The following is a 72089-nucleotide window of genomic DNA, read 5'->3' on the forward strand; positions in this document are numbered from 1 at the left end:
TTGTTGCTATGGAAAGTTCATCAGTGGTATCTACCTGAATGGTTAGTTGGATATGAACAAACAAAGATAACAGTCCAGAATCTGTGATAACAGACTGTCTATATCTTTTTAAAATATTATGCATTTATTTAGAATATTTTTCTATGGTTATATGATTTATGATTTTTCCCACCTCTTTTCTCTCCCCCCCCCATTCCAGAGCAGACAAGCAATTCCATTGGGTTATACATGTATCATTGTTTAAAACCTATTTACATATTATTCATATTTGCAATATGATCTTTTAACACCAATATCGCTCTATTTCTTTTCTCTCTGTTCCTCCTCAACAATATTTTGCTTTTTATCACCCATACACACACTTTTCCCCCTTCCAATTACCTCCCCCTTCCCTTGTTTTATTCCCTTCCACTTTTCTACAGGGTAAGATAGAATTCTATACCCCACTGAATATGCTTCTTTTTCCCTCTCTGAACCAGTTAAGATGAGAATAAAATTTAAGCATTGCCTACCACTATCCTTATCCTCCCCTCTCTATAATGATTTTCATGCCTCTTTATGTTAAAATTATCTCTCCCCTTTTCTCTCAGTGCAACCTTTTCTTTCAGCCCTTGATTGATTATTTACATAGCATTCATATGCATACATATCATATATACATATTGTTCTATATTATCACATTTACATATATATTATAAAATTGTATATCACCATATACATCATATCATCACAATAAGCTTACTTCATCACCCTCTTTCTGAGTAAATTCCTTCTATCCTCTCTACTACTAAGAGCAAATTTTGAGAATTACAGAAATTCTCTTTCCATGTAGATATATAAACATTTTGACTTTAATGAGTCCCTTAAATTTTCTCTTTCTCATTTAAGTTTTTGGGTTTCTCTTGTGTCTTGTGTTTTAACTTCAGGTTTTTTGTTTAGGTCCAGCTTATTCCACAGGAATGCTTGGAAATCTTCTATGTGATTGAATGTCCACTTTTTTCCCCTTAAAGAATATACTCAGTTTTGCTGGATAGGTGACTCAGGGTTGTAAACTCAAATCTTTTGTCTTCCTGTATATCATATTCCATGCCTTTTAATGCTTTAACGTAGAAGCTGCTAGGACCTGTGTGATCCTGATTGAGGCTCCATGGTATTTGAATGGTTTCTTTCTGGCTGTTTGAAAAATTTTCTCTTTAGCTTGGTGCCTCTTGAATTTAGTTATTACATTTCAAGAATTTGTAATTTGAGGATTTCTTTCTGGAGGTGATATGTGAATTCTTTCAACTTCAATGTTATTTTCTTGTTTGAGGATCTCTGCTATCTTTCATAATTTCTTGCAAATTGATGTCGGTGGTTTTTTCTTGATCAGGGATTTTAGGTAGTCCAATAATTCTTAAATTGTCTCTCCTACATCTATTTTATATGCCAGTTGTTTTTTTTCAATACCATATTTCACGTTTTCCTCTTTTTTCATTCCTTTGATTCTATTTTATTGTTTCTTTCTCATGAAATGATTATATTCTAGATGGTCCATTTTGATTTTTAAGATCTAATTTTCCTCTGTCAGTTTTGGTTTTTCTTTTTTCAATTGGACCATTTCTCCTTGCATCTTTCTTCTCCTATGACTTTCATTTCTTTTCCCCACCTTTCCTCTGCCTCTTTTAATTGGGTTTTCAAGTCTTTTGTGAGATCCTTGAGAATTTGTGTTGAATCCATATTTTTTCTTTTGGACTTTGCAAGTGTTTCCTTTGTTTTCACTGTCTCCTTCTGTGTCTTTACCATGTTGTTTGTCTCCTTAGAAATTATTTAGTTAGGATTTTGTGGTTGTGTGCTCATTTTCCCCTTCTAATTATAGTTAGGTTCTGTTTTCTGGGGAGTTAGGGTACACTCTTCAGTCCTTGCTTGATGTTATTCTCAATTTTTGTTCTAGTGTACCCATCTGAATCTTATAGAGCTTACAAAGCTTTTTAATGAGATAACAGATCTTCCTTAATTTTACATAGGCAGTAAGATGTGTAGAGGCAATATATTTATTTAAATTAAGGTGATTTATGGGACATTAGCTTAAAGAGGAAAACCGAGCTTCTGAACTTACAGACAATTAAACATGCTTTAGGCAATTTTATAAGATACTGGGAATGATATATAAATAGATAGATAGATAGATAGATAGATAGATAGATAGATAGATAGATAGAGATATACATAGAGAGAGAAAGAGAGAGAGGTTAGATGGAATATAACATTATAGGGGATGGCTTTAGGAAAAAAATCTTCTGAAGGAGGACCTTGATCTGAATCTTCAAAAATGCAAGGAATTCCAAGAGTTAAAGTGAGTAAGAAAAGACTCTTGCACAGGTAGACAGTCATTACAAAGATATTGAGATGGAGGAGGAAATGTGTATGTGTGTTTTTGTATATTTACTTGTGTGTGGAGAACTGCAAGTAGACCAGTACAGCTTTGTATATTTTTTGGAGGGCAATATAAGGAATTGAATTTTATGGTTGGACTAAATATATGAGAATTCTAAGATAATACTGTGGTTGTCAATTTTCAAATTAATGCAACCCAAGTCAAAATGACTTTTAGTAGCTTTATTTACAAAGAGGGTGGAGAGAGTGAAAGTAGAGAATAGTAAAAGAAGTATAAAGAATATATCTAACCTACCACACTAAATATTTCTCCATTGCTTGGCTCAACCCACACAAGGGTGATTAAACTTTAGCCAGAGGACCTCAATGGTGAATTAAGCAAGGGTTCAACCCACATGGCCTCCTCCAGGAAGGGGAGGCCTCTCTGGAACTAATCTCTCCAGAAGCCAGGAAAGAAGGATCAGCTTTTCACTCCGCAGGAGAAGATCCAAATGGAGAAGTTCCAGGAGCAATCTTATCAGAAGCAGTCCAAAAGCCAGAGTCCCAGGTCCAAGTGAAGCCAAAGACCAAAGTTCCAAGCTGAAGTCCCAAAAAAGAAAATCCTCCAATCTGAAAATTAAGGAGGAAGACCTCTTGGACAGGAAGTTAATCATCTTTTATAGTCCCTTTCTTAAATCACTTCCTGTCCCTCCCTCCACTTTATAGGCACCAATTGCAGGCTTTAAATTTGGTTAAAACTGTCCAAAGGGTAGTCAGTCACTTCTGGAGGTGTAACTCACTTCAGTAAGTGGTTTGTGAACCTCTCCTACGAAGAGTTAAGTAGAGATGTCTTTGCTTTTTGTTGATTAAATTTAAAAGTAGGCAAGGAGAGAGCAATCTTATGCTCACAGCAATAAAATATAAAAAAGACTGGAAAGCCAAGAAGGTGCTGAGATGTGAATGGCTTCAAATGTTGAGTAAAAAGACATTATATGTTTATTCTAGAAATAATAGGGAGTCATGTGTATTTTGTTGAGTAGGTGGTTGGTGCAGTCATAAATGAGCATTAAAGAAATCTTTTTGGCAACTGGACAGGGATAGCATTGTAGGGAAGAAAATTGAAACTGGAAAATCACTTAGAAGGCTACTGCAATAGTCTAGGTGAAAAGTAAACATGTCCAGACTAGTTTGGTACTTTTGTGAGAGAAAAGAAAGATATAGAAGTAATTTTGTGAAGGTAGAAACAAGTTTTGGCAATTTAGGGGAGATATGGAATGGGTGAAAATTAGGAGTCAAAGATAACAATGAGTTGTGAAATTGACAGAGTATGAGGATAATAGTGTCCACAACAGTAGTAATGAAGTTTGGAAGATGGGTCAGTTTTCAGATAAAGGCAATGAATATTATTTTGTGCACATAGTGAAATGCCAATAAGACACAAGTTATGAAATGTGAAATAGGATGTTAGTGATGTGTGACCAGAGATAAGGGGAGAGACTCAGACTGAATACGTAGGCCTGGGAATTAGCTGTTTAATTAGCAATTGAACATATCTAAGCTGATAATCACTAAATTAAATAATGTAGTGAGGAAAAAGAAGAGAATCCTGGGGAAAGGACTGGGAGATAACCATAGTCAGTGGACATGATATGAATGAAGTGTAGCAAAAGAGATTGAGAAGGAAAAGAAACAAAAGGCCAGGCAGAGGAGAATATACTCAAGGAGATAAAAAATGTCAAATTTGCAAAAGGTCAGGAATGATGAGAATTAAGGAGAAACCCATGGATTTGTCAAGTTCTTTGGTAAGATCAATTTCAGTTGAATAATTAAGTCATATCAGAAAATGCTGAAAACAGGAAATAGAGGAACTGATCATGCCCATCTCTTCTCCAATCTTCAGCTTCTCCATTTATACTAGTTTCTACTGTATGGATTTCAAAAATTCTCTAATCTCCCCAATTTTAAATACCACCACTACACCCTTCCCTTACCTCAAGCTATGATGTTATTTCTCACTTTCTTAATCAAATTTCTTGAAAAGCTTTCTACACTCATTGCTTCAATTTCTTTTATAATTATTTACTCCTTAATGCTTTGTGATTTGACTTTCAGTCACTCAATGAAACTGTTCACTCCAAAACTATTAGTGATGTTGAACATCGTAACTGAAAGTCTAATTTTAGTCCTAATTTTTCTTTTCCTCTCTGCGACTTTGACATTGTTGACCATCCTATTTTTCCTGAATATTCTACCTTCTGTTTTTGTTAACTACTTTGTTCTGTTTCCCCACCTTCCTTGATGTCTTCTTTTTCACCATATCCACTGTTGGGTCCACATCCATGTGAATCTCCCCATATATGTTCCCTAAAATTCTGACCAAAGTCCACTTCTACATTTTCTCTTGATAAGCTCATTAAGTCACGTTGGTTTAATATTAATTATTATACAGATTGCTCAGATCTATATATTCATCCCACTTTCTCAATTTTGCATCACTAATTATCTACTATACATTTCAAACTGGATTACTACTACAGACATATTCAATTAAACATCTCAAAACCTCAATACATTATGTTTTCCTCTAAACCTTTCCTCTTCCAAATTTCCCTATCTCTTATCCCTATTTACTTTTCTCCATATATCTCCTAATTCTAATTGTGCTAAGATTTCATTCACATCTCTTATTACTTATTTATTTATTTTGGTTTAATTTATCTATATCTGATAGAGGAAGATTGAGGTTTTCTACTATTAGAATAATTTCTCCTCTAAAAATATGGGTGGTATACCATTTGGTGCATACATGTTGAGTATTGACCTTTCTTCATTGTCTTTATTGCCTTTTATCAAGATATAATTACCTTCCTTATATCTTTTAATCAGATCTATTTTAACTTTGGCTCTGTCAGATATCATGTTCTTCTGCCTTTTTTTCCCTCAGGCGATGCTCAATAAAATTTTCTCCATTCTTTTAGCTTTACCCTGTGTGTGTCTACCTGCTTCATGTGTGCTTCTTATAGAAAACATATGGTAGGATTTTAGTTTCTAATCCATTCTGCTATCTGCTTCTGTTTTATGGGTGAGTTCATTCCATTCACATTCAGAGGTATGATTACCACCAGTGTATTCCCCATCATTTTGATTTTCTCTTTTAATCCGTCCCATTCTTTCACCATTTCCTTCCACACCAGTGTTTTGCTTTTAATCAGTTCCATTTTCCCCAACTCTTATTTTACTTTCCTATCTACCTCCTCCCTTCTTATTCCCCTCCTATTTCCTTTTAAGGTCTATTGATTGCCCTTCTCAACCTTTCCCTCCCTTTTAATACTCCCCACCACTCATGCCTACTTTCTTATTCCCTTTAAATTCTCTGTAGGGTAAGAACTCTAAACCTCAACAGATCTGGCTGTTCTTCCTTTTCAGAACTGATTCAACTGAGAATAAGTTTTAAGTATTACCTGTCACCACTCTCTTCTTTCCCTTTTTATAATTGCATTCTTCCTCCTCCCTTGTACCTCTTTATGTGGTATAATTTATACTATTTTACCTCTTCCTTAGAGTTTCTCTTAGTACCATCTTATTTTTGTCCTTCCATATATTTTTTATGTTTCATCGTAAACAGCTTAATACAATAACCTCTGTCTACAAATATTTCTTCTATGTACTATGATAAAGAAAACAATTCTTAAGAGTTACAAAAATTCTTTTTCCATATAGGAACATAATTCATTGGACCTCATAGAAACCCTTAAATTAACACCCCCTACCCCTTTATTTTTTACCTTTTTAATGGTTCTCTTGAATTTTTGTATTTGGACATCACATTTTTTGTTTAGTTCTGGACTTCTCTTTAGGAATGTTTGGAAATCTTCTATTTTATTAAATGTCCATACTTTCCCCACCAAAAGTACATAGTCTGTTTTGATGGGTAGGTAATCTTGGTTGAAGACAAAATTCTCGTGCCTTCCTGAATATCATATTTCTAAACTTGTGGTCCTTCAGTGTGGAAACTGTATGGTCCTGTATAATCCTGACTGGAGCTCCTTGATATCTGAATTATCTCTTTCTGACTGCTTGAAATATTTTCTCCTTGGTCTTGTATTTAACTATAACATTCCTAAAAGGTGTGTTTTTTTTTGAGATTTAATGTAGTGGGTGATTTGTGGATTCTTTCCATGTCTATTTTGCCTTTTTGTTCAAGCATATCAGGAAAGTTTTATTGGATTTTTTTTATGATATCATTTTTTTTTTGTTCTATGCTTTCATATAGTCCAATACTCCTCACATTGTCTCTTTTGGATATGTTTTCTAGGTTACTTGTCTTTTCCATGAGATATTTCATGTTTCCCTCTATTTTTTTCATTCTTTTGAGATTGCTTTATTCATTTTTGCTGTCTTTTGATTTTATTTGCTTCTACTTGCCAAGTTCTAGTCTTTCATGACTGATTTTCAACTATAATTTTTGATTTTCATTTTTGGTTTTGTCTCTCATGCTTTTCATGGCTTCCAGAAGGTCAATTCTGGTCTGCAATTTGCTTATTAATTTATTTGATATCTGTGCCTCTTTTCTCCATGTAGGAAAATTTTGTCTTTCCAGCTGTTATTTTCTTTTTTAATTACTTTCATTTCTTTTCCCCACTTTTTCCCATTTTTCCTCTTTCTTACTTGGTTCTTGAACTCCTTTTCAAGTTCCTCCAGGGCTAACGACAAATTTCCATGGAGGCGGGGGAGGGTTTGGCTGTGTTTGCTTCTTTCTTACTCTCTGCTGTTGCTTCTGTATTTTACTCTCTTTCTCCTTAGATATTCTCCAGTTTCAAGAGCTTTTTTTTCCTCTGTTGCTTATTCCTTTGGCTGCTAGTGAGTTGAGATTCCTGCTTGTTGGTGGTCATTGATTTCTTAGCTTCTGTCTCACAGAAGCTTGATACAATCTTTCCTTCTGTATCAGAATCCTGAGTGAGGGCAGATCTGTAATGTTCTTTGTGTGATCTTCCTCCACTGCTGCTCCAACTGTTGCTGCTATTGATGCTGCTTCTGCTGCCTCTGCACCTCAGCTAGTCCCTCAGTTCCTGTTGTTGCCTCAGTCTTTCAGCTGCTGGTATTTTCTCTTTCTTGACATTATTTTTTTATTTGATCAATTTCAAACATTATTCCTTCAATACAAAATCATTTCTATTCCTCCCATCCCTCCCCACCAACCCTCCCATAACTAATGGGCAATTCCACTAGGTATTACATGTGTCCTTGATCAGAACCCATTTCCATGTTGTTGGAGTTTGCACTAGGATGTTCATTTAGAGTCTACATCTCAAATCATATCCCCCTCCACCCATGTAATCAAGCAGTTGTTTTTATTTGGTGTTTTTACTCTCACAGTGTTTCCTCTGAATGTGGATAGTTTTCTTTCTCTAACTCCAAGTTGTTCAGGGTCATTGCATTGCCACTAATGGGGAAGTCCATTATATTTGATTGTACCACAATGTATCAGTTTCTGTGTACAATGTTTTCCTGGTTCCACTCCTTTCACTCTGCATCACTTCCTGGAGGTTGTTCCAGTTCCCATGGAATTCCTCCACTTTTTTATTCCTTTGAGCACAATAGTATTCCATCACCAACATATACCACAATTTGTCCAGCCAATCCCCTATTGAAGGGCATCTCCTCATTTTCCAATTTTTTGCCACCACAAAGAGCGCAGCTATGAATATTATTGTACATGTATTTTTCCTTATTCTCTCTTTGGGGTACAAACCCAGCAGTGCTATGGCTAGGTCAAAAGGCATTAAGTCTTTTAGTGCCCTTTGGGCATAGTTCTAAATTGCCCTCCAGAATGGTTGGATCAGTTCACAACTCCACCAGCAATGCATTAATGTCCTGAATTTGCCGCATCCCCTGCAGCATTCATTACTTTCAATTGTGGACATGTTAGTCAATCTGCTAGGTTTCAGGTGATAACTCAGAGGTTTTTTTTTTTTTTTATCTCTCTGATGATAAGAGATTTAGAGCACTTTTTCATGTTCTTATTAATGGTTTTGATTTCTCTGACTGAAAAATGCCTATTCATGCCCCTTGCCCATTTATCAATTGGAGAATGGCTTGATTTTTTATACAATTGATTTAGCTCTTTGTAAATTTGAGTAATTAGACATTTGTCAGAGGTTTTGGTTATGAAGATTGTTTCCCAGTTTGCTATTTCCCTTCTCATTTTAGTTACATTGGTTTTGTTTGTACAAAAACTTTTTAATTTGATGTAGTCAAAATTATTTTACATTTTGTGACTCTTTCTAAGTCTTGCTTGGTTTTGAAATCTTTCCCTTCCCAAAGGTCTGACACGTATACTATTCTGTGTTCACAAAATTTGCTTATGGTTTCCTTCCTTATGTTAAAGTCATCCACCCATTCTGAGTTTATCTTGGTGTAGCGTGTGAGGTGCTGACCCAAGCCTAATCTCTCCACACTGTCTTCCAAGTTTCCCAGCACTTTTATCACATAGTGGATTTTTGTCCCAAAAGCTCAGCTCTTTAGGCTTATCATAGAATATCCTGCTCAGGTAACTTACCAGAAGATTATTCCACTGATCCTCCTTTCTGTCTTTAAGCCAGTACAAAATTATTTTGATGACCACTGCTTTATAGTATAGTTTGAGATCTTGTACTACAAGGCCACCTTCCTTTGTTTTGTTTTGTTTTTTTTCATTTTTTCCCCTGGTTATCCTTGATCTTTTGTTCTTTCAAATGAACTTTATGTTTTTTTGTCTAATTCATTAAAAAAATTTTTTTGGAAATTCGATGGATATGGCACTAAATAAATAGATAAGTTTGGGTAGTATGGTCATTTTTATTATGTTAGCTCATCCTACCCATGAGCAGTTAATGTTTTTCCAATTGCTCAGATACAGTTTTAGTTGTGTGGGAAATGTTTTGTAGTTGTGTTCATATAGTTCCTCTGTTTGTCTTGGCAGATAGATTCCTAATTATTTTATATTATCCAAGGTAATTTTGAATGGAATTTCTCTTTCTAATTCCTGCTGCTGGGATATGTTGCAGATATATAGAAATGCTTTTGAATTTTGTGGCTTTATTTTGTATCCTGCAACTTTGCTAAAGTTGTTGATTATTTCAACTAGCCTTTTAGTTGATTCTCTAGGATTCTTAAAGTAGACCATCATATCATCTGCAAAGAGTGATAGTTCTTTGCCTATTTTAATATCTGCAATTTCATTTTTTCTCTAATTGCTACTGCTAGTGTTTCCAGTACAATGTTAAATAATACAGGTGATAATGGGCATCCTTGTTTCACTCCTGATCTTATTGGGAAGGCTTATAGTTTATCCCAATTGCAGAAGATGTTGGCTGATGGTTTTAGATACATACTGTTTATTATTTTAGGAAGGATCCTTCTATTCCTATACTTTCTAGTGTTTTCAATAAGAATGGGTGCTGTATTTTGTCAAAGGCTTTTTCTGCATCTATTGAGATAATCATGTGATTTTTGTTGGTTTACTTGTTAATATGGTCAATTATGTGGATGGTTTTCCTAATATTGAGCCATCCTTGCACTCCTGGTATAAATCCCACCTGATCATAGTGAATAACCCTCCTGATCACTTGCTGGATTCTTTTCATTAGTATCCTATTTAAGATTGTTGCATCTATGTTCATTAAGGAGATTGGTCTGTAGTTTTCATTCTGTTTTTGACCTGCCTGGCTATGAAATCAGTACCATATTTGTATCATAAAAGGAATTTGATAGAACTCCCTCTTTGCTTATTATGTCAAATAGTTTGCATAGTGTTGGGATTAGCTGTTCTTTGAATGTCTGATAGAATTCACTTGTGAATCTATACGGCCCTGGGGATTTTTTTCTTAAGAAGTTCTTTGATGGACTGTTCATTTTCTTTTTCTTATATGGGATTATTTAAATATTGTATTTATTCTTCTTTTAATCTAGACAGTTTATATTTTTTGTAAATATTCATCCATATCTCCTAGATTGCCATATTTATTGCCATATAATTGAACAAAATAGTTTTTAATGATTACCTTAATTTCCTCTTCATTGGAGGTGAGTTCTCCCTTTCCATCTATGATAGTATTAATTTGGTTTTCTTCTTTACATTTTTTTTATTAAATTGACCAGTACTTTGTCTATTTTGTTTGCTTTTTTCAAAATACCAGTTTCTAGTCTTATTCATTAGTTCAAGATGTATATAATTTTTGTTTTTATGAATTTATCCCTTAATTTTTGATCTCTAATTTGGTTTTCTTCTGTGGGGGATTAATTTGTTTGCTTTCAAATTTTTTGATTTGCATGTCCAATTCATTGACCTCTGCCCTCCCTAATTTGTTAATATATGAACTCAGGGATATAAATTTTCCCCTGAGTACTGCTTTGACTGCAACCTATAGAGTTTAAAAGGATGTCTCATCATTGTAATCTTCTTCAAAGAAATTAATTGTTTCTATGATTTGTTCTCTAACCAAAATAATTTCCAATTAATTTTTATTTGGCTCTCCATGTACCCTTACTGATCATTGTTTTTATTGCCTTAAGATCTGAAAAGGTTGAATTTAATATTTCTGCTTTTCTGCATTTGTATGCCATGTTTTTATGACTTAGAATATGATCAATCTTTGTGAATGTACCATGTACTGCTGAAAAGAAGGTGTATTCATTTTTGTCCCTATTAATTTTTCTCCATATATCTATTACCTCTAATTGTTCTAAGATTTCATTCACATCTTTTACCTCTCTCTTATTTACTTTTTTATTTGATTCATCTAAATTTGACAGTGGTAGGTTCAGGTCTCCCACTAGTATAGTTTTACTATCTATTTCCTTATTCAATTGTCCTAGTTTCTCCTTTAGAAATTTGGATACTATACCATTTGGTGCATACATGTTGATTACTGATATTTTCTCATTGTCTATACTCCATTTTATCAGGATTTATTTACCTTCCCTATCCCTTTTAATCAGGTCTATTTTTACTTTAGTTTTTTCTGATATCATTATTGCAACTCCTGCCTTTTTTCTATTAGTTGAGGCCCAAAAGTCTTGCTCTAACCTTTAATTCTGACATTGTCAGTATCTACTTGCCTTAGGTGTGTTTCTTTTAGACAACCTATGGTAGCTTTTTGGATTCTAATCCATTCTCCTAATCGTCTAGATTTTATGGGTGAGTTCATCCCATTCACATTCAAAGTTATGATTGTCGCTTGTGAATTCCCTAGCACTTTGATATCCTCTCCTAGTTCTGTCCTTTCTTCTTTTGCTATATCCTTTTAAACTAGTGGTTTACTTTAATATATCCCCCTAATCCCCTCCCTTGATATGCTTCCCTTTCTAGTCCCTCCCATTTTGTTGCCTTCTTGTTTATTTTTTTTTATTTAGGATCGGTTAAGTTCCCTCCTCCACTCCTTCCCTCCTTTTTAGTACTCCATATCCCCTACCCCCTTAGTTTTCCCTTCTCACTTACCCTGTAGGATAAGATAGAATTCAAGATCCCAATGGATCTAGATGCTCTTCCCTCATATAAGAGTATTCTTCCCCCCTTCCTTGGGTATCTTTGTATGAAACAGATTATCCTATTTGTTTTATTACTTCAAACATCTCTTGGTACCATCTTTGATTCTCCCCACCCTTTTTCTTTTTTTTTTGCATATCTTCTCATAGCCCTTAATGCCCCAAACTTTTCCTTTGAGTGCTTCTTCTAATTACTATTATAATGAATACAATTTTTGAGAGTTACATATAACATTTCCCCATGTATTGACATATATAAATTGATCTAATTTTAGCCCTTAAAGAAGAAAGGGAAAATGAGAAAAAACATTTTCCCCTTTTCCCTCTCTTTCTTATTTATGTTTTCATGTTTCTCTTGATCTTTGTGTTTGGACATCAAACTTTCCACTTTTTCTTGTCTTTTCTTTATGAAAACTTGGAAATATCCTATTTTGTTGAATGCCTATGCTTTCCCCTGGAAGTATAAAGTCTGTTTTGGTGGATAGGTGATTCTTGTTTGAAGACCCAGTTCTCTTGCCTTTCTGAATATCATGCTCCAGGTCTTGAGGTCCCTTAATGTGGAAGTTTCCAGGTCTTGTGTGGTCCTGATTGATGGTTCTTGGTATTTGTATTGTCTCTTTTTGGCTTCTCCTGGGATTTTCTTTTTATCTTGGAAGCTCTGGAATTTGGCAATTACATTACTGGGAGTTGTGTTTTGGTGGTTTAGTGTAGAGGGTGTTCTATGAACTCTTTCAATGTCTATTTCCCCCCTTGTTCAAGAACATCAGGGCAGTTTTCTTGGATGATTTCTTGTAGTATGATGTCAAGATTTCTGTTTATTTCTGGCTTTTCAGGTATACCAATAATTCTCAAATTATCTTGTCGTGACCTGTTTTCCTGATCTGTGACCTTGTCAGTGAGATATTTTATATTTTCTTCTATTTTGTCAGTCTTTTGACTTTTTTATTAATTATTTTTTTCTTTTTGGAGTAAAACAACAAACTTTATGAATCACTTTAAATTTGGGAGTACCTAGGTCTAATTTTATGCATTTAAAATTCACATGATGAAAAACATTTAATTAATTTTTTTTCCATTTGAATAAGTTTATTTAGTCAATTTAGAACATTATTTCTTGGTTACAATAATCACATTATTTCTCACCTTTCCCTCCACCCACTCTTCCCTCAACCAACACACAATTTCATTGGGATTTACACCTGTACTTGATCATTTCCATGTAGTTGTTTACACTAGGATGTTCATTTAGAGTCTACATTTTCCAGAATATGCCTTCAACCCATGTATTTAAGCAGTTGTTTTTCTTTGGTATTTTTACTCCCACAGTGTTTCCTCAGGATGTGGATAGTGGTTTTTCTCGTAGGTTCCTCCAAGTTGTTCAGGGTCATTGCATTGCCACTAATGGGGAAGTCCATTATATTCGATTGTACCACAATGTATCAGTTTCTGTGTACAATGTTTTCCTGGTTCCACTCCTTTCACTCTGCATCACTTCCTGGAGGTTGTTCCAGTTGCCATGGAATTCCTCCACTTTTTTATTCCTTTGAGCACAATAGTATTCCATCACCAACATACACCACAATTTATTCAGCCATTCCCCAATTGAAGGGCATCCCCTCATTTTCCAATTTTCTGCCACCACAAAGAGCACAGCTATGAATATTTTTGCATATGTCTTTTTCCTTATTCTCTCTTTGGGGTACAAACTCAACAGTGCTATGGCTGGATCAAAGAGCAGACAGTCTTTTATCACCCTTTGGGCATAGTTCCAAATTGTCCTCCAGAATGGTTGGATCAATTCACAGCTCCACCAGCCCATTATGAGTTTATCTTGGTGTACCCTGTGAGATGGTGATCCAAACCTAATCTCCCCCATACTGTCTTCCAATTTTCATAGCAGTTTTTATCAAAAAGTGGGTTTTGGTCACCAAAACTGGGAACTTTGTGTTTATCATAGACTGTCCTGCTGACATCATTTACCCTAAGTCTATTCCACTGATCATCCTTTCCGTCTCTTAGCCAGTACCAAATTGTTTTGATAACTACTGCTTTATAGACCATAATTTTCTTTCTCTGTTTTTGACCTGCCTGACTTTTGGATCAGTACCATGTTTGTGTTGTAAAATGAATTTGGTAGCATTCCTTCTTGACTTATTCTGTCAAATAGTTTGTATAATATTTGGATCAGTTCTTCTTTGAAAGTTTGATAGAATTCATTTGTGAATCCATCTGGACCTGGGGATTTTTAATTAGGGAGTTCTTTGATGGCTTTTTCAATTTCTTTTTCTGATATGGGCTTGTTTAGGTAATTTATTTCTTCCTCTGTTAGTCTAGGCAATTTATATTTTTTAAAATATTCATACGTTTCACCTAGATTGCCATATTTTTGCCATATAATTGGGCATAGTAATTTTTAGTGATTGTCTTAATTTCTTCTTCATTAGAGGTGAGGTTTCCCTTTTCATCTTGGATACTGTCAATTTGGTTTTTTTCTTTTTTTTAAATTACACTGACTAGTACTTTGTCTATTGTATTTGTTTTTTTTTTCAAAGTACCAGCTTCTAGTCTTATTTATTAATTCAATAGTTCTTTGACTTTCAATTTTAGTAATTTCTCCTTTGATTTTTAGGATCTCTAATTTAGTCTTCATCTGAGGATTTTTAATTTGTTCACTTTCTACTTTTTTAATTTGCATGTCCAATTAATTGACCTCAGTCCTCCTTAATTTGTTTATATATGAATTCAAGGATATAAATTTCTCCCTGAGTACTGCTTTGGCTGTATCCCATAGGTTTTGAAAGGTTGTCTCATCATTGTCATTTTCTTCAATGAAGTTATTAATTATTTCTACTATCTGTTCCTTAACTAACTGGTTTTGGAGAATTGTATTGTTTAATTTGCAATTAATTTTTGATTTACCTCTCCATGTATCCTTACTAATTATTATTTTCATTGCATTGTGATCTGAGAAGATTACATTTATTATTTCTACTCTTTTGCACTCATTCACAATGTTTTTATGCCCTAATACATGGTCAAGTTTTGTGAATGTACCATGTGCTGCTGAGAAGATGGTATATTCCTTTTTGTCCCTATTTATTTTTCTCCACATGTATACTAAATCTAATTTTTCTAAGATTTCATTCACTTATCTTACCTCTTTCTTATTTATTTTTTGGTTTGATTTATCTAGTTTGGATAGAGGAAGGTTCAGATTTACCATTAGTATAGTTTTTCTATCTATTTCATACTTGAGCTCCTCTTGTTTCTCCTTTAGAAATTTGAATGCTATGGTATTTGGTGCATGTATGTTCAGTACAGATATTTCTTCATTGTCTATACTAGCTTTTATCAGGATGTAATTACCTTCCCTATCATTTTTAACTAGATTGATTTTTACTTTGGCTTTGTCAGATATCATGATTGTGATTCCTGCCTTCTTTCTATCAGTTGATGCCTGATGGATTTGGCTCCATCCTCTTACTTTCACCTTATGTGTATCTACTTTCCTCATGTGTGTTTTTTGTAAACAGCATATGGTAGGGTTTTGGATTCTAATCTACTCTGTTATTTGCTTGCTTTTTATGGGTGAGTTCATTCCATTCACATTCATAGTTATGATTACTAACTATGTATTTCCCAGCATTTTGAGTTCTACTCCTGGTCCTGCCTTTTCTTCTTTCACTATTTCCTTCTACACCAATGTTTGTTTTTAATCAGTCCTCCTAGTTCCCACCCTTATTTTACTTCCCTTTCTACCCCCTGCCTTTTTATTCCCCCTCATTATTTTTCCTATAATCTTTCTAAAATTGCCCCCTCACCCTCTCCTTCCCTTGTACTGGTTCCCTCCACACCAGTCTGATTGTTACCCTTCTACTCCCCTATAGGGTGCAAATCTATTCTCTGCCCCAATGGATTGGATTGTTCTTCCCTCTTTGGGTCAATTTCAAAGAACATAAGAGTTGAGTATTTCCTATCTCCGACCTCTTTACCCTTCCAGTGTATAGATGTTCTCCCCCCTCCCACCATGAGCTTCTTTGTGACATACAAATTTACTGCCATTTGTTTTTTCCCATTTCTTTTAGTATTAACCTCTTTTTTTAGCTCTAATTGTGTGTATATATGTATACACACATATATTTATTTATATATGCATATATCTATATACCTATTTATGCCTTGTACTTTCATCCAATACAGTTTGTCACTGTTCCCTCTAAGTGTAATTCTTCAAGCTGCCCAGGTGATAGCAACAGTTTTTAAGAGTTACCAAAGAACTCTTTTTTTTATAGGGATACATATCATTTTAACTTATTGAGTCTCTGAAAAAAAATATTTTTTGTGTTTTGTTTTGTTTTTCTTTTTCCCCTCTTTTTAAATTACCTTTTGATGATTCTCTTGAGTTCTGTGCTTGGACATCAAATTTTCTATTCAGGTTTGGTATTTTCTTGACGAATTCTTGGAATTCTTCTATTTTGTTGAATGACCATACTTTCCCCTGTAAGAATATAGTCAGTATTGCTGGGCAGTTGATTCTTGGTTGTAAACCTAGTTCCCTTGCTTTCTGGAATATCATATTCCATGCCTTTTGGTCCTTCAGTGTGGATGCAGCCAGATCCTATGTTATCCTCACTGTGGTTCCATGGTATCTGAATGACTTCTTGGCAGCTTGAAATATCTTTTCTTTGGTCTGATAGTTCCTGAATTTGGCTATAACATTCCTGGGTATTGTCAGTTGGTGATTAAGTACAGGAGGTGATGCCTGGATTCTTTCAATCTCCACTTTCCCCTTTTGTTCAGGCCAATTTTCTTGAATAATTTCCTGTAGTATTATGTCCAGTCTTTTTCTTTTGTCATGGTCTTCTGGTAGACCAATGATTCTTAAATTGTCTCTCCTCGAATGATTTTCTAAATCCTCTTTTTTGTGAATGAGATGCTTCATATTTTCCTCAATTTTTCCATTCTTTTTGTTTTGTTTTATAGTGTCCTGCTGCCTTGTGAGGTCAGTTAATTCCAGTTGTTGTATTCTGGTTCTTAAAGACTGGAATTCATGCCTGGCTTTTTGGTCATTCTTTTCCTTCTGGTCTGATTTTCTTTGAAAGTCATCTTTCATCTCCATTGCCTCATTTTCCAGCTGATTGATTTTGGCTTTCAAGTCACTGTTTTCTGTTTCCAGATGACTTATTTTGCTGTTAAAGTTGTCTTCAGCCTCTCTTAATTGTGTTTTGAATTGCATTTTGAGTTCTTCCACAGCCTTTATCCAATTTGCTGGTATTTCTGATGTATCATTTGCTGATCCCTCCTCTGTTCTGTTCGCTGTATAGAATCTATCAATTGTAATTTCTTTTTTCTTTTTCTGTTGTTTGCTCATATTCACCCCTTCTTTATTCTCTGTATTCATCTGTGCTCTTGCTCCTCTCATTTTTTTTTTGGTTTTGGGGGCTTTTGTTAGTCTTCCCTCTTGGAGCTTTGCCAGAAGATCTCTCAGTGTAGTCTCTGGTAGAGGGTTGTTGGGGGTTTGAGCTTCCATTTCCTCTGGAGGCATCTGATTGGATTAAAGTCCAGCAGTCAATGAGGAGGGGTGTGGAGCCTGGCCTTCCCTGAGTTCTGAAGACTTTTGATGGGATTAAGTTCAGCTTGGTTGTGCTCTGAGTCCAAAACCTCTTGGAAGGCTGGAGCAAATATGGAGGATCTCCACAGCTCTGACCAGGCTGCCAGGTCTATGCTCCCTCTCTGGCTCCTTCCCTGCCATCTGTGCTCAATGCTCTGAACTTGGCAGAGCCCTGCCTGCAAGGTACACCCTCCAAACCAGCACCTTTGCCTGCCCAGAAGTTCCTGATGCCTCTGGAGTCTCAGTGCTCTATGTGGGTGTGAGGAGGGGGTCCTAGGATCTTCCTTCTGCCTTCACCTTAAACCCGAGCATTCTCAGATTCTGGCTTTTGTGGGGCATGTACCTTTTGAATTGATTCCAGCAGGAGGTTTCCTTTGCTCTGTCTTGTTGTTAGGTTTGCTTTTCAGTACTAGGAGTATTCAGTTTGTGATGGTTAAGGAAGAGTATTCAGAGGTCTGAACTTCTGCTCCTTCTAGGTTACCATCTTGACTCTGCCCTCCTGTTTTATTAATTCTTGCTGTTTTGCAAGGTCATTGGTTTCAAGTTGCTCAATTCTTTTCCTTAATGCTTGGTTTTCTGTTATAATCTTTTGGTTTTTGGTTTAATTTTTTGCTTTTCTGTTTTAATTTTTTGGTTTTCTCTTGGAACCATTTCCCACTCCTCCTGCCATAAGGCTTCCATCTTTTTTGATAAGCTTCAATTTAAAATCTTCCAGAGCTTGTGGACAATTTCCATTTTGGGGGGAAGGTTTTGGGTTTATTTGAATTTCCTCCTGTATTTCCTCTGTAGTTTGTGTTCTTCCTCCATAAAAATTTTCTTGGGTCACTGCCTTTTTTTGTGTTACTTGGAGGATGTTTGCTCCTGGGCAGAATTTGCCATCACTGTGAAGGTTTTACCTTCCTTTTTAAATTAGAAATCTGAGTGAGCTGGGTTCGTTCTCTGTGTTTCGAGTTAAGGATCAAGGATTTTACCTGAGGCAAGCTCTCAAATTTCTGCAGTACCACTGTTTACAGCTCTTCTCTGTGCGGGAGCGCCCATGGTCTGCGCTCCCCAGCTTCCTTAGATTTCAGGTGTAGCTGCTCTTAGGAGTAGATCTTTGGTGGTCTTAGTTAGCTCCCAAGGATCTAGAGGTGCCCCTTGCTCACTCTAGAGGTGCTCCTCGCTCACTCGCTTATTCTTGTGCAGAATGGATCTGACTCTGGCTCTATAGGCAGGGTATGGGAGGGTAGATCAGCTCACTTTTGGTGGGAGCTTTTTCACACCCTTATAATATGGAAATACCCAAATCCCACATATCTTCAATGCTGTTCTCTACTGTAGAGACCCTCCATTCTTATGAGAATGTTTTTTTGGGGGGGGTCTTTTGAGGTAGTCTATATCAGTGTGTGCTGGGGAGAGGAAGTATCCTGTGTCTAGACTGCCATCATGCTTACCCTGAAGTGCAGCTGGTATTTTCAAGGGTGTGTAAGGGCCAAAATATAAGAGGATATTATAAAAGATTGGACTGGAGTATTCATGAGTAGTGTCACCAGGAATTTTAATTAAATCCAAAATGATTTTTTTAGCAAATTATTTATAAAATATAGAATGAGTGAAGGTAAGAAAATCAGGCAGAGTTTAGGGTAAGATATCTAGCCTACACAGTACATGTTTTGCTCTATTCCCTGGCTCAATCCAGACAGGGCTAATTAGTCCTTAGCTTAAGGGCCTCAGCCTTAAGGCAAAGACCTGGGGATGCAGGAATCCTCTCTTAAGAAGGTAGGTTTCTCCTGAGGCTAGTCACTTGAGAAAATCCAGGAAAGGAGTCAATCTTTTTCACTCACCCCATATGGTAGTTCTAAAGGAAGTAGAAGCAGTCTATGGTCCTCAGCCAGAGCTCCTCCAAGGTCAAGTTGAAGATGAAAGACAAAATACCTCTTCAAAGGAAGTTCTTGGCATTTTTAAAGATCTTTTCATCCCTTTCCATGACTTCCTTCCATTTTATGTATACCAACTACAGACAAAGCTTTGCTTAGGACTGGCCAAAGGGCAGTTGGTTGATCTGTCACCCACTATCATCCCATATCACCCACATATCACCTATGTGGGTCACAGACCTCTCCCACTCAACTTTAAGTGGGGTATTTAAGCTTCTGGTGATTAAATGGGCAGGGAAGAGTCAATTTAATCTTCACATGTGGATTTGTAGTATAGCACACTGTACCTTGTTTTACCCTGAGTCTATCTTCTTTAGTTGCTTGGGAGGAAACTCCCTGCTATTCCCTGATTGTCACTGACCAGTTCTGGCACAGCTCTCAGAGGTGATTTGTGGTGCTTTCAGCCAACTTCCAAGCATTTGGAGATTCCCCTAGCCCTAGTTCTCACTGACATGGTGACTGGGGGGAGGGCAGTCCCTTGTGCAGTTTTTCCCCCTTATAGCATGAGAATCCCTTCTCACTCTCTCTCTTTTCTAGTCTCCCCTAAACACTGTTGCCAAATATAGACAATATACTAAGGTTAATTACCTTGGCAATTTATTATTTGGTGAACCCAAAGCTGCAACTTTTGGAATAAAAATGAACTTTTAAAAAATTGCTGGGAAAATTGGAAAACAGTATGGCAAAAACTAGATATATAACAATATCTCATATCTTATGCTAAGATAAGGTCAGAATGGTTATATGACTGAAACATAAAGATCAATACCTTAACTAAATTAGGGGAGTGTAGAGTAGATTATCTTGCAGATTTTTTAGAGTAGGCAAGAATTTATGACCAAACGAGAAAGAGAGTATTTTAAGACGTAAAATAAAAAAATTGTGATTCTTAAATCAAAAAGAGTTTGAACAAGCTAAACAAATATAACCAAGATTAGAGGGAAACAACAAATTGGGGGGGGTTATGACAAATTGGTCTGATAAAGGGCTAATTTCTCATTTTATAGAAAATTAAATCAAATTTATAATAGAAGCTTAATTGACAAATGATCAAAGGATATGTATAAGCACTTTTCAGATGAAGAAATCAAAGTAATCAATAATCATATGAAAAAATATTCTATATCACTTTTGATCAAAAGAAATGCAAATTAACACAATGTACCTTATATCTATCTGAATGGCCAATATAACAGTAATGTGATAAATGGTAGAGGAGATGTGGCAAAATTGGAACACTAATGCATTGTTGGTGGAGTTGTGAACTTATTCTACCATTCTGGAGGGCAAAGTGGAACTATAGCCAAAGAGCTATAAAACTGTGCATACTCTGTAATCCTATAATACCAACTACTGAATCTGTAACCAAAAGAGATAATTAGAAAGGAAAAGAATCTACTTGTAGAAGAACAAAGCTGTTTTTTTTTTGTGCTGGCAAAGAAATGGAAATTGAGGAGATATCCATTAATTGGGGAATGACTGGACAAGTTGTTCATGATGGAATATTATTGTGCTATAAAGATAAAAAAGATGATTTCAGAAAAAGTTGGAAAGATTGGCAGGACCTGATACAGAGAGAAATAAGCAGAACAAGGAGAACATCATACACAGTAATAGCACTAATATATGATGATCAACTATGAAAACTTGACTGCTCTTAGCAATGCAATGATTTGGTATCTGGAACAATCCTGAAAGACTTGATGATGGGTAATACTATACATGTCCAGAGAAAGAACTGTTGGAGTCATATGGATGCAGATGAAAGAGTGCTATCTATCACATCAGAGTATCTATGGTTTAGTTTTTCATTATGTATGAGTGTGCTTTTACAACAATGACTAATATGGAAGTGAATTTTGCATGATAATAAAGATAAAATTACAAAAAAAAAACTGCTGCCAAAATAATTTCCTAGTAGCTATGACAATGTGATTCAAGGAACATTCTATTTCTTATACATTAAAATACAGTGATGTCTTCTGTTTAATTTTTAAGACCTTGTATAATTTGGTCCCAATTCATCTTTGTAGCCACATTGACATTATTCCATCTCCTATTCAATGTGATCTGGCCAGATTGGATTTGTTTCTGATCTACAAAACTATTCCATCCCACATCTCTATGCCTTTCTACTGGCTGTTCCATATGCCTAAAATTCATTATTTTTTCAACTCTTCCAAAGACAATTTCTTACTTTAAGACACAACTATACAATATTTCCTTCATGAAGCCAATCCTGGTTCCCCCCATCAAATGTTAGTGGTCTTTCACTCACATACCTTATTTTTAAGTTCTTTCAATACATATTTTTATTTAATTACTTTGTTTATTATATATTAAATTATATATGTACTTATTCTCTTTCCCATTAAAATATATTTCTTCTGATCAGTATTGTTTTAATCTCTCTAATGTTTTGCCAAAATTTAGCATAGTTATTGATACACAGTATCTTAAATAGTTGATGATTTATTTATTTTTCTAAGACTTTAGATGAAAAAGACAACCAATGTATAGGAAGACAGCTAAAGCAATATTTTCCTTAGTTGATATCTTTTGAAGATGGGAGAGACATGCCTATTTGGCAGCAAGTAAAGAGTAACTTCCATTCCTCCCCCACAAGGAATTTTGATTTCTCAAAAATTAGAGAGATTGGATAGAGTTGAGGAGAGTAAAAGAAAGTGAGAGAACAATAAACATTGAGGAATAAGTCCATAAAGAGAATGCAGGTATAAGGATGTGTGTTGAAGGAGGCAGGAAATTAGACTATTAAAGATTGGCTCCCAACTTCCGGTCAAGATGGCGGCTTAGAGAAAGCTAAAGTTCAGATCTCCAGAAACCCTTCCCTACCAATCTCAAACTATATGCTCCTAGGGAGCCGAAATTCAAAACGAACAACAGCATAGACCCTGGGAATCCTCCTCCTGGACCTGGACCTGGATCAAAAGGTACAGCCCCCTCAAAAGCCAGAACCCGAGATCACTCAGAACTAAGGGGTAGGAGCTCAGAGTCCAAGGCTCCAGGAAGCCGCGGCCCATCCCCCCTCAGAGAGCAGGGTCGTCTGAAACAACAGTAACCCTCAGGGCCGACAAGACAGCCTCACGGCCAGCTATTCTGAAGGCAACTTCCAGAAAGCAACCCGACCCAGTCGAGGGGGCACCCAAATAGCAGGGAAACAGAGAGAGCCGGGGGCAAGTGTAACCCCCTGGCCGGATCCTTCCATTCCAGTTCCAGTGAAAGTCACTGCCTTAAGGCATACTCAGTTCAACTCAGGGAAAGCTCATAGAATGGATAATCTGCCCAGGACTAAAACCTCTGAACACCAGACAGAGATAAGAAAAGCTAATCCTCCACATTCAGAGATGGCAAATTCCACAGAAGCACAGAAGCCCCAAAATACCAAGAAAAATAAGAAGAAAGGGGCGACTTTGGACACATTCTATGGAGCCAAAATACAAAATACAGAGGAGATAGAAGACGATACACAAGAAAATGCTCCAAAACCTTCCAAAGGAAATGGAAACTCTCCACAAACCCATGAAGAATTTGAATCAGAAATGACCAAAAAGGTGGAAGCCTTCTGGGAGGAAAAGTGGGAAATAATGCAAAAAGAAATTCACGCATCTTCAAAACCGGTGTGACCAAACTGAAAAGGAAAACCAGGTTTTAAAGGTCAGAATCAGGCAACTGGAAGACTCTAAATGAACACTCTAATGCAAATATTATCAACATAGCAATGGGTTCAAATCAAGAAAACATGTAATGCCCAGTGGATTTACGCGTCGGCTATGGTGGGTGGGGGGAAGGTAAAGAAAATGATCTATATCTTTAATGAATAATGCTTGGAAATGATTAAATAAAATATTTTTAAAAAAGATTGGCTCCCAAGCACAATCCCAAGGAATATGGTAGTGTTATTTTTTTAATAACATCCCTGGAAAGCCTTCTTCAAATCAGGCAAAATCAGAAAATGTGATTCAAGGAGTCTGGGAGTGAGGTCAGAAGGCAAGATATGGTGGTATGTAAAATTTGTATCCAGTTGGTGAGGAAATATGAGCATAGTGATTCCAGAAACTGTTGCTATATATTTCTCTGTGAAAGTCAGTTTACATCAATGAATTTTTATATCATCTTATATAGGAAGGTAGATGACAATAAAGATGAGAATTCCTTTTAGTTTTTATTTTATGTTGGTGGGTATGTCAACTAAATCTGTGCATAATTGTTTTTGCTCTTTTTTTGCATCAAGCAATAAAAGATTTGTCAGTATCTTCTATTTACTCTTTAACTCTCTAGTGGACTTTAAGATAGTTATATGATCACATAATTAGAGCTAGAAGACACAGTCAAGGTGATTTCATATGAATGAGAAAAATTAAGTGCACATGAAATAAATTATTGGACCATGATCATAGGAGTGATTAGTATTAAAGTTTTAACTCAATTTCCCATATCCTATGAGTCTAAAGCTATATCTCTTTTCACTATTGTAGTGAGGAATTTAAGATATTGATTAAGTATTGATTAAAATAAGGTATTCGATAAAGAGATCTCTGAGGGTGCAGGCAAGGCAGAGTGTTGGGCATGAGACCAGAACTTAGAATGGGGAACACTGGAAAATGTTCTGACAGTTACTAAGGTCCTCTCACTGACTGGCTGACTTTCCTTCTGGCTATTGGTAGAGGCAGACATCTTAGACCTGTGCTGGTGAGAGGGAAAAAGATCTCTGTAAACCATCTAAAAAGGTTTTCTACTTTCCTGACCGAGAGAAGTCATCTCTAAGAAGAAGCTGGTAGATCTGTTTTGCTGGAGAACAATTTGGAGAAAAAAAAGGCTGAAGACTGCCTGGACACTGGGCCATACCAGGGTTACCTTATTTTCAGTTAGCAACTGCCATCTTGGCTGACTGAAATTATATGTACTTGGAGATATCATTATCAAATTAGTCAGATTAATGTTTTGGGGTTATGTTTTTATTTTTGTTTTGTAAGTGCTAGGCAGATTTGGTGTAGCTGGAAGAACCAAAGGCTTTGTCATGAGATAAATGTAGAAGGTGGGTGGATATAGTTCCCTGTTGGTGTTAAAGCTTTCCTTGTTTTTTTTTTTTAATTATAAACATTATTTTATTTGGTCATTTCCAAACATTATTCACTGGAAACAAAGATCATTTTCTTTTCCTCCCCTCCCCCCCTCCCACCACCTTTCCCTCTCCCATGGCTGACGCACGATTCCACTGGTTATCACATGGGTTCTTGACTCAAACCCATTTCCCTGTTGTTGGTATTTGCATTAGAGTGTTCATTTAGAGTCTCTCCTCAGTCATATTACCTCAACCCCTGTAGTCAAGCAGTTGTTTTTCATCAGTGTTTTTACTCCCACAGTTTATCCTCTGCTTGTGGATAGTATTTTTTAGATCCCTGCAGATTGTTCAGGGACATTGCATTGACACTAATGGAGAAGTCCATCACCTTTGATTGTACCACAGTGTATCAGTCTCTGTGTACAATGTTTTCCTGGTTCTGCTCCTTTCGCTCTGCATCACTTCCTGGAGGTTGTTCCAGTCTCCATGGAATTCCTACACTTTATTATTCCTTTTAGCACAATAGTATTCCATCACCAACATATACCATAGTTTGTTCATCCATTCCCCAATTAATGGGCATCCCCTCGTTTTCCAATTTTTGGCCACCACAAAGAGCGCAGCTATGAATATTCTTGTACAAGTCTTTTCCCTTATTATCTCTTTGGGGTACAAACCCAGCAGTGCTATAGCTGGATCAAAGGGCAGACAGTCTTTTATCACCCTTTGGGGCATAGTTCCAAATTTCCCTCCAAAATGGCTGGATCAATTCACAACTCCAACAGCAATGAATTAGTGTCCCCACTTTGCCACATTCCCCCCAGCATTCATTACTTTCCATAGCTGTCATGTTAGCCAATCTGCTAGGTGTGAGTTGATACCTCAGAGTTGTTTTGATTTGCATCTCTCTGATTATAAGAGATGTAGAGCACTTTTTCATGTGCTTATTAATAGTTTTGATTTCTTTGGCTGAGAACTGCCTGTTCATGTCCTTTGCCCATTTGTCAATTGGAGAATGGCTTGAATTTTTGTACAATTGATTTAGTTCTTTGTAAATTTGAGTAATTAAACATTTGTCAGAGGTTTTTATGAAGATTGTTTCCCAATTTGTTGCTACCCTTCTGATTTTGGTTACATTGGTTTTGTTTGTACAAAAACTTTTTAATTTGATGTAATCCAGATTATTTATTTTGCATTTTGTAACTCTTTCTAATTCTTGCTTGGTTTTGAAGTCTTTCCCTTCCCAAAGGTCTGACATGTATACTATTCTGTGTTTGCCTAATTTTCTTATAGTTTCCTTCTTTATGTTCAAGTCATTCACTCATTTTGAATTTATCTTGGTGTAGGGTGTGAGGTGTTGATATAAACCTAATCTTTCCCACACTGTCCTCCAATTTTCCCAGCAGGTTTTATGAAATAGTGGATTTTTGTCCCAAAAGCTAGGATCTTTGGGTTTGTCGTATACTGTCTTGCTGAGGTTGCTTGCCCCCAGTCTATTCCACTGATCCTCCTTTCTCTTAGCCAGTACCAAATTGTTTTGATGACTGCTGCTTTATAATATAGTCTGAGATCTGGGACTGCAAGTCCCTTTGTATTTTTTTTTTCATTGTTTCCCTGGATAACCTTGATCTTTTGTTCTTCCAAATGAACTTTGTTATAGTTTTTTCTAAATCAGAAAAAAAAAATTTTTTGGAAGTTCCATGGGTATGGCACTAAATAAGTAAATTAATTTGGGTAAGATGGTCATTTTTATTATATTGGCTCGTCCTACCCATGAGCAATTAAAGTTCTTCCAATTGTTCAAGTCTAGTTTTAGTTGTGTGGAAAGTGTTTTGTAGTTGTGTTCATATAGATCCTGTGTTTGTCTCGGGAGATAGATTCATAAGTATTTTATTTTGTCTAAGGTAATTTTGAATTGGATTTCTCTTTCTAGTTCTTGCTGCTGAGCTGTGTTGGAATTATATAGAAATGCTAATGACTTATGTGGGTTTATTTTGTATCCTGCAACTTTGCTAAAGTTGTTGATTATTTCAATTAGCTTCTTGGTTGAATCTCTAGGATTCTTTAAGTAGACCATCTTGTCATCTGCAAAGAGCAATAATTTGGTCTCCTCCTTGCCTATTTTAATGCCTTCAATTTCTTTTTCTTCTCTAATTGCTACTGCTAGTGTTTCTAATACAATATCAAATAATAGAGGTGATAATGGGCATCCTTGTTTCACTCCTGATCTTAATGGGAATGGATTTAGTTTATCCCCATTGCAGATGATATTAGTTGATGGTTTTAGATATATACTGTTTATTATTTTTAGGAACAACCCTTCTATTCCTATGCTTTCTAGTGTTTTTAGTAGGAATGGGTGTTGTATTTTATCAAAGGCTTTTTCTGCATCTATTGAGATAATCATGTGGTTCTTGTTGGTTTGCTTGTTGATGTGGTCAATTATGTGGATAGTTTTCCTAATATTGAACCAGCCCTGCATCCCTGGTATAAATCCTACTTGATCATGGTGGATGACCCTTCTGATCACTTGCTGGAGTCTTTTTGCTAGTATCCTATTTAAAATTTTTGCATCTATATTCATTAGGGAGATTGTCTATAATTTTCTTTCTCTGTTTTTGGCCTGCCTGGTTTTAGAATTAGTACAATGTTTCTGTTATAAAAGGAGTTTGGTAGAACTCCCTCTTTGCTTAATTTGTCAAATAGTTTGTATAGTTTTGGAGTTAGCTGTTCTTTGAATGTTTGATAGAATTCACTGGTGAATCCGTCAGGCACTGGGGATTTTTTTCTTAGGAAGATCTTTGATGGCCTGTTGGATTTCTTTTTCTGATATGGGATTATTTAAGGAATCTATTTCTTCTTCTGTTAGTCTAGGCAATTTGTATTTTTGTAAATATTCATCCATATCACCTAGGTTGGTATATTTATTGCCATATAGTTGGGCAAAGTAGTTTATAATGATTGCCTTAATTGCCTCTTCATTGGAGGTGAGATCCCCCTTTTCATCCTTGATGCTGTTAATTTGCCTTTCTTCTTTCCTTTTTTTAAATTAGATTAACAATTATTTTGTCTATTTTGTCTGTTTTTTCAATGTACCAGCTTCTAGTCTTATTTATTAGGTCAATAGTTCTGTCACTTTCGATTTCATTAATTTCTACCTTAATTTTTAGGATCTCTACTTTGGTTTTCTTCTGGGGGTTTTTAATTTGTTTGTTCTCAAGTTTTTAAATTTGCATTTCCAATTCCTTGATCTCGGTCCTCCATAATTTGTTAATATATGCACTCAGGGATATGAATTTTCCTCTAAGTACTGCCTTGGCTGCATCTCATAAGGTTTGAAAGGATGTCTCACCATTGTCATTTTCTTCAATGAAATTATTAATTGTTTCTATGATTTCTTCTCTAACTATCTGATTTTGGAGTATCATATTATTTAATCTAATTAATTTTTTATTTGGCTCTCCATGTACCCTTACCTATCAATATTTTTATTGCCTTGTGATCTGAAAAAGCTGAATTTATTATTTCTGCTTTTCTACATTTGAGTGCCATGTTTCTGTGACCTAGTGTATGATCTATTTTTGTGAATGTGCCATGTGGTGCTGAAAAGAAGGTGTATTCCTTTTGGCCCCATTTTATTTTTCTCAATATGTCTATTAACTCTAATTTTTCTAAAATTTGATTCACCCCTTTTACCTCTTTCTTGTTTATATTTTGGTTTGATTTCTTTAAATTTCATAGTGGCTGGTGCAAGTCTCCCACTAATATGGTTTTACTGTCTATTTCCTCCTTCAATTCTCCTAGTTTCTCTATTAAAATTTTGGATGCTATAACATTTGGTGCATACATATTGATTAGTGATTTTTATTCATTGTCTATACTCCCTTTTAACAGAATATATTTACCTTCCCTATCCCTTTTGATCAGGTCTATTTGTGTTTTGGCTTTGTCAGATATCATGATTGCAACTCCTGCCTTCTTTCTATCAGTTGAGGCCCAAAAGGACTTACTCCAACCTCTAATTCTAACCTTGTGAGTGTCAACCCGCCTCATATGTGTTTCTTGAAGACAACAAATGGTAGGGTTTTGGGTTCTAATCCAATCTTCTATTTGTCTACGTTTTATGGGTGAGTTCATCCCATTTATGTTCAAAGTTATGATTGTCATTTGTGGACTCCCTGGCATTTTGATATCTTCCCCTAGTTCTTACCTTTCTTCTTTAGCTATCTCCTTTTGAACCAGTGATTTGCTTTAGGTCAGTCCCCCTAATCCCCTCCCTTGAGATGCTTCCCTTTCAAGCCCCTCCCTTTTTATGCTCCGTTCTCCTCCCCCTCCTCTTCCCTCCGTTTTTATGCTCCCTCCCCCCCCTTAATTATCCTTTCTTTATTGCCCTAATGGATAAGATAGAATTCAGGATCCCAATGGATCTAGATGTTCTTCCCTCTCAGATTTAATTTTATTGAGAGTAAGGTTTAAGTAATTCCACTTCACTCTCTCTTCGTCTCCTTCTCATATGAGAGTTCTTCCCCTTCCCTTCCCATGTGTATCTTTATATGGGAAAGATTATTCTATTAAGTCCCTCCCTATTTCTTGAAGTAAGTCTTAGTATTATAGACGGTTCCCCCCTCCCTTTTCCTTTCTTTGCCCCCATTTTCCTTAAATCTTCTTAATGCCCCAATCTTTCCCTATGCATGTTTCTTCTAACTACTCTTATGATGCTTCTATTTTTGAGAGTTACACAAAACATTTTCCCCACATATTAATATATATAATTTGATGTAAATGTAGTCCTTATAGAAGAGAGTTTGACTTTAAAAAAAGATAAGATTTATCTCCTTTTCCCTTTCTTTCATATTTACTTTTTCATGTTTCTCTTGCTTTCTGTGCTTGGATATTGAACTTTCCACAGAGCTCAGGTCTTTTCTTAGCAAATGCTTGGAAATCTTCTATTTTGTTGAATGCCCATACTTTCCCCTGCAAGTATATAGTCAGTTTTGCTGGGTAGTTGATTCTTGGTTGGAGACCCAGCTCTCTTACCTTTCTAAATATCGTGTTCCATGCTTTGTGGTCTCTTGGTGTGTTAGCCGCTAAGTCGTGTGTGATCCTTATGGGAGCCCCCTTATATCTGAAGCTCCTCTTCTTGGCTTCTTGTAGGATTTTCTCCTTTTCTTGGAAGCTCTTGAATTTGGCAATTACATTCCTAGGGGTTGTCTTTTGGGGATTTAGTATAGAAGGTATTCTATGAACCCTCCTATTTCTATTTTGCCCCCTTGCTCCAGAACGTGGGGGCAATTTTCTTTTATAATCTCCTGTAGAATAATATTGAGTTTATTGTTCATCTCTGGTTTTTCTGGGAGACCGATAATTCGGAGGTTTTCTCTTCTCCCTCCGTTTTCCAGATTGGTGACCTTCTCAGGGAGATATTTTATGTTTTCTTCTAATTCATTATTTTTTGGGGTTTGCTTTATTGATTCTTGCTATTTTATGATCTCACTTTCTTTGAGTTGCTTGATTCTTGTCGTTAGGGACTGGTTTTGCTTTTCAGCTTTGTCTGCCCTTCTATTGGATGCTTCGAGCTCTTTTTCCAATTGAGCAGTCTTATCTGTCAGACTGCTGATCTCTTTCTCCCATTTTTCTTTCCAGGTTTCCATCTTTTGGGTAAGCTCCAGTTTGAGATCTTCCAGAGCTTGTTGATAGGTGCCATTTTGGGAGGCATGTTCTGATTTTTGGGGGGTTTCCTCCTATTCTCTTCTTTTCCTTGGGTACTTACACCATAAAAGTTTTCAATAGTCACCTTTTTCCCTTTCTTCATGGAGGCTTGATTTTGGGCCATGTGAGTCATCCCTTTGGTGGTTTTATTCCCCTTTCCTTTTTGGTCTGGGGTCTGCGTGGTATGGGCAGGTTTTCTTTGAATTTAGGTTGCCTCAGACTAGTTCTTCCCAGTTTCCAAGGTTTCTTAGAGCACTGGGCCCCTGATCACAGCCACACTGCTCAGGTGTTCAGCTCCGCCCCGATAATCAGCATGTTGTGCGCTCTTGGTGTTTAGCTCCGCCCAGATGTTCAGCACAACTGCCCCAAGTACAACTCCACTGACGTCCATGCTCAGCGCCGGGTTCTTCCGTGAAACCGCCCTGAGATGTTTTTTCCTGGCAGTCCCCAGATCCCAAGGACCCTGGAGTGCCCCCCCAGACAGAGACGTTCCCTACTCACTCGCTGTCCCAGTGAGCGCTCAGGTAGCTTACTCTCGTTTTGGTGGGGGAGGTGGGGAGAGGGGAAGGGAGGCTCAGTTCACGTTTCTGTGCAAGCTTTCCCTCCTTCTTATTATAGTGTGGAAATATTCAAACCCCACATACCTTCGCCTCTGTGGAGTACTGGGGAGTACTGGGGTGTCCTTCTGTTCCTCCAAAGGTGATTTTTATGCTCCTTTGATGTAGTCTATTTCGTTTGGTGCTGGGGAGAGGAAGTGTGTGGCATCTAGATTGCAGCCATGATTACCCAGAAGTCCCGCTTTCCTTGTTTTTAATCCTTATACTTATATCTTTTAATTATAAATAAATAGATTTTTATGAATTTGTAGTCTCCAGATACTTACTTGGTGAAGAGAAGTCACTCCTGGCTTTCCTTCTTAGGGGAGAACTGAACAATACATTTGTGAAAAAGAACTGCAGCCTCCAAACAACATAGATAATCTCAATTGTTCACTCTGCCTTAATGCCTTCTGGTTTCCTTTATTTAGGAAGAATTAGAAAAACATTTTGGGCACATAAATTTCTAATACACCCTCTAAAATAACCAAAAGATTGGCTCAAACATGAAATTCATAATATAAAGAATGTTTCAAATAGAAACTAAATTTAAGGATAAGTTTTAAATAAATTTATTTTCTCAAGATCTATGAAAACAAAGAAATAATCCCTTTTAGTGTAATAAAATTTAGGAGGATATGAATTAATGCCATGTATTGACAGAACAAAGAAAAGTGAAAACATTATGTCCAAAATGCATCTTATTACTGATCAAAGTGGTTCCATGGGTGTTCGTAATATATTATTATGCTAGTCATGAAAACGAACATATTCTTAACATACATTAATGTGTTCAGAATTGAACTTGATAAGGCTAAAACTAATCAAAATTCAACAGAGATTTAGAAGGATGAGATGATTTTTTTTTTGCTTTGTATCCTCTCCCCACAACATAAACACTTTTTTATTAAAGAATTTTATGGCTGTATTCACATGATGAAAAGTACTGATCCTTAATGAGGCAGGAAGAACAGAATGCAAGCTTTATTATTGATATATGCTTCCATTGTGACCCTAGAGAAGCCACTTAAATTCTCAGTGTGCCAGGAAGTTCTCTAAGTCTATGTTTCAGAATGATTATAGCTATGCATTAATAGAGGAGTTTCCTTATGGTGTTCTTTTTACTTGCAATGTCATAGATCTGAAACAGACAAAAAAAAGAAAATCTAGGCAATGACAAAATATTTGAGGAAGAATTGATCATTCATCATAGGTGATTATAAACAGTAGTCACTTAATAAGCATTTATGTATATAATTAAAATCAGCTATCTGAATATTTGTTCAACATTAATGATCCCAACCCTAGTTTTCATTACTCCAGAGTATCTTCTCTTATCTTGATGGATAATGCACTCTCAAAAAATTATTCATACTATTTTAATGTCATACTTACATTTCAGAGAATAGAGAAATAAATGATGTCACTCACATTAAACTGTTTGGTTGTAAATTCAAAACATTCTGGGAATCATTATTCCATAATATGTCAAAATAATGGATACTTTCAAATTAGGATGTCAAAACTTCCAAATGATTAACTGAATTTTAAAAAGTTTATGATGTAATTCTGTAGCTAATAAATAATTCACATATATTCTCTTCAAACAAGCATTTTTGTTTCTATAGGCCAAATTTTTCAGTATAAGAAAGGATTATAAAAGCCAACATAGTAATGTTTAATTTATTTTAAGATGTTGTTTTATCTGGAAAAAAATTAGAGTTTTTAAAAAGTATTATTAAAGTGCTTGTATTGAGTGATATTAGTCAACTAAACATCATCACAACCAGAACAATGTTGGATATGTTTTAACTTGAAAGGCATCATTATAAAATGTCTACTTAGTTATTCCCTGCCAGCTGAAGGAAAATTAAGTCACAAAACTAAGACATGCTTTGAGTAGTCCAATTTATGTAAATGGTCCTATTAGCCTTATTGATTATACTACAAAAATAAAAGGAAGAATTCTACATTAATGACTTAAAAGGTACCAGAGAACATTTGAATGTATTACAGGATGCTTCAAATTATAAAGTTTCAGAAATCCAACCTCATAACTGAAATCTAAGTCCCCAATAAATCTCTTGAGTTTTACTTTTATATTCATTGTGATAATTTTTAACATCATTTGTTTTTAAATGCCTTTAAAGATATAACTGATGTTGAAGCAAAAATCTAATTAAAATTATTCCAGGAGGAAAAGTCTGTTAAAAATAAAGAAAATTTCAATAGAGCATGAAGCGCTTATAACATAACCCTTTTTATGCTCCCCTTTTACAAGAATAATTTCTGTAATAGCCTATATTCCAAATGTGATTAGGTTGAAATCATTATTAGATGAGAAATAACCTTAGAGTAGGAATAGGAAGTTTTATACATATTGAAAGTAAAATAATGACATAATTCAAATTAGATTCTTTGGGCATCCTTACCTCATAGCTTTTTATTTGAAATGAAATTATACGAATAACCAGAGTTTTATGATTCAGAATAGAAAAGAATAGAAGTCAGAATGTTAAGCTTGACAAACTTTATACCATTAGGTTTTGATAGCCTGTGTCTAGGTGGGGCTTTCCTGAGAGGAAGTTCTTTGATTAGGGCTACTAATTAAAACTCCATTTGAATTTACCAGATACCAACATCAACTTCTGTGGAGCCCAGCTTGGGGAAAAAAAAAAGGAGATTTCAAATTAAAGCAAGTTAGACTTGAGTTATAGGGCCATCAATTTAGCTCTGGAAGATACCTTAGAAGTCATCAAGGGAAATCACATGATTATCTCAATAGGTCCAGAAAAAGCCTTTGACAAAATACAACACTCATTGCTATTAAAAACACTAGAAAGTATGGGAATATATTGGTCATTCCTCAAAATAACAAATAATATATATATATATGTATATATATATACATAATAAATAAAATAATAATAATAATCTGCAATAGGGACAAATTAGAAGCCTTCCCAATAAGATTAGGAGTGAAGCAAGGCTGCCCATTATCGCCTCTATTATTTAATATTGTAATAGAAACACTAGTAATAGCGATTAGAGAAGATAAAGAAATTGAAGTAGGCAATGAGGAAACTAAGTTATCACTCATCACTTTGCAGGTGATATGATGATCTACATAAAGAATCCTAGAAAATGAACCAAAAGACTAGAGGAAATAATTAACAACTTCAGCAAAGTTGCAGGATACAAAATAAATCCACATAAATCATCAGCATTTCTATATATTTCCAACAAAATTCAGGAAGAGGAGTGAGAAAGAGAAACTCCATTTAAGATCACTCTAGGCTGTCAAGTTCTGCTTGATGAATTACTTGTGGATCAAGAACCAGGATAAAAAAAATGATTCTGGGATTACAGGAGGATGGAACCACCAGACTGGCATATCAGACATGCAGACATCCTCTTGCTGGGCAGTTACAAAGTTTAATGTTTTGGGGGTACACACTTTATAGGGAAAATGATATAGGCTAAGGAATGAGGTAAACCTTTTGCAGGAACAATGGTTAGTAATGATTTACAAAATAGAAACAATGGATTTAGATTACCTCAGTGTTTCTGAACAGAGTTTTCTATAGGATAATAAATCACAGGTAGCATGTCAATCCAACATGTCAATGTCTGATGCAGTTTTGTATAGAATACTGTATATTCTTCTCACAGAACTCCTGCATGATTATTTTCTTGGCAGGACATAAAGTATTTGTGAAGGCTTTGGATTAAATTCTCATGATGGGGTGGGGAAAGCTATGTGGCTGGCTCTAGCTAGTTGATGGCTCTGATTTTATTGGGGCCTTCTCTCACTACTTGAGGCTACATCTGCACCTTTTTAATTTAAATTAAATAAATGAAGGCAAGGTAAGTGAGAATATGATTTGTATGACTTGTGTAAGGCTAGAAAGATAAATTCCAGTTTTCATTTGCTTGGAAATGGAGCTTTTGAAATTTAAGTTTTTACTTGGGCCTTTGTTCAGAGTGTGTTTCAGGGTATGCTGTTCATGTTGAATATAGAGATTTGTCATAGGCAGATGAAGAAAAGTTGCTTTGCAAGTCTCAGTGGCTTCAGGTTGAAAGCTGGAAATGTTTATAACTTTTGCCGAGGGTACTCAGCCTTAAATCAGGTGTTCCAATCCTGGGGGTACTAAGACTGACTCCCTGACAAGGCATGTTCTCTGAGCTTTTTGCATAGCCTTAGTTGGATTGTTAGACTTTCTATGTCCAGCATTGAGAATCAAAGTCCTTTTGTTTTTATGACAAGCATCACCTGTCACAGCTTAAGAGAGCTACTATTATTAGGCCTGATTCTGTTAGCATCCAATTCTTGGTTCCATGAGCCAAGCAAATATATTGACTTTTCTTTTACTCATAAGTCAAATTTTATTTAATTTTTGAGTGTCCATGCTATTATGCTATTAAGAATTATGTTCCGTTATGGGGTAATATATTGGGATTTGTAATGTATCACTTCTTCCTAATCAATTCTGCAGTAAGTATTTGGTATAAGATGTTTTGCCAAGTCTTGCTAAGTGTGGATCTATTATGCTGTATTATCTTTTGGTGGTATAAGTGGGAGTTTAGACTGAGCTAATAGAAGGGGAAATGCATTTTGGAAGTTATATTTGATACAGAAATAAGTATAGCTAATATCAGAATACAAGGCTGTACATCATAAGTTACATTTTTCAAGGTAGCTGAACCACAATAATAGTAATATTTGGACTGGGGTTAATAGTTAAGATTGATCAGTCTTAGAGAGGTTTACTACCTTCAGGGATTGTTCTGCTTATTCAGCATTTTTGTTTCTTCTTTACCAAGCTGCTGACTTTCTTTTCATAATTTTATTGTATCAATTTATTTTCCTAGTTTTTCATCTACCTCTCTTATTTTATTTAAAATTATTTTGAGTTCTTATAGGAATACTTTTATATACTCCTACCAATTCACATTTTTAAAAGTTTGTCATGTAGCAATTTTAAATTCATTGTCTTCTCAGCTCATCTCTTGATTATCCCTGTCACCATGGTAACTTTATATAGTCAGGTTGTTTTATTGTTGTTTGCTCATTTTTTCAACCTATTTCTTTTTTTAAAAAAATATTTATTTGTTGTTTGTTTGTTTACTTTAGAATATTTTTTAAGAGCATTAAGAGCATTATTCATGCTCTTTCCCTCTCTTCTTCCCTCCCACCTCCTATAGCCAACGAGCAATTCCACTGGGTTTTACATGTATCATTGATCAAAACCTATTTCCATACTATTAATATTTGCAATAGAGTGATTGTTTAGAGTCTACATCCCCAATCATATCCCCATCGAACTATGTGATCAAGCAACTGTTTTTGTTCTGTGTTTCTATTCCCACAGTTCTTTCTCTGGATGTGGATAACATCTTTCTCATAAGTTCCTCTGGATTATCCTTGGTCATAGTATTGCTGCTAGTAGAGAAGTCCATTACATTCGATTGTACCACAGTGTATCAGTCTCTGTGTACAATGTACTCCTGGTTCTGCTCCTTTCGCTCTACATCACTTCCTGGAGGTTCTTCCATTTCCCATGGAATTCCTCCACTTCATTATTCCTTTGAGCACAACAGTATTCCATCACCAACATATACCACAATTTGTTCAGCCATTCCCCAATTGAAGGGCATCCCCTCATTTTCCTTTTTTTTTTGCCACTACAAAGAGCGTAGCAATGAATATTCTTGTACAAGTATTTTTTTCCTTATTATCTCTTTGGGGTACAAACCCAGCAGTGCTATGGCTGGATCAAAGGGCAGTCAGTCATTTAAAGTTTCCAATCTATTTCTTGACTTAACTTTTGTTAAAGTTAGGCTCTGTTCCTGAGGTGGAGAGAGTGCTATCCTAAGTCTCCAGGTTTCTTTCTATTACTTTCAGAGTTAATTCTGAAGGTCTGTGGGGTTTCAGTTCTTCTAAGCTAGGGTGATCTAAGGAGGAGTGTGATTATGTGTGATTAATGCTCTTTTGGTCTGTGCTCTGATCTATTAATGAACCACAATCCCTTTTCTCCATCTTGTAACTATAACCAATTTCCTTGTATTCCTGAGGTCACCAGCATTCATGAGTGAAGTCATTTCTGTAACAGCAAACAGATATATGTATGGGAAATGTGACAGTCTTGCCCTCAATGCCAGCAAAGGTCAATCTCCTATTTGTCAGAACTCTTTGCCATCTGTGGATTGAGAGGTCCTGATGCTGCTTCTGCTGGTAATAAATTGCCTCCAATGTTGGCCATTGATGTTCTAGTGTGGTCTTCTTTTTGTGTTCTGTGTTGGATTGAGTTCAAGTGGGTTGGGCTGTATGTGGTATGAAGCTCTGAGGCTCTGAAGACTCCTGGAAGGAGTCTCTCCAGTTCTCTCCAGCTGCTTCTCCGCTGAAGCCCGATGGAGGGACCCAGCCACTGCCCCTTCTCTCCCTGGCTTCCTCCCCGCTGTCCAAGCTGGATGCTCTGAGCCCGGCGCCCTGGTGCTCACAAGGTAGACCCTCCAAACCAGCACCTTTGCCCGCTCAGAGGTTCCTGCTGCTGCCCCGGGCTCAGCATTCTGGGTTGTGGGGGAGGGGTCCTGGGATCTACCCTCTGCCTTCCCCTTAGCCCTGAGTATTCTCAGATTCATGGTTTTGGGGGGGCATACCTTTTGATTTGAGTCCAGAAGGAGGGTTCCCCGCTTCTGTCCTGTTGTTCAGATTGAATTTTGGTGCCCTAGGAGCATTCAGTCTGTATTGGTAAGGAAGGGTCTTCCATGAGGTATGAACTTTTGCTGCTTGCTAAGCTGCCATATTGACTCCGCCCCTGTGTTCTGTGTTGGGCTCCAAGTCTGATCATTACCCTGCTGACACAGACCTTTCCTGCCAACTTCATAAGTTGTCATTGGAGTGAAAAATGTGTCACCATAACCTTTTGTTGGTTGTGCCAGTCTAGAGTGCTATTAGTTTAGAATTGTTTGGAGATAATTTGGAGAAATATCAGTTATTCCTTACCTTTACTCCCCTATCTTGATTTTACCTTTGTATAGACAATGTTACAGTTGTTTTATGACTAATTTTGATATTAAAATTTCACTTTTTAAAAAACTAAATGAGTTGTTCAAAAGATAAACAGTATAAGATCCCTGTGTTCTTATTTTATATAATCTGTATTCTTTGAAACCATTATGAGATGTTTAACTACCTTTAAGCCAGACAATACTTCCTTAAAACTTCATCTGGCCCAAGGGTTAGAGCGACTTTGGATACTCACTTGCACGGTAGGAAAATATAAATATTTATTTTCATCTTAGTTCCTTTTTACTTTCCCTTTTTTGTTATTCTTCTGTATTATGTCAAATTATATAGCTCAACTAGGAAATCTTCAGAGGATTTAGCATATACCCATGAAATATTTAATCTTTTTTTTCACATGTAAGCAGAAGAGATAGAATTAATTCTTTGTAGAAGGCAAAAGCACATTAGGAAGAGAATTTCTTGTTGGATCCTATTGCATACAAAAAGTCAAGGAGTTCTGTATTGATCATATTGTGCAGAAGTTCATTAAAATTCAAGAACTTAACTGTAATTTTATCTGAGTATTACCATCTTGTAAACAACCAAGATGAATTGGTATTTCAAGAATGTTATGGCTTCTTACTTTTGTTCCCTAGGTGGCTGTGTCATCTATACCATTTTTGAAGCATGCACCAGAGCAGAACTTCATTTTTTCCCATTCAAAATCTCAATCAATCTCAGATCTGGCATTTGGTTAAAGTGGATTTTGGTGCACATAAAATAAAACACAAGGAGTTTCAACTAACATTGTCTTTGTTATTGCAAATGTTATATATATATATATATACTCAACATAAAGTAATACTTGAACTGTCTCTAGCAGTTGTCAATTAATGAGTAGTCTAGATGAAATACCTTCTTTCTCTTTTTATTAACTGCACTTGAATTAAGATGAGATTGGAATTGGTATAGTATAGTATTTATGTTTTCATGCACTTATCAGTGTGAACTTTGAAATGAACATAAAGGCCTTGCACATAATATAATTATGAAGTAGAATTTTGCAGTATCTCTACTCAGCCTTGATAGGCACTCAAAACAATGAGGAGTAGCAGATTTCCTTTTGACTGATTGATTCATGGTTTTCAATTTTGCTGAAAAGCAGCTGAAACATCCTGATGAGCTGATCAGGGGAGCTTGTCAACTTAACAACTTTCTAGAGTTTGTCATGGTCAGTGGAATCAAAAATGGGTTTACAATTAATGAAGCAAAAGTACATTGTGCTGGGTAACGTGATGGCTTCCTTCAGCAACTGTCATAGGGAAAGATTTGATACAGAATTGATTAGCCTGGCACTCACTCCATGAGCCCAAGGTTGGGTAGGGAGAATATGACAGATTATTGGAAAATCTCTTGACTGTGGACCTCAGAGGAGAGATGTCATTTTGAATATCACATTCTTTCCCACTAGCAAAATACACAGTCACATAATGCTATCACTTCTCACATTTCCATACTATTAGACATTGATAATGTATCACTCTACTTTTTATCATATCATACAAGTAAAACATTTTACACATTTCCTAACATATTCTCTGAGTTGTTGAAAAAAATATAACCTAGATATTCACTTTTTTTTTTCTGGTCACTTCTTAGGTCAATTTCTTTTCTTTGATCTAACTGGCCTTTATCTTATTAATATCACAAGGAAAAGGATAGACTATCTTTTTTGTAAACTCTACATAACTAAGATATTAGTCCTCTCATTATTAAATCTTTCTGTTTATTGCTTCTTGGAGTTATATATTTTTCCTTTTCTTCACCCCTCTATCCTTATCTGCCCATCAGAGCTTGAAGACAACTATTGAAGAATGTTGTCAGCTAATGAGTCACTGGAGATTCTAGACATACCAAGTTCCTTATGTTGTTTAAAAAAAAAAAAACTACTTAGGCTTCATGAATTGCTAACTTCTTGGCACATGTTTGCTTTAGAGAAGAATCACACAATCACACAAAATAAAATGCTTTTAAATATATACATAAGGGAATGCTGGCAATGCAATGATCTCTCTCATAGTATCAGAGATACTTCTGTGAAAGAGAGCAACAAGTATTTTTTTTCTTTTGTCAGATTTGCTGCTTTTCATTGCAATTAACTCCAAGGATATTCAAGCACAGAGAATACGGATGGTAGAAAGCATCCCTTAATTTCCCTATACATGTGTACTTCTACACCTAAGGATCCAAGAATTTCTAAATCATCTAAATATCTGACATATTTTAGGACAGCATCATACATTTTAGAATAAAGCCAAAGTTTGCAACTTTAAAAATTATCATTATTATCATTTTTTTTAAATTTTTACTTACTAAATGACCACCAACTACATATCATCAAAGGATTTTAGCAGTTGAAAGTTTTATCTCAAAGTATTTAAATTTCATAATTATTAAAATAATTTTACCATGGAGTCTTTGGAACACAATTCTACCTATAACCCCCAAACACTGACACATGCAAACATACTATATATGTACATGTATATATAATACTTTAATCATCATGAAAAATCATTCCTAAAGGGGGATGGCAAAAGAGACTGTAATCTAGTGAACATATATACTTAAGATGGTACAGTCCTGACAATAACATATAGAAATGAAGCAGAAAGGTGTGGGAGTAATGGCAATGAAGATCTGAATTCAAATCCTACCTCATAAGACATACTAGCTTTATAAGCCTAGAAAACATTAAATGTATCTGTGATAATTAAAATGTTTTGGGAGCAAGGGAAATATATAACAATTATGACCACTGAAATATGTTTTCTACTGTGTCTTGGTTTTATATAAATATAAGATGGTCGCCAGGGAATATATTCCCAATTTATGAATATGCCCAAGCCAACTGGGTTTTATAGAGAAATTTAATTTATAATACACTGATTAATCAATAGAAAAAGAGAGAAAGTAAGAAAGGAATAAGAATGAATGAATCAGTCAGTCCGTTTTATCACTCACCCAAGATCTCTCTAGGTAAGGCTTCTCATGCCAACCTCAGGCTCCACCTTCAAGAGAGCCTCCTTTCAAGAAATGTTTCCAGAGAATTCTCCTCCTGACTCCTCCTGAGTTTTCCTTCCACAGCCTCCTTCAAGACTTCTCCAGGAGCTCTCCCTCCAGGATCTCTCTCCTCTTAGACTCCTTCAGAGCATCCCCCTCAGAGCAAAACCTCCAGGACCTCTCTCCTCTCAGCTCCTTCAGAGCAACCTCCTTCCAGAGCAAAGCCTCCTCAGAGCAAAAAACTCTCTGTCCAAAAAAAACTCTCCTCCCCCTGTCCTCAGACCCTGCTATCTTTAAGGAAACCATCTAAGTTCCCTCCCCTCAGTTCTCACATCTACCAATCACTGTCAATGTCTCCCCTGTGCCAACGGTGGCTCTAGTTAAACCCAGGACCGCCCAGAGGTCTGTGGCTTTGCACATGTCTGTTGAAGGTCATATTCTCAAATAATTAAATCTTGATCTATGCTGCAGCCCTTCCTAAATCCTGTTACTCTAAGTAGGGTGGAGATTGTATTTTCCAAGAACTGGTTCTGTCATTCCAAGTATCTCTATTGTATCAATTCTAAAATCAATCATGACTCAAAGAACTTCCTGTTCTATGCTTAAGCATAGGTCAAAACCCTTTCCATTGTTTAGCAAAAGGTTTCTGTCCTAAAGTAGCCTTAAGTAGGGAGGAGAATGATCCTCCTATGCCAAGGGGTTTCACATTCCAATAGAGTTCTTACTATCAGTAGGAAATTTTTTCCAAGTATGAAATTTCCCAATGGTGAAATTTCCAACATTCATAAGTCTAAGAAATTTTAAGGTTTACATATCTCAGCTTCAATATTATTGTCTGTATAATGAGATGTCCTCATTTGATGGACTTTTGATATCCTCATTTCTTTAATTAACAGTTTTTTTTTTAATTTAGAATATTTTCTATGGTTACTTGATTCATGATTTTTCCCACCCTTCTTCCTCCCCACTCCCAGAGCTGGCAAGTAATTTGACTGGATTACACATGTATCATTGTTCAAAAATCTCTGTGTATAATGTTATCCTGGTTATGCTCCTTTCCCTCTCTATCAATTCCTGGAGGTCTTTCCAGTTAACATGGAATTCCTCAAGTTCATCATTCCTTTTAGCACAGGGATGAGGGAGGTAATTGGAGGGGGGGGGGAAGTGAGGAGGCTGACAAAAAGCAAAACACTGGTGAAGTGAAAGAGAGAGAAATGAATAGAGGAGGATTTAAAAAAGATAATATGATGGAGGGCAATACATAGTTAGTAATTATAACGTTGAATGTGAATGTGAATGAGATGAATTTACCCATTAAACAGAAGCAGATAGCAGAGTAGATTAAAAACCAAATTTCTATGGTTTACAAGAAACATGTTTGAGGCAGCGTGACACAAACAATTTCAAGGTAAAAGTCTGGAGCAGAATTTATTATGCATCATCTAAAGAAAAAAAAGTAGCAATCATGATATCAGACAAAGCTAAATTAAAAATTGATCTCATTAAAAGATATAAGGAAGAAATTATATTTTGTTAAAGGGTATTATAAACAATGAAGTAATATCATTACTAAACATTTATGTACCAAATGACATAGCATCTAGATTTCTAAAGGAAGTATTATAGGACCTCCAGGAGGAAATAGATAGTAAGACTATATTAGCAGTTGATCTCAACCTTCCCCTTTCAGAATTAGATAAATCAACCCCAAAAAATAAATAAGAAAGAAGTAAGGGAAGTGAATGAAAAGGTAGAAAAATTAGAGTTAATAGCTATCTGGAGAAAACTAAATAGTAATAAAAAGGAATATACCTTCCTCTCAGCAGTACATGGTGCATATACAAAGACTGCCCATGTACTACGGAATAGAAATATTGCAAACAAGTGAAGAAAAACATTAATAGTAAACATAACTTTTTTAGATCATTATGTGATAAAAATCATACTCAATGAGAGTCCATGGAAAACTGAATTTAAAATTAATTGGAAACAAAAAATCTAATTCCTCAAAACTGGTGGGTCAAAAAAGAAATCATAGAAAGAACTGAGAACTTCATTAAAGAGAATGACAGTGAGGAGACATCATATCAAAACCTCTGGGATGCAGCCAAAGCAATACTCATGGGAAAATTTGTATTGCTGAGTACTTATGGCAACAAAATTGAGAGGGAAGAGATCAATGAACTGATTTTTCATCTTTTGAAACTTAAAAAAATTTTTTAAAAGAACAAATTAAATATCCTCAGATAAAAACTAAATTGGAAGTCCTAAAAATGAAGGAGAAATTAATAAAATTGAAAGTAAAAGAATTATTGAGCTAATAAATAAGATTAAGAGCTGATAATTTGAAAAAAATAGTTAAACTACTGGTTAATCTAATCAAAGAGAGAAATAAGAGAATCAAAGTAACAGTATCAAAGATGAAAATGGTAATCTCACCTCTAATGAAGAGGAAATTAAGGTAATTATTAAAAACTATTTTGCTCAATTATTTGGCAATAAATAGACAATCGAGGTCAAATAGGTGAATATTTATAAAAATATAAATTGCTTAGATTAACATAAAAATAAATAAAATACTTAAATAATCCCATCTCAGAATATGAAATTGAATAAGACATCAAGGAACTTGCTAAGAAAAAATCCCAAGGGCCAGATGAATATAGGAGTGAATTTTATCAAACATTTAAAGAACAACTCATCCCAGTATTATGACAAATTGTTTGACAAAATAAGCAAAGAAGTAGTCTAACCAAATTCTTTTTGTGATACAAATATTGTATTGATTACAAAGCTAGACAGACCAAAAACAGAGAAAGAAAACTACCCATCAATCTCCTTAATGAACATAGATGCAATAATCTTAAATAAAATGCTAGCAAAAATACTACAGGAAGTTATCACAAGGATTATCCACTATGACCAAGTGGGATTCATATCAGGAATGTAAGGATGGTTTAATATTATTAGGAAAACCATTCACATAATTGACCATATCAATAATCAAACCAACGGAGATCACATGATTATCTCAATAGATGCAGGAAAAGCCTTTGACAAAATACAATACCCATTCCTATTGAAAACACTAGAAAGTATTGGAAAAAAAGGGTATTTCCTAAAAATAGTAAAAAGTATATATCTAAAACATAAGCAAACATTATCTGCAATGGGGATAAACTAGATGCTTTCCCAATTATCATCTCTATTACTTAACATTGTACTAGAAACAGTAGCAGTAGCAATTAGAGTAGAAAAAGAAATTGAAGATATTAAAATAGGCAAGGAGGAGACCATGTTATCACTCTTTGCAAATGATATAATGGTATATTTAAAGAATCCTAGAGAATCAACTAAAAAGCTAGTGAAAATAATCAGCAACTTTGGCAAAGTTGTAGGGTACAAGATAAACCCATGTAAATCATTAGTATTTCTATATGTTTCCAACAAAATTCAGGAGTGGGAGTTAGAAAGAAAAACTCCTTTTAAAATCACTCTAGATAATATAAAATATTAAGGAATTTATCTACCAAGAGAAATACAGGAATTATATGAACACAACTACAAAAAAACTTTTCATACAGTTAAAACTGCATCTGAATAACTGGAAAAACATTCAGTTCCTCATGGGTAGGACAAGCTAATATAATAAAAATGACAAGTCTACCCATATTAATCTTCTTATTCAGTGCCATAACTATCAAACTACCTAAAAACTTTTTATAGAATTATAAAATATATATATAACAATGTTCATCTAGAAGAAAAAAAGATCAAGGATATCAAGAGAAATAATGAAAAAAATGTGAAGGACAGAAGTCTGAAAGTGCCAGATCTTAAACTGTACTATAAAGCTGTGGTCTTCAAAACAGTATGGTACTGGCTAAGAGAAAGAAGGGCGAACCAATGGAATAAACTAGTGGTACATGACCTCAGAAAACTAGTGGTTGATAAACCCCCAAATACCAGATTTTTGGTCAAGAACTCACAATTTGACAAAAATTGCTGGGAAAATTGGGAAACTGTATAGGAAAAATCAGATCAACATCTTTCACCCTATACCTAGATAAATTAAAAATGGATAAATGACTCAAATAGAAATAGTGAAATCATAAATAAATTAGGTGAACATAGAATAATATATGTGTTAGAACTGTGGGAATGGAAGGAATTTACGATGAAACAAGTGATAGAGAACATTATAAAGTATAACTGGAATGACTGATTATATGAAATTAAAATGTTTTTGTATAAACAAAACCAATGCAACCAGAATTAGAAGGAAAGCAACAAACTGGGAGAACATTTTTATAACAAAACTCTCTGACAAAGATTTAATTTCCCAAATATATAAGGAAAAATCAAGCCATTCTCTAATCGACAAATGGTCAAGGGACATGAATAGTCAGTTTTCACATGAGGAAAATCAAAACTATCAATAGCACATGAAAAAGTGTTCTAAATCCCTTCTAATTAGGGAAATGAAAATTAAAACAACATTGAGGTACCACTTCATACCTAGGAGCCTGGCCAATATAGCAACAAAGGAAATTGAAAGTGTTGGGGAGAAATGTGGCAAAATTGGGACACTAATAAACTGCTGGAGGAGTTGTGAATTAATTCAATGATTCTGGATGGCAATTTTGAATTATTGAATTTAAAAGAATGCTTACCATTTGATCCAGACATACCACTGCTGGGTATGTGTCCCAAAGAGATGGAAGGGAAAAACACGTGTACAAAAATATTCATAGCTGCATTCTTTGTGGTGGTAAAATATTGAAAAATGAGGGGGTGTCCATCAATTGGGGAATGACTGAAAAATTTGTGGTATCTCATGGAATACTATTGTGCTCAAAGGAATAATGAACAGAAGGATTTCTATATGAACTGAAAAGATGTCCAGGAATTGATGCAGAGCAAAAGTAGCAGAACCAGGAGAACATTGTACACAGAGACTAATACCTTGTGGCCCAATCCTATGCAATGAGGTCTTTTCTACCAGTAACAATGCAATGACCCAGGACAATCCAGAGGAACTTAAGAGAAAGAATGCTATCCAAATCCAGAGAAAGAACTGTGGGGGCAGAAAGACATGAGAAAAATACATGATTGTGGTTTGATGGGGATATGAGTCGGGTTTTGATCACTCTACTGTAAATATGAATAACATGTAAATAGGTTTTGAACAATAAAACAGTGGAATTGCTTGTCAGCTCATGGAACAGGGAGGGAAATGGTAGGGGAAATCATGAATCATGTAACCATTGAAAAATATTCTAAATAAATTAAAAATAAAAAGAATTTAAATGAGCTTTAGTTCTCATATAAACTGTTCAATTAGTAAATATATTTTCTCATTAGTGACTGAAAATAAAGAATTAAATAATCTCTGAAGCATATGGAATTTTACTAAGAAATTGAACCACCAAGGGAATAACTAGGTCTATGTTTCCCTCGTCCATTAGTTACCAAAGGAAGTTAATTGATGGGAGAAAAAATAAAAGTGTTATTATTTGTGATTTTAAACATCAATCTTTCATTAATGACTCAATCCACTGAAAGTATCTTTTGACTGATTAATTAATGGAACCATCCTAGACTAAAACAAATACCTTTTTCTTAATAATATGCTGTAATTTTATGCTGACAGTTTATTAGAATCTATTTATCCATTCTGTATACTCCTGGCTTTGTGCAGAGCAGAATACTTTCAGATTACAAAAGTCACTCATGCCATCCCTTAGTTAAATGATCCTTAAATACTCTGCTGACTATAAACATTTGATCTTATGTTCATTTTACCCATTCTCTATTTTTTTTAATTTTACATTTCTACTAGTCTTTCCTAAGTCATATTTTTCTCATCTAAATTATTTTCTTAATTCTCTTTTCCATATTTCAGCAGTGGGATTGTTACTAGGCCTCTTAATCTATTATTGCAATTCTCCTCATTGTTCTTCTTGCCTGCATGCACATAACCCTATTGCTCCATGAGTTTCCTCCCTTGTATTATTAGATTCTGTATGAATCAAGGAAATTCTGTTACAGAAGTTTCATTCCTCAGAAGCTAGTTTGGGTTTTTTTTTAATTCAAACAAAGAATATATCACAATTAAAAATGAGTTTCTTCTCAGACAGAAGATTTAAAAAAATGTCCCAGTGATAGATAGCTTTTCATTAGCCCTAAATGGAACACAGATCCAAATGTTCTCAGGAGATGAAACATCTATTGTAAATCTACCTAAAATAGTATAATGGATGCTAAGTAACGACATCGTAGAATTGTAGATCTTTCTCATCCAATCCAAATGAAATAGAGAAGGTTTCTTTATAGGTATTTAGAAATGACATCCTATATTGAGAATATATAGGATAACTATTCAGTTATTTCCCCTTGAAAGGCCTTCCTCTTCAGTGCCAAAAAAGAAAGGTATATTTTTAGGACTGGTACTTAAAAACAAAAACATCACTGAATACTTTCTTTTTTTTAAACCCTTACCTTCTGTCTTAGAATCAATACTGTGTATTGGTTCCAAGGCAAAAAGAGCAGTAAGGGCTATGGAATGGGGGTTAAGTGACTTGCCCAGGTTCACACAGCGAGGAAGTGTCTAAGACCAGATTTGAATCTAGGTCCTAAAGTCCCTAGGGTTGGCACTCAATCCACTGAGCTACCCAGATGTCACCAAGCACTTTCATTTATTTCAAAACACCTACCATACTGCAAACAAAGGAAGTGATCTGAATTGACAAATACGGAAAGAAAACATGTGCAATAGAAGCAGTGTCAAAGACATGGTAGCAAGGACAGGTAACGTAATTAATAGAACATTTGGCCATCATTATTTTCTTCCAATAGCAATAAGAACAGTTAATATCCAGGCTCTGGTACTACCTATATAAATTTGAATGAGTTTAACTCTAAATTTCACTTCATTTAAGATTATAAGAAAATAGTCATGTGTTATTTAAAATGGAAAAAATTCAGAAATGAAACACATCATACAATCAAATTCTAATAATTTGGGATTTGTGATTATTTGTCATGGAATAGCCTGTAGTTTATTTGTGTATGAGATGCAAATATAAAAGTTTGAAAAAAAAAGTTGAGTGAATAACAACAAAAAAGACTAAGATCATAGGGACTCATTTAATATGTCTTTTTTGTGTTTTTTTTCAAGAAATTTTTAAAATATTTTTTCAAGGAATTATTTATATATGAATGAATGTGGTTAATCACAAACCATTTTTTTAAATAGAACAACAATATTCTTTCCTTGCATATACTGTTATCTTTAAGTTTGAGCCTCTATTTTGATTTATAGTGACTTACATGGAGGGCAGGTGGGGGGGTTTAGTGGTTTGAGAACCAGTCCTAAAGATGAGGTCCTGGGTTCTAATCTGATGTCAGACACATCCTACCTCTATTACCCTGGGCAAGTCCCTTAACCCTGTTTGCCTAGTCTTTATCTCACTACTGCCTTGGATCAAGTACACAATATTGATTCTAAAATGGTACATAGGAGTTTAACAAAATAATGATTTGTGATCAAGAGCTATTTTCAAAAGGTAACCAATCTATATTTTAATTATGTAGAGTCAAACACATCAGATATATTTTAATTTAATATTTTATTTTCCCAATTACACACAATAAAATTTTTTAATGTATGTTATCTGAAATTATAAAATTCTTTGATCCCCCATCTCTGAGAAGGCAATCAATTTAATTTGGGTTATATATGAATGATCATAACAAAATTATTTCCCTGTTGGTTATATAGCTAGAGAAGTTATATTGTGAGAGAATATACATATGAAGCCAAAATCTCCAAATTAAAAAGAAACAGACTAATGAAAAAATGAAAATTAGTTTTGCATTAAGACTTCATCAGAGGGGGCAGCTGAGTAGCTCAGTAGATTGAGAGCCAGGCCCAGAGATGGGAGGTCCTGGGTTCCAATCTGGCCTCAGACACTTCCCTGCTATGTGACCCTGGGCAAGTCACTTGACCCCCATTGCCTAGCCCTTACCGCTCTTCTGCCTTGGAGCCAATACACAGTATTGACTCCAAGACGGAAGGTAAGGGTTATTAAAAAAAAAAAAGACTTCATCAGTTCTTATGCTGGAGGTGAACTGAATTCTTTGACATGTCATTCAGAAATTTCTTGGGTCACTGTATTGTGGAGAATAGCTGTCCTTTACAGTTGATCATCATACAGTTGATACATCATACATACATTGTTGTTACTGAATATGTTTTCCTGGTTCTGATCACTTCACTGAAGTGGGTCACGTCATAGAGTGAGTCCAGACACCCAGAATTTCAATTATTGGAACCGTGATTTATTAATAAAAGAACAAATAAAGAATCTATCAGCTGAGACAGTATTCCCTAGTGGAAGCTGTATCAGACTGACATTATAGGATAGCTTAAATAGGTTACAAGATACAAAGTTAATTCCTTTTATATATAAGTTCTCATTGGACAATCAAACAAACCTCATTGCAAACACAGGTATGTGTAGTCAGAGACTATATTTAGATTATCTAGGGGTTGGTAACTTTTATAGGTACCTTAATTCACTTGTCTTGTATTACATCCTGACCTCTTTGATATTCCTGAAATTCCTTTGTTTATTGTCCTTCCTAATTCTCATCCCAGCTAAGTAGAGTTTGGTCTGCTGCCTGCATAAGCAACTTGACCTCCTGGGGAAAGGGAAGCTGGGTCTGTTCCCTAAAAATGCAGGAATGGATTGATCTGATTCATATACTTCTATTTTATTATCCTCCCCTATTGGGACTACTTCATCACTCTGCATCAAATCATGTAGATTTTCCAGCTTTTTCTTGTAAAACAATACCATCCCATCATAATCATATACCACAATTTATTCAGCCTATGCTAAATTGAAGTACACCTCCTCCATTACTAGTTAGTCTAGTTACTTCTTTGTTGATTGTTATTTCATGTATTTAAAAAAAATTTTTGATAGTGCTAATTTAATTTATTGTATTATATTTTTCATAGAATAAGCTTCTTATCTTATTTATTCAATGGCTTTTAAAATTTCAATTGTTATTAACCTCTTGATTTTTAAGGCTTCCAATTTGGTGTTTGATTAGGAATTTTTGACTTGTTCTTTTTTTAGTTTATTTTTTTTAGTTACATATCCAATTCATTGATCCTCCCTATATTTTATTGATGTAGACAGTTAAATATATAAATTTCTTCCTAAGTACAGCCTTCTCTGTATCCCATAAATGTTGGTATATTGTCTCCTTATCATTCTCTTTAGTTAAACTCTTGATTGTTTCTATGATTTACTCTTGGACCCATTCATTCTATAAGATAAGTTTATTTAATTTCAAATTAATTTTTAATCTTTCTGCTGCCCTTTGTTGAATATAATTTTTACTACATTATAGTCTGAAAATAGTGCATTTAATACTTCTGCTTTTCTACATTTGGTTAGAGTTTTTTATATCCCATTATATAGTTAGTTTTTTGGAAGGTGCTATATGTTGATTAGGGAAAGATATGTTTCTTTCTTTTCTCATTCAGTTGGCTCCAGAGGTTTATAATATCAACTTTCCTAGGGTTCTATTTATATCATTAAACTCTTTTTTTGTTGTTATTTTTTGTTTGAATTTATCTACTTAAGAGAGGAGTATGTTGGGAACCTCCTCTAGTAATGTTCAACTATCTATTTTCTCTTGTAAATCTTGTAATTTCTTCAGGAATTTAGATGCTAAGCCATATGGTGGTTATACATTTAGTACTGATATTTCTTCATTGTATATAGTATCTTTTAATTTGTTACAAATAAAAATTAATCTTGTAGGTTTTATACTAAATTCATAAGCATTTATTAATAAAGAGGGGGGAAATGATAGAAATAAGGTTTCCAGTCTTTCTAATTTAAGGTAAAAATCTGGTCTTAGATTGTAGCCCATGAGGTCCCCTGGGAGCCATTGCTTGCCAGAGATAAGAAATAAGAGAAGAGCTCAGAGAAATAGCCAGCCCAAGAGAGAGAATGGCATATTGCCCAGACTCATGACTTACCCATTGACTTGGCCTCTCAGGTCCTCACTGAGGACTTGAACTGGTCAAGCACTCTGTGGGTTGCCATGTGCAGTGGTTCAAACTCACTGGTGAATGGTGCAGAGGCTCAAGTCTCCCTGTGGACTTGAACTGGGACTTGTGGCTGATGGGAGGGAGATGGACATGGTACTCCAAGGTGTGTACATAGGTGTGCTTTATTTTGGTCTAGATTGAATCTCAGGGTATTACCCTTGCCCTGGATTCAGAACTTCAGACATCTGGGGTGGGGCAATAATTGCTTTTGGCTTGTGCCTGGCTTCTTTGGGTCACCTTTATGTGGATTCCACTCCCCTCTACCATATCGAAACAGATCTTTTCTCCTTAAGTTACAGTTGAATTCTGTGATAAAATTCATTTATCCATTCTAACACCCTAGTATTCAATTTGGAGCTTTATTTTGAGGTTGATTGGAGAGGATTTTCAGAGACTAAGGATTTTGTGCCTTTACCCTGTCATTCTGATGAAGTACTATTCTTAAGTCATCATCTCTTTTCTTAAAAGAAAGATGAGTGTGACTGTGAATTCAGTGAAATAATTTGCCAAGAAGCCTCATTGTTGAGTTCAAATGACCCAGAATTTATAAGATTCATAGTATAAATTAAAGCAAAGCACAAGACAAAAGAAAGAATAAGTGACAAAGGCTGGGGAACTTTAAGAGACAGTAAGTCAGAGAATGCAATAGCAAATTGTGTGAGAATTTTGGTCCCAGTTTTCTCAATGAACCCACCCATATCTTCAGGTATGGCAAAAGTTGGATGCTCTTTTTCCTCCTGACTCTCTGAGAGAATTACAGGGAATAAATTTAAAGATTCCTGCGGTACTTCCAATGATAAGGAACCATCTGGGGAGCAAGGTATTATGGCTCTGAGTTTGCATAGAAGGTCCCTCCCCAGCAAATTTAAAGGGGAATCAGGCATCAAAAGGAAGGAATGTTGTACCTCTAGGGGTCCTACAGACAACATTCTAGGGGGATGCCTTTTAACTCTTTGAGGTATTCCTGATACTCCCATTACATTCTTTGAGCCAACAGAATAACATTGTAAATCAGGTGTTCTCTTTAATACAGACCAGGAAGCTCCAGTGTCTGATAGACAATTATAATAGGTGTTATTCACCTTTAAAGTAACATGGGGTTCATTAGTATGGGGGGGTAGTGGATAGGGACAACAGGTAGTTGGACATCAGGGTCTGGAAAATCAAAGGTTGTATCCTCTGATTTCTGTGCCCCAGCCCCCCTCCCCAGACACCTTCATTGTGTTTGGGAAGTTCCTTGGGTACCCCCCGAAAGGCACCCCCCTGAGGGGCATTAGCACCTCGAGTATTTTTTGGACAAGCACCATTTTTTATATATTGTGGAGCCATTTGATTTGAGTTATCATTTTTCCAATATCTATTCCTATAGTCATCATTCCTAAAGTTGTGGTTTTCATTGTCATAATTATATTTATTTCTATAATTATCACTTCTGTAGTTGTTATTAAACTACGTATTCCTTCCTATAATCTTGAGAAAAGCTCTACATTCTACCGTATTGTGGCCGTTCTTCCCACAGAAGTGGCAGGTAATGGATTGATAATTAGATTTCTGGAGAGGGGCAAGTGTCATTGGTTCATTATCATGCCCAATTTCTAGTTTAGCTATCTTATCTTTTAAACAATTTTTCAAGTTCTATCCACTTATCTGTACTGTCTGCACATTCCCGCATTGCTGTAAGGATGGTCTCTCTACAATGGTATAGTTGTAGATAATCCTCAGGGTTGTTATAGTCCCATTCAGGATCCTGAGATGGCCAATGTGTTGCATTTTGCCCCTGGGTTTTGTTGACATGAGCAATTATTTTATTTTTCTCATGTTTAGTTAAAAAAGCCAGTAGCAACTTCTCAACATCCTTGTAAGACAGATTATACTGAAAAAAATGTCTCCCATATTTTTTGTTACTAGAAAGGGATCTTGTTCATATGTGGGGATATTTAGTGTAAATTCATTTATTTCTTGGGGAGTAAAAGGTATCCTGTGTCTTAAAGTCACCACATCTCCATTCCATCCTATTTCAGGTACTTCTCTTAGAGGAAACAGGCCTCTAGTTGAATTCTGTACCTGTGGGTCAGTTTGACTAGGACAAGTTTCTCTAGGAGGACGAGATCTCCTTTGGGCTGGAATTTGGTTTTCTGTAGGAGAGGGAACATAAGAAACTGGGATTGCAGGGGAAGGATTTTGGGGATTAAATTCAGTCAAAATTTGCACTACACGAGAGAAGCAGTCTGTTAACTGAGCTATAGGGAAGGTATTTTCCATCTCTATTTCAGGGAAGGAAATTTTCTCATTCAAATGTTCTGAAACAGGTCTGTTTCTGGCAGGGTGGAGGTTTGCCAATTGATCCTGTAAGAAACATTTTAAGTTTTCAAATTGGGCTTCCATGTTCTCTTGCATCTTTTTTATGACCTCAATTTTTGAGTGCTTTTCTGAATTTCAGCTTCAGTTAATTTTTTTATGTTAGCATCTCTAAACACAGTGTTGAGGAGTACAAAAATGACATTACCTATTAATATAAAAAAATGGAGGTATGCTCTATTCCTCAATGTCTCTAATTCTTCAACCACCATATAAATGTTGAAGAATGTAGTATTCATATTTATACACACACACACACACACACACATATACACACACACACACACATATACACACACACACACACATATATATATATTGTAATTATTTTTCTAACGGTCTTCACAAAACACGTGGGGAGCAGGACAAAGCCAAAACTTTCTACAGGTTTTTCCACTCCTAATCTAGGCAGTTGTTCCCTAAGGGAAAGGAGATTTAGAAATAGCTCTCCCAGCCAGGACCTTAGGGCCCTGTTGCTAAGATTTAAAACAGCTGTGTTCTATCTAATTTAAGGAGAGAGGGAGAAAAGAAAAAAAAAAATCCAAATTTACTTACCTGGATAGCTGATCAAAATAAGCTATTAAAAATAGTCACAGTAGAAAAAGTTTAGGAAAGTAAAGAAGATTGAGGGTATTTTGTCACACTGACATGGTCAGCCAAACTGTGATATTGAAATCACTTTAGAAGACTGATATATATTAATTTAAGGTCGCTAAGTAATTCACTTATGTAATTCTTAAATGAAACACTCAAGTTAGCTGCCAAATTTTTATGGTGTTTTAATTACAACAGGAGGAAGAAAGCATTAGAGGGAGGGAGGGAGGGAGAGAGAGAGAGAGAGAGAGAGAGAGAGAGAGAGAGAGAGAGAGAGAGAGAAAGAAGTTTAAATCAGAACCATTCTGGCTCAGGCTGAGCCAAAGTGTTCATTAAGGCCTTGGATAGCCAAGACAGGGAAAGAGATCAATCCTTATCACTCACGTGACCAATATGAAGGAAAGCAGTCCATGGGGCTTCTCTAACCTCAAGCACCAGCCTCCAACTGACTCTCGCCCTCTTCCCAGGAAGTCCTAAGAACTCCAGAGGCTGTTCTCTACCTCACTTCCTGCATCTCACATGTGCCAATGGTGGCTCTAGCTTGACCTAAGACCACCCAGATGTCTGTCCTTTTTTTGCACATGTCTGTTGAAGGCCATATTCTCAAATAATTAAATCTTGAGTTTGCTGCAGCCCTTCCTAATCTTGTTACACTGATTAGGTTGGAGAATGTAGTTTCCAAGACCTGATTCTGTTATTCCAAGAATCTCTATTGTTATTGATCAGGAAATAGCTAAATCTGATCTTCTAAAGAATGGTCTGAATAGGGTGGAATAGTTTTGAAATTCATACCCACTTGCTATATTTTAAAAATCAAGAAGAGAAGATTTAAGTGGTTTGAGTAACATCACACTGTCAGTAAGCCAAAGAGATGGCAATGTAAGTTTTGGTGGTTAGTATTGTCATGGGCATTGTACCCCCAGAAACTCAGACGAACTATTATCAGGGAAATTCCTTTGCTTCCTTACACCTTTTGACCATGAGAAGATTATCCTCCTTTGATTCTCCCATTGATCCAAATCATGAGAACCACCCCCATGCCTTCAGGGAAAACTCCTTCCCAACCCCTTGCCCCAGAGTCAAGTCTTCATTGAATAAAAAACCTCCAGAATTGAGGCATTTGGGGATCAACCTCCCAGGTTGTTCCACTTTTGCTGTCTTGCTTGCCAAAAATGCAACATTACTAATAAATCTCTCTTTAGTTTTAAGTTAAGTTTGGAGTCTTGCATTCTTGCAAAAGGTATCCTTCCTGAGCCCTAGGGATACACCTCGGCACCTCAGACAGTATTAGATAAAATTTGAGTCTTCAAATTTCTTTCCAGTATTTTACATTATCTCCATAGGTAGCGAAATCTTCAAAAGAGTAAACTCCTAGTATATGTCCAATAACTTAATCACCACTTTGAATTATCTTTCACTTTGGAGAGAAACAAGACCATTCACCATACATGATCTTTGAGGGTTAGACTCTGAACCTCTTGTAAAGGAAAACAAATCATATTGAACTATTTTAGCATTCCTATTGAAAGATTTTGTTCCCTTATGATCATTGGAATATATACTATATTTAGATAAGAAGGGAATGAAATCTCCTTATTGACATGGGAACTGTACCCCCAGAAACTCAGGCAAACTATTATCAGGGAAACTCCCTTTCTCCCTTACATCCTTGTGACTCTGAGCCTAAAAACACCCAATGACCCCTCTAGGGTCCTGAGATGACTATCTCCCTTTGATTGTCCTCTAGATTTAAGACAGACAGAGAAAAGCACCCCTAGGCCACACTTCATTCTATAAGACATCTGTTTGTTCCCTAAAACTAAGGAATCTTTATGTCCCCACCTCATGCCTGAGTGACTAACACTCTCTGTTGTAAAAAGTATAAAATCCCCAGAACTGATGTCCTCGGGGGAAAAGCTTTTCCATTCATGCTGTCTTCCCAAGGAACTGCTCCCCATCTTGCTGTCCCACCTTGCTATCCTCCTGGCCATTTTCAACATTACCTCCTAAATTAATAAATTTCTCCTTTTGTTTTTAAGCTAAGTTTTGGAGTCTTGCATTCTTGCAAAAGGTATCCTTCCCAAACCCCAGGGGTATACATCTGCACCCCCATAACATTATGAGCAGGCAGAGGTAAGCAACTTAAATTATCAGTCACATAGAATTATCAATCCAAGGAGAATATTCTCAGATCTTTATTTCCTTTAGCAAAAAAAAAAAATTCTAAAAGACAATTATATTTCTTCACAGAAAGAAATGACCTTTATAATGAGATTTGGGGTGTTGTGGAATGGAAATTGGGGTATCTCAATCTCAGAGGCTACCCCAGAACACCCAAATAATAAAACTTGAGAGGCTGCCTTGAATGCAAAACAGAATTGACTTTATTCATCATTACAAGAGAGCAGGGACACTTCCCCAAGCTGAACACTCAAGAGAATGCCCCTCTACAGACAGAAAACACTCAACTTTATAGAGAAAATAGTATCTTCCATTTGAATGCCATATTATAAAATGCTGCATTAATTATCTCATCCTGACCCATTCATCATGGTCAAATTCTGGCCTTGCTGAAGAGGGTATCCTTTGAATTAATATTTTTAGGGAAGGTCAAGGGTTGCAGTGGGATATTTTAATTTGCATGTAAACTTGGGACAAACAAAAATACATTTTGGTCCCAAGGAGATTGTTCTCTCTGACTGCTTTCCCAGAGCTTCTATCTCTTTTGAAAAGTAAATTGAACAAGCTGGGCTAGAAAAAAATGAAGGGAGTGAGGTTTTTGGTGGCTGCCTTTAGAATGCAAATTGAAGCAGCCAGAAGTTGCTTATAAGAAAATTGGAAGAGAGAGTTGTAGAACAGTGAAAAGGCTGTTAACATAGCCTCTAGTTCATACATTTCCTATTTCTAAATTACTGGGCTACAGTTTTACACATTTTTAAAGTATAAACTTAAAATCACATCCTAAAACACTCCTTATATAGTAAAGACACAGGCAACTAAAAGGCTTTTGTGCTAAGGATGAAAGTGGGGTAATCCTGCCCTGAAGGGGGATACTGTCTCACAGGAACTAATTTTTACTAACCCTTTCTGGGCTCCTATGGAAATTGATTTTGGAGATATTAATATTTCTAGCTAACTATTACCTATAGGATAACATATTAATTCTTACTCCACACGGGGTGGGAGGGTGACTGAAAGCTCAATTGAATAAAAATATTTCCTTCATAATATTCTGAAATCCCTAATATTATCTAAATTCCTTAAATTTTTTTTTTTTTATTAAAACCCTTACCTTCCTTCTTGGAGTCAATACTGTGTATGGGCTCCAAGGCAGAAGAGTGGTAAGGGCTAGGCAATGGGGGTCAAGTGACTTGTCACAACTGGGAAGTGACTGAGGTCAAATTTGAACCTAGGACCTCCTGTCTCTAGGCCCAGCTCTCAATCCACTGAGCTACCCAGCTGCCCCCCCCCCCTAAAATTCTTTTTAAAGGGGAGGTAGATACTAGGTGCTATGTGCTGTGTAAGTTTAAGGGGACCTTGAAAATATCAAGATGTATCCTCTTCAACCACTGTTCTAAAAAAAAAACTGAGAAAAACTACCTTTAAAATAGAAATGGAATATATTTATTAAAAGAGAAATGTGGAGCAATGTCTCAAATCAAAGATCTAAGACAAATGTTCCCCATATTTACAGAGAGAGAGATGTCCAGACATGCCTCAGACTGACCAGAGACTGAGCCCCATACAATGTTCCTGACTCAATGTTCCAAGGTGTATAGAGACACTCCCAATTTATAGAAAAATACAGTAGAATCATTTGACACATTCATGTCTTCCTTCAGATTAACATATTACAGAAATGGTTAAGAGTTGGAGACAAAGGTTTTCAATCAAGAAATAAAGGACTGGAATAGTCACATGAATAGCCTTTACAGTAACAAAGAAAGGAGTTCAGGGCTGGATTATCTGGGATGGGCTGATGTGAGGATCATTCCAGCCTTGGGCTTGACTACCTAGGATACCATGGGAGAGTTTTCTAAGACAAAAGGATACTTAAGATTAGATCATTGAGTACTTTAGGACAAGATCTGGCTGGGACATCTCCCTAAGACAAGTTTCCAAACAGACTCCAAAGTCCCAACTCAAAAAATTTAAAGCTGTAAGGCTTTAGTCCTATAAGAAGAAGAATGGGAATGGGACAAATTTATCTTGAAGAGATGAGGCTGGGGGTGGAACAGTTTTTACTAACTTGCTATTAATAACTATTAATCACTTGAGAATAACACAGTAATTTCTCACTCACACAGTGCTATTATTTCCCTTACTTCACAGATGTGAAAACTAAGGCTGAGACATTGTATCTGGCCAAGTTTTATGGAGCTATTAAGTTTCAGAGCCAAAATTCACCCTTAGGTCTTCCTGACTTTAAATAGCATTTGTTCTGCTTAAATCTCTATTTTGCTTATCTATAGACTTACTATATTAATCAATGACTACAATTTTTAGAATCAAATGACCAATGACTTGAAGTAAGAGGAGGTAAAAGGAAGGTGGGTAATAGAAAGAACAATGACTTAGATATTAAAGATTTGAGTTTCTGTTTAATTTCACCACTTATTAGTAATATGGCTTTATTTAAGAATAATAACATATCATTTATTAAAAGTTTATTATGTGACAGACATTGTGCTAAGCAGTTTGCAATCATAATCTCATTGATCCTCAAAATAATGTTGGGACGTAGGCGCAATTATTTTCCCCATTTAACAGGTGAAAAAAATGAGGCAGAGAATTGGTGACTGCCCTAGGCTGCAGTTGAACTCAGTGTTCTTGGCTCCTCTTCTAGTCATTTCTCTATTCATTTTACAACCTGTCTGCTTCAAAGTAATGGACAAAAGAAGGGTGAAAAATATCGAAATCCTACTAAAATTAGAAAAAAAATGTTTGTTTATGATCTATTCTATTTCAAGATAAAAATAAGAAATACTAAACTAGTGTCCTAAATAAATATATATTCAAATTTAAGAGGGTATTACAACTATATAACTATCTATTACCAATGTGGTTAGAATTACTGAATGAAATAATCATCAACACCCTAAGAAATTAACATAACCTCCTTGGCCTAAGGCAAAATAGTCTTTTGCAAGGACAAATAGAATCTGTCCATTCTAATTTGTATTCTAATTGCTTTACCCTTCAGCAGATCTTTCCTCAATGAATGTGTCAGAAGGGAGACTCTACATTTTAAGGCTGCTAGTTCTCTGTTTCTAGGCTATCAACTTGGCAATGAGAGGGGAACAATGGTTAAGACTATAGCAGGAGCATAGTTGTGATGATCCTTCCCAATAATAAAGGTTGCTAGGGATATGAGACAAATACATGAAAAATTCTTTTCTTACTTTATATAGAATGGGGAAAATCATTTGGTACATTTTTTGTTTATGGTTTGATATTTTTTAGATTTTTCAACCATTTCCTTTAAATTATCAATTCTATTCACATATATGAATTTAAAATGATAATTTCTTTAAACATTTTGACTATTTTCTTTTGATAAATCAGGGAAATTATTAATTTTCTTGGTTTTCTTAGAAAATATATTTATCTGTTTCAAGGTTGATTTTAAAATTGATTTCATCATTGACATTCAGTATTGCTTCTTTTGTACTTGTTTCAGAGATCATTAATTTGTTGCTTCATAAGGTTTTTTAATCATCAACTTAGTATGCTCCTTTTGCTCCCTATGGTTAATGTGTATCTTCAGCAATATAAAATTTCCTCCCAAAAAAGAAGTAATATATCCCACGTATTTTTGTAATTTGTTTCAATGCAATAATGTTGTGGGAGAGCTTTATGGTAAAAACCCATGTTCATGACAGATTACTCTGTGTAAGACTCCAAAATTTAGCTTAAAGAGAAAAATAAATAGATAAAAAGGGTCTTCTTCTCCTTACAACTGACCAATATAAATCACCTCAAAAGGACAAAAATCAAAATTAGATGAGTGAAGGGGTTTTACCATAGGGCTCAACCTTGAAGGTAGGCAGGGTTTGGGCATTTAAATAGTATAAGGGGGCAAAATTATACTTACCAAAGAGTGAGTTGATCAACTCCTCCCCCATTCCACCTACCATACCAGAGTTAGAGTGAGTGTAGGGAAATCTCTAGATTCTTGAGGGCTACTTGAGGGCACCACAGACTTACCCCTGAAGGCAGCAAGACTTGGGACCTGAGGAGACATGTGGAGATTGGACTAAAAGATAGGGCAGAGAGGGGCTGCCCACAGCAGAAGAGGTAGAGACTGGAAAAATAGCTTCAGGGCAAAAACCACTCCATAGCTCCATACACAGAGAGCTGCCTATCCTCCTCACTCAGACTTCTGGTTGGGAAGGGAAGAAAAAAAACTAACACAGTTATAGCCACCAGTACCCTAGAACTACAATCTACAACCATCAAAAAATATAAGAAGAAAAAGACTTTGATCCTGGATAACTTCAATGGAGAAAAACAGCAAACTACAGTGGAGACAGTTGAGGGCAACAAACAAGTAAACTAATCCAAACTTTCTGGGAAAAAAAAAAACACTGGAAATTGGTCACAAGCTCTTGAGGAACTCAAAAAGGAATTCAGCAACTAAGTAAGAAAGATGGAAAAAATTTGGCAAGAAAAGTGGGAAATAAAAAAGCAAGTAATTAAAAAAGAAAATAATAGTTTAAAAGATAGAGTCTCCCACTTGGAAAAAGAAGCTGAGAAATCAAATGAAATGATAAGCAAATGAGAGACCAGAATTGACCTGATGAAAGCCATGAAAACCTAGGATAGATAAAACCTAAAAAGAAAATCAAAAGATCATAGCTGAAAACCAGTCTTTAAAGATGAGAATTGGGCAAGTAGAAGCTAATGACTTCACTAGACAGCAAGAATTAATAAAGCGAAGTCAAAAGAATGACAAAATAGAAGGAAACATGAAATATCTCATTGATAAGATGACAGCCCTGGAAAACAAGTCCAGGAGAGACAATTTGAAAATCATAGGTCTACCCAAAGACCTAGAAAAAAAACAAAAACAAAATCCTTGACATCATATACAAAAAATTATTCAAGAAAACTGCCCTGATACTGTTGAAAAAGAGGGTAAAATAGACATTGAAAGATCCCATAGATCACCCTCTACATTAAATCCTCAAAAGACAGTCCCCAGAAACATATCTGCCAAATTCAAGGAATTCCAAGCTAAGGAGAAAATATTGCAAGTAGCCAGAAAGGGAAAATTCAGATATCAAGGAACACCAATAATGATTATACAAGATCTTGTAGCCTCCACACTAAAGGACCACAAGGCTTGGACTATAATGTTCAGAAGGACAAGAGAATTGGGTCTACAACCAGGGATCACCTACCCATCAAAACTGACTATATACTTCCAGGGGAAAGTATGGGCATTTAACAAAATAGAGGATTTATAAGTATTCCTAAAGAAAAAAACAGAACTAAACAGAAAATTTCATGTCAAAATCCAAAGTTCAAGAGAAACATGAAAAGGCAAATAAGAAAGAGGGGAAAAATCTTTTTTAAGCACTTCAGTGAGGTCAAAGTGTTTATATTCCTAAATGGAAAAAGGATATATGCAACTCTCAAAAACTATTTTCACTATCATAGTAGATAGAAGAATTATTCAAAGGCAGAGGTTGGAGTACTAAGTGATTTAAGATGATATGTAAAGACAAAGGGGGGATGGGAATAGAAGATGACAACAAGAGAAACTTGAAGGAAGAAAAACAAAAATAGAAATTTAATAATTTAGAAGTCATGTTGAAATGGCCGGGAAATAGTGTATAAGGGTAGATACTGCCTCCTAGAGGAGATATATTCTGAGCTTTACATGTACTTTTGACAACAGGGTCTTCATGACTAGAGAAAAGATGATGATGGCATGGGTCTCTGGAACATGCGATGGATCTTGTGATTTTGTCTTATATCACAAAGTCAAAGGGGGTGAACTGTCCAATTTAAAGGATAATCAGATATCTGGGATATAAAGTAGATGTTTATCAAGAGCAAGCTGGGATGTGCCTATCTGTGCTCACCAAGAAAGAAGGGAGAGGCCAGAGGGCCACAGAGTTACCTTCCTAGCCTTTAGGAATGCAAGATAAAAAAAAATAATCTTTTATGTGCTTTCCTGACTGAGACACAATCGAGGGAATTGGGGTATCCCTTATCAATAATTATATTTAAAATAATTATTTGTTGCTTTTTAAATTTATTGTTTTATTTAGTTACACAGTTCAAACCCTTTTTACTTGGTCTGTATTTTAGTCTGTACCTTTCATTCATTCTCACAATTGATTACTATTTTTATTGAAGATTTTCTGTGAAGATATATTTAATAAACCTCTATTCCTAGATCTATGAGTTGTCTATATAACATCATGTGATTAATCATATATAAAATATATGAAAATAAAATATAATTACATTTTAAAATATTTCCACTAATTGCCAAAGATCTATGAAATTTCATTCCAACATTCCATTCTCTAATTTCCATATTTTTGGCTTTTCATCATATATATCAAGTTCTGAAGGAGAAACGTCAGTTAAATGTACTTCTCAAAGAGGTATTTTTTGCACTTATTTTCTTCCTGTAAGTCCTTAGATGCTGTATCATTACTTGCACATGGTTTTAATAGTATCTTTAGTTTTCTGAAAGGCAATGGAGAGGGCTGAGCCAGAATGACATAGGAGAGGAAGAACTACAGCTGAGCTTTACTAAAATTCTCCTCCAAACAATTTAAATTAACAACTTGAATTGAATTATATAATGGTGAAGATAACCAAAGGTCATAGTGAGACATTCTTTCAGTCCAAGATAACTTAGAAAGTTCAAAGAAGAGATCTGTAACACTGGGTTAATAGCTGGTCTGCATCCAAAGTAGTTGCAATTCCAATGATGGACTCATGGTGGTGATAATAAAAGTAGATTCAGAAGCTTTCAGGCCAGAGATTAAAAGATCAGGCAACTGATCAGACAGAGATTAAATGGGATACACGGACTAGCAATGGGCACAGGATTAGATGCTGTTTGGCAGCTCCATTGCCTATACCCAATTATGGGTCACAGATTAAGGGAAAGACGAACACTTTTAGTTACAAGAGAACAGGGGCCCTGAGAATAGTATTGCTTGCTATACCAAGGTAGCCCTAAAAGATTAGGTGTACTTCCTGGGCAAAGATGGGAGCACAGATTAGGTGATCAGGGACCATGCCTATCCCAAGATCACATACATTGGAAGCACTTCCTACCCCCCAGAACTAGCTTTTAAAAAAAGCACTGCTAAGTCCCAAAATGGAAACAGAGCACCACTCCTCCCATAACCATGCTGGGAACTGAGCCCAAATTTAAAATAAAGTTTAAGTTGATATAAGCAAAAAAAAAAAAAGTAAAAATTTTAAAAAAGAAATTAACCAAAAAGTCTACTACAGTTACAGGGAAAATTGAGACACATTCAGAATAAGAAATTAATGCAAACAACTAGAAACAAAGCCTCAAAAGGAAAAAAGTGAATTGGAGAACTTTATCATTATTAGGGCAGATACAAGGGTACTACATAGATAAAGGGCATTAGAATAAGTCAATTAAGTTGATATGAGCTAAAAAAAAATGTATGGACAAGAAAGAAGAATTCACTGAGAGAAGGTAGAGAAAATGTGTAGAGAATTATTTTATTTTAAAGAGAACCACAAGAAAGCATCTTTTTTTTTTTGCATTAGAGATGAAAATTAATGGTTGGACAATAATTTTATGAAATTATGTGGTTGCCAATATTTATTATATCTCAAGTCAGAAATTTATTCATAAGTATTTATAAATAGAGAGGAAACAATAAAGAAGAGAAATGTGAGAGGGATAGAGAAATTATTGATCCTATCTCAACCAGGAAAGCTGTTGTTGAGTAACCACATGGCCTCCTCCAAGATGGAAGCTAGTCTGTTAGGAAACTAGGAAAATCGTCAGCCCTTCACTCACCCAATGAAGTAGTCTAGGAGTCAATCTAAGCTGAAGCTGAGCTCCAAGTCCAGGATCCAAGCAGAAGTCTCCCGCAAAGTTCCCTCAAAAGCCCTCCCTGGTTAGAATATCTCTAGAAGACAATCTCTTCAGATTGTTGTCTTAAAGATCATCTCCTCTGAGGGAATTTGGACTTACTTTTATGGTGACTTCTTGTCTCTTCCCCACTTCACAGGGACCAATCACAGTTTCCAAATTGTCTAGCACTGCCCAGGGGGGCAGTGTCAGTGGCATCAACTTCTCACCTCCTGAAGGTCAATTTCTCATCAAAAAGATTCAGTTTTTTGATTGAACAGTTTCTTAGGGTGCGAACTATTATGTGAACTCTTAAAGAATTCACAAGTTTCTGACTGAATTTTAAAAAAAGGGTGAAGCTCTCCAAGTATCTTGCTGGCTTTTCATGTAGCACTAAAAAGGGTGTTCAATCTTTTGTTGATTGAATTTAAAAGGTAGAAAAAGAAGACTTGATCCTGTCTTCACAATCTAGTTAGGTACTGAAGTTAGTGTTAACTCAGGATAGGCAATAGAGTAAAGCATTCTCATTCACAGTAGACAATGCTTGAACCTCAGTCTCTTTTAAATAGATTCAAAAAGGAAATGTGTGTGTGTGTGTGTGTGTGTGTGTGTTTTCAGTTGGGAATATTAATTTATCTTACCCAAGAGAGAATCAAGAAAAGGGGATGAGAAAAAGGTGGAGGTGGTAAAAGGGAGGACAAATGAAGGAAGGTAGTGGTCAGAGGCAAAACATACTTTACAGAAATAAAAGGATAAAAAAATGAGAGAATACGATAAATAGTATGAAATAGGATGCAGGGAAATGAACAATTAGTAATAATAACTGTGAATGTGATGAATTCATCTATAAAGTGGAAGCAGACAGAATAATGGATTAGAGGCCCACAGAAAAAAAAATAATGTGCCAGAGAATATATTATATATATATATATATATATATATATATATATATATATATATATATATATATATATATATATAGAGAGAGAGAGAGAGAGAGAGAGAGAGAGAGAGAGAGAGAGAGAAAACAACTGAAATTGTCAGTGGTAGCAATAATGATCTGAGGGAAAGCAAAAGCAAAAGTGAATATAATTTTAAAAAAAGTAAAGAAAGAGATTACATCTTCCTAAAAAGCATCACAGATTTTAAAATAACACAAACACATGCACACACACACAAACACACCAAATGACATAGTATCCAAATTCTTAAAGAAAAAGTTAAATTAATTATAGGGATAGATATATAATAAAACTATAGTAGTAGAGAACCTCAATTTTCCCCACTCAGAGTTAAAAAATATAACCAAAACAAGTTAATGCAAATAGAATATTTAAAAACATTTGATATGATAGATGTCTGGAGAAAAATGAGTGGCAATATAAGAGATTAAATCTTTTTTTCCTATACCATATATGGAACTTTCAAAAATTTATAATAATAATAATTATTATTATTATATATTAATTAATAAAATACAATGCTATAAATTATTGGGTATAAAAACCTGAAATACAAAGGAAGAAAAGGAGAAATGCCACATGTATCATTTTTAAACTATAAAAACATAAAAAGCATATTCAATAAAGGACTGTGGAAGAAGACAATAAAATTAATTGAATATTTACTAATTTAATTTAAAAGAATGAGTAGGTGAAAGAACAAATCATTAAAATCATTAATTGTTTTGTTAAAGAAAATGACATCAATGAGAAAATATTCCAAAATTTAAGAACTGTAGTATTCAGGGGAAATTTTATATCCTTAAACATAAACATTGATGATAAAAAAAAAAGAAAATGAAGATCAATGAATTGTATATGCAACAAAAAAGTAGAAAAAGAATAATTTAAAATCTTCAATTGTACAATAAATTAGACATTCTGAAAATCAAAGGAGAAATTAATGAAATTGAAAGAAAATAATATATAATTGAGCTTACCAGCTGGTTTTATGAGGGGGGGGGGGGAACCAGTAACACAGATAAACAATTGGTCAGTTTGATTTTTAAAAGAAAGGAAAAAAAATTATCAGTATTAGAAATGAAAAGGACAAATGTGTCACCAAAGAAAATGAAATTAAACAATTATTAGAATCTATGTTGTCCAATTATATGCATATAAAATCTGAAAATCTATGGGGAAAGAATGGAACAAGCCATAAATAAGTTCCCTAAGTAATAAATCCCTAGGATTTGATGGATTTGCAAATTAATTCTACCAAATAGGAAAAATAAAATCTCAATATTACAAAAGTATTCTAAGAAAATTGTAAGAAAGTATCCTACTAAATTATTTTTATGTATGACACAAATATTGTATTGATATCTAAATCAAGGAGAAGAAAAACTTTGGTTAAAATTCTATCAAGGATATTTTAGTGATATATCACAAAGATTATATATAATGATGAAGTAGAATTTAAACTATAAATGCAAGATTGGTTCAATAGTAGGGAAACAAAAACTATAACTGACCATATTTTTAACAAAAACAATGAAAATCATATCATGTCAATAGATAAAAGAAAATATTTTTAAGCAGTAATCATCAAAACAGTCTAGTACTAGTTAAGAAACAATAGTAGATTGATGGAATAGATTAGATACACAATGTGTAGGGGTAAATGCTTTTGCAACCTTGTGTTTGATAAAATCAAAGACCTCAGCTTCTGGAATAAGAACTCACTATTTAATAAAAACTGCTGGGGAAATTCAAAAACACTGTCGCAGAAAGAAATTATAGATCAATATCTCACACCCAATGCCAAGATAAGGTCAAAGTGCGTATATAATTCAGATATAAAGTGATAACATAATTAAATTAAGGAAACACAATAGTTTATCTGGCAGATCTTCAGAGAAGGGACAAATTTATGATCACACAAGGGAAAGACAGTTTTTTGAGATATAAAATAAATAATTTTGATTATATTAAATTAAAAGGATTTTGTACAAATAAAACTAATATAATCAATATTAGAAGGGAAACAATAGAATGGGAAAGAATTAATAAGAAATTTCTCTTATAAAAGTCTGATTTCCCAAACTTATGGAGAACTAAGTCATATTTATGAAAATACAAGCCATTCCCCAATCTACATATGGTTAAAGAATATGAACAAGCAATTTTCATATGAAGAAATCAAAGTGATCAATAATATTATGAAAAAATGAAAAAATGTAATAAATTGCTCCTAATAGAGGAATGCCAATTAAAACAATGCTGAAATACCACCTCATACCTTGGCCAACATGGCAATAAGGTGATAAATGTTGGAGGGGATGTGGTAAAATTGGCACACTAATATATTGTTGGTAGAGTTGTCAAGTGATCCAACAATTCTGGAAGGCAATTTAGAACTATGATCAAAGGGTTATAAAACTTTGCATGCCTTTTGATTCTGTTACTCCTCTACTGGATTTGAATGCCAGTGAGATAATAAAAAAGGGAAAAGTCCTACTTGTACTAAAATATTTATAGCATCTGTTTTTGTGGTGGCAAAGAATTAGAAATTGAGAGGATGTCCATTAATTCAGAGAAATTGTGGTACATGTTGGTGTTAGTATGCTACTGTGCTATGAGAAATAATAAGATGATTTAAGAAAAAAGGTGGAAAGATCTGCATGAAATGATGCACAACAAAATAAGCAGAACCAACAAAACATTATATACAGTAACAGGAATATTGTAGGAAGATAGGCTGTAAAAACTTGGCTACGCTCAACAATACAATGATCTGTGCCAATCCTGAAAGATTTATGATGGGGAATTCTTCCCACCTCCAGAGGAAGAACCATTGGACTTGGAAAGATGTGGATCAAAGCATACTATCTTTCACAGTTGAGTATAAATGGTTTTATTTTTAGGTTTAGGTTTAGTATGAGTGTGGTGTTACAAGAGTAACCAATATGGAAATATTTTGCATGATAATAAAAATAAATCACATGATGTTATACCAAGAAAATCCAAGAAAATTAATTTGAAAAGGCAGCAGAAAAAACAATAACTTTAACAAAGTTGCAGGGTACAAAATAAACCCACATGAATCATGAGCATTCCTATACGTTTCCAACAAATTTAAACAGCAAGAGTTAGAAAGAGAAACTCCATTTAAAATCACTCTAAATAATATAGAATACCTGGGAATGTGCTTGCCAAGACAAATTCAGGAATTATATGAACATAGCTACAAAACACTCTTTACTCAAATAAAACTAGGTCTATACAATTAGAAATGCATCAATTGCAAAATTAGGACACTAATGAATTGCTGGTGGAGTTGTGAATTAATCCAACCATTCTAGAAGGCTATTTGGAATTATGTGCAAAGGGGTTTAATAAAATGCATATTCTTTGATCCAGCAATACTGCTATTTGTTTTGTAACCCCAAGAGATAATAAGGAAAAACACTTTTACAAAAATATTCTTAGCCACACTCTTTGTGGTGGCAAAAAAAAAAAATTGGAAAATGAAGGGTTGTGTCTCCATTGGAGAATGGCGGAACAAATAGTGGTATGTGATAGTGATGGAATACTATTGTGTGGTAAGGAATGATTTCTGGAGGAATTCTACGTGAACTGGGAGAATCTGAATATACTGATACACAGTTAAATGTGCAGAACCAGGAGAGCATTGTACACAGAACGTAAAGCACTGTGGAACAATCCAATGTAATGAACTTTGCTACTAGTTACAATGCAGTAATCCAGGACACTCCTGAAGTACTTATAGGGAAAATGCTAGCCACATTGAGAGAAAGAACTATGGGAGTAGAAATGCAAAAGCAAAACATATGGCATCACTTATCACATGTATCTATGGGTATGTGATTTGGGGTTTGGGCTTTTTTTAAGCCCAATTTTTTAATTGCTCTATTGAAAAAATCAATAATATGGAAATAGTTATCAAGTGATAACATTTGTACAAGCCAGTGAAATTACTTGTCAACTCTGAGAGGAGGAAGAGGGGAGGGAAAGAAAATGAAACATGGAAACATGGAAAAATATTTAAAAACAAAAAGTAAAAAAGAAATTACATGGAAACATGCCTTTCTATTTTGGTCACATTTGTTCCTTATGTATGAGTTATTCTTATTGACTTTCAACTTTTTAGATTCGATACAATATTTCAGCTGGTCAAGATCTTTTGGATGCTGGATTTGTCATCAAATTGTTAGATATACTTCCTAGTTTTGTGTTTGAAAATTTGATGAGCATGTCACATATGCTTTTGTTTAATTAATGACAAAAAAGTGGAAAAGAGCCTAGACTTGCTGTACTTAACCCCCAAGGATAGAACTAGGATCAATGGATATACATTTTAGAGGTACAGAATTAGGTTTGATGTAAAGAACACATACAAAAAATTAGGTTATATCAAATTGAATTAAACTTCTTCAGGAAGAAGAGAATTTATCTTTACTTAAGTCCTATAGGTGATGTCTGGATGTTCATGTTTAGAGATAACTGATGTGATTACTATTCCAGCATCAGTCAGGCTAATTGACATTGGTGGTCACTTCAAAATATGAAATTCTGTGATAATATAATGCACTTTTTTAAAAATAGAGAAATATATTAAATGACTTATCCAAGGTCACAAATATAAAAGATTATGTCTGATTTTGAATACATTATTCAAAGAATAGTGTTTTGTTCACTTTGCCTTTTTGTCTGCCTTATTACAGTTTTGATCCCACCTCATATAATGAAGTAGAAGTGATACTAAATTCTCAAAGATTATGTCAGCATAATGGAAACATGGACTGGTCCGAGCAAGTTTAAAAGCCTCTGGTTAAAAGCTTGGCAAGAAATTTTGCTTCAAAAACAATTTTAAAAATCTCAAAGACCATGTGGGAGGCTCAGTGGATACAAAATAAAAATAAATTAATTAATAAACAAAAATAAATAAATAAATAAATGCAACTAGGATTGAAGATGGGAAATTTGGGGTTTAAATCTGATTGCAGACACTTCCTAACTGTGTGACCTTGGGCAAGTCGCTTAACTATAATTGCCTACCACAAACATTCTTCTGTCTTGAAACTTATACTTAATAGTATCGATTCTAGTAGAGAAGGTAAGAGTTTTTGAAAAACCCCAAAACTTAGATATTCCAAGAAATAATTTGCAAAATAACTCCTATACCTTAGTTTTAGTGGACAAAGTTAAAGCTGAAATTATTTGATGGAAAACTCCTGAAAGGAAATAAAAAATAAAAACTCCCAGTAACATCATATCAAAATACAAAATAATGGGAGAAATAATGTTGCAGGCAGTCAAAAAAAAAGTGCAACTATCAAGAAGCCACAGAGGGGGTCAAAGAATGGGTAGTTACCACACTAAAGAAAAGAGTTCTTAAATTATGATATTTCAAAAGGCTCTAAGAAATAAAGGAATACTACTAAGAAAATCTAGTAAATTTTAGCATTTATGCTATATGATAAAATTTGAACCTTGTATTTAAAGAATTTTCAAGGATTCCTGATAAATAGAAAAACAAAAGCTAAGAGAAAGAACAAAGGATACATGTAGTTGATTATATAGGGGAAAAAATGAAGGAATCAATTAATTAAATCTTAAAAAGGGAGACCAAAAAATAATTACGAAAACAAAAATACTTTTGAGAACCATATGGAAAGTTATATTTGGCAGAGGAACTCATAATGATTTTTTCAGGGAAGGGAACTATTTCAGGGATAGATTGGAGGTAGAATGAGATGTAAAAAGAAATAGCTAATTTTCCCATTTAACAAGTATACATAAAGAGCAAAGGATAAAAAAAAATTAATTTGTGGGAAATAGGCATTCTATGAACCTCATTTTCTTTTCTTTTTCTTTTCATTTGGATTTTATTTGTTTTTAGAAGCATTTATTCTTATCTCTCTCTCCTTGTTCCCACCCTCAATCCCCCAAATAAACAATAAAAATCCTGAAAAAACATATAACAAGCATGCTGTCATCTGGCAAAAGAATTCCCATGCTGGCTACCTCCAATAATGTATTTCTTTCCTTTTTTTATTTTTTAAATTTTATTTAAAAGATTAATTTAGAGTATTTTTTCGTGATTACAAAAATCATGTTCTTTCTCTCCCCTCCCTCCAACCCTCTCCCATAGCTGATACACAATTTCACTGCGTTTTACTTGTGTCATTAGTCAAGACCTATTTCCTTATTATTAATATTTGCATTAGGGTGATAGTTTAGAGTCTACATCCCCAATCATATCCCCATTGACCCATGTGATCAAGCAGTTGTTTTTCTTCTGTGTTTCTACTCCCACAGTTCTTCCTCTGGATGTGGATAGGGCTCTTTCTCATAAGCCCCTCAGAATTGTCCTGGATCATTGCATTGCTGCTAGTAGAAAAGTCCATTACATTTGATTGTGCCACAGTGTATCAGTCTCTGTGTACCATGTTCTGGTTCTGCTCCTTTCATTCTGCAGCAATTCCTGGAGGTCATTCCAGTTCACATGGAATTCCTCTTCTTCTGCAATAATGTATTTCTTACTCTTAACTTTAAAGCAATTACCAAATCAATCACCTTTCTGACGGAAGGCAGGTAGTGGGAGAGTTCTAAAGTATTTCAGAGTTGTTTTTCTCTTTAAAGTTGTTATCATTGAATAAATTGTTCTCTTAACTCTATTTAATTCTTCATCAACTCATACAAGTCTTCTCAATTTTCTCTGAAACTGATTATTTTGTAATTTCTTTTCTTTTTTTTAAAATAACATTATTTTATTTGGTCATTTCTGAGCATTATTCATTGGAGACAAAGATCATTTCCCCCCCTCCACCCCCCACCTATACCATAGCCGACGAGTGATTCCACTGGGTATCACAAGTGTTCTTGATTCGAATCCATTTCCATATTGTTGGTATTTGCTTTAGAGTGTTCATTTAGAGTCTCTCCTCAGTCATATCCCCTCAACCCCTGTAGTCTAGTAGTTGCTTTTCCTTGGTGTTTTTACTCCCACAGTTTGTCCTCTGCTTGTGGATAGTGTTTTTTCTCCTAGATCCCTGAAGATTGTTCAGGGACATTGCATTGACACGC

Source organism: Monodelphis domestica, chromosome 3 (assembly GCF_027887165.1).
Source record: "Monodelphis domestica isolate mMonDom1 chromosome 3, mMonDom1.pri, whole genome shotgun sequence".
In the NCBI taxonomy this organism is placed as follows: Eukaryota; Metazoa; Chordata; class Mammalia; order Didelphimorphia; family Didelphidae; genus Monodelphis; species Monodelphis domestica.